General features: G+C 43.1%; 3 protein-coding genes across 4 annotated transcripts; 2 read left to right on the top strand and 1 right to left on the bottom strand.

Moving 5' to 3' along the window:
* Positions 1-5,951: 5,951 nt before the first annotated feature.
* LOC149323716 (dynein regulatory complex subunit 4-like) lies at positions 5,952-17,133 on the top strand. The gene is made up of 11 exons (XM_089491313.1): positions 5,952-6,043; positions 7,816-7,920; positions 8,481-8,678; positions 8,889-9,095; positions 9,271-9,325; positions 9,911-10,116; positions 10,297-10,464; positions 10,690-10,776; positions 12,160-12,369; positions 14,443-14,508; positions 14,721-17,133. The coding sequence occupies exons 1-11, from the start codon at positions 6,041-6,043 to the stop codon at positions 14,895-14,897; spliced, it is 1,482 nt and encodes a 493-aa protein (XP_089347439.1). The 5' UTR covers positions 5,952-6,040; the 3' UTR covers positions 14,898-17,133.
* On the bottom strand, positions 15,671-16,457 carry LOC149323717 (5-hydroxyisourate hydrolase-like). Its single transcript, XM_089480788.1, has 2 exons — positions 16,294-16,457; positions 15,671-15,896 (listed from the first exon to the last, which is right to left on the bottom strand). The coding sequence occupies exons 1-2, from the start codon at positions 16,455-16,457 to the stop codon at positions 15,671-15,673; spliced, it is 390 nt and encodes a 129-aa protein (XP_089336914.1).
* A 1,400-nt stretch (positions 17,134-18,533) lies between the features above and the next one.
* LOC149323715 (isochorismatase domain-containing protein 1-like) lies at positions 18,534-34,738 on the top strand. 2 transcript variants are annotated; one of them, XM_089491297.1, is made up of 6 exons: positions 18,534-19,366; positions 24,815-24,934; positions 25,050-25,253; positions 25,482-25,598; positions 26,091-26,220; positions 33,080-33,200. In XM_089491297.1, exons 1-6 carry the CDS (start codon positions 18,926-18,928, stop codon positions 33,112-33,114), a joined length of 1,047 nt encoding a protein of 348 aa, XP_089347423.1. In that variant the 5' UTR covers positions 18,534-18,925; the 3' UTR covers positions 33,115-33,200. The 2 variants fall into 2 exon arrangements, with proteins under 2 accessions (XP_089347423.1, XP_089347431.1); XM_089491305.1 differs by lacking the exon at positions 26,091-26,220 and having other exon boundaries at positions 18,538-19,366; positions 33,080-34,738.
* Positions 34,739-66,499: the final 31,761 nt, after the last annotated feature.

Genomic DNA, 66,499 nt, shown 5'->3' with positions numbered 1-66,499 from the left:
CCAGCACTCTTTTGCAAAGAAGGCTGAAGTAAAACTACAAATCCCAGCACTCCAAAGAATGGAACTACAAGACTTAAAAATTGGTGTCACACTGGATTATTTCTACAATGTAGAATAGAGGATGATAAAAAGGAACCAGCATAGTGGTTTGGCCATTGGATAACTTTGTAGACTGGGGTTCTCATCCCACCTTGGTCATGGAAACCCACTGGCTCACACTCTCTCAGCCGCAAGAGATGGCAAGGGCAAGCCTCTAAAGAAAATGACCAAGAAAACCCCACTATAGGGTTGCCACATAGGTCAAAAAGGACTTGAAGGCACACAACTACAGTAACAACAACAACCCTTTACAGCTCCCCCTTGGACGTAGTGGGGCAGAGTCTGCCCCCATATATGTGTGTGTGTGTGTGTGTATACAAACACACACACACAAAAATACACACACACACACACATATATACCCACCCACTATTTACACCCACACATTTATACCCACCCACACACATCCACACATGCATACACACACACACACACACACACACACACACACATACTCACACACATTTATACATCCACACATCTCTTTATATATAACTCTCTCCAAGGAAACCCCATGAAACCCACTGGGAGACCTTGGGAAAATCACATTCTCTCAGCCTCAGAGGGAGACACTGGCAAACCTTCTTTGGAGAAACTCACCAAAAAACTTTGTGCCAGGGTTGGAAATAGACTGAAGGTGTACAGCAGCAGCAGCAACAACAACAACCTCCTCACCACTAACAGAGAGCTGGAGGGGGAGGAGAGTGGAGGCACACAACTACATAACAACAACCCTTTACAGCTCCCCCTTAGACTTAGTGTGCAGAGTCTGCCCCATATATACGTACACACACACACACATCCACACCTACTCACTCATATATACACTCACACATTCATGCCCACCCACACATATATACACAGACACACACATGCATACATCCACACCCATATATATATATATATATATATATATATATATATCTCCCACACATACACATATATACACCAACACATCTATTTATATATAACACACTCTCTCTCACACACACACACATGCACACCCACCCACAGATATATACATATAGATATAAATTGGAAATGACTTGCAGGTATACAACAACAAGCATTTTAAAAGCACAGAAGATACAGAGAGGCAGCATGGTTCAGTGGTTTGAGCTGTGTGCTTGGAGACCAGATTTTGAAGCCCTGCTCATCCATGGAAACCCACTTGGTGCTCTTGGACAAGCCACACTCTCTCAGCCTCAGGAGGAATGATAAACCTACTCTGAAAAACTTTGCAAAGGAACCTCCAGGATAGATTCACCTTAAAGATGCCATTGTCCGAAACGACTTGAAGGCACACAACAACAATAACAACCCTCTCTGCCCCCGAAAGTTTGAGTCTCCACTTGGCCATGGAAACCCACTGGGTTCCCTCTTTGGAAAATCGCACTCTCTTGGCCTCAGGAGAATCCCAGGATTCCTTAGCACTGAGCTAAGGCAGTTAAAGCGGCCTCAAAGTGGGTTATTTCTGCAAAGTGTGTTTTGGGCCTGAAAGCCCCATGATAGTTTTGCCTCAAGGTCTCCATAAGTTGGAAATGGAGGCACACAACAACAACCACAACAACAACCACGTGGCTGCCTCCTCTCACCTACTCTTACACAAAGGAGGGGAAGCGGGGGGGGGGAGAAAAGTGGGGCCAGAGCTTTTGTGTGTGAGTGTGAGAGAGAGAGAGAGAAGGAGAGAGAGAAGGAGAGAGTTGGAAGCAAACTCTGGGGAGAGAAGGGTAGAGGCGGCTGGAGGAAGAGGAAAGCAGAAAAAACCAGAGGAGAAAGAGGACAAGGAAGGAAGAGGAAGGCAGGGGTTTCCCTTCCTTCTTTCTCCTCCGTTTTTTCTCTGCTTTCCTCCTCTTCCTCCCGCCCCCGCTGCCCCCATTGCTCTACTGGACTGGCCTCGGAATTTGCCTCTCTCTCTCTCTCTCTCTCTCTCTCTCTCTCTCTCATACACACACAAGCTAGCCATAGGCAGGGGTCCATTTTCTTCTTCAGTGGGAGGCCGCGCTGGCTCTTTCCCTTCCCCTTGGCTGGGCCTCTGCTGCCCGGGCTGCATCCCGTCTTCCTGGCCCAGGTACTTGCTCTCGGGAGGAGCAGCCGAGGAAGACGAAGAAGGGGAGGAGGAGTTCCTGGAGGCTGAACGCCGCGGCTGGACCCTCGCCTCAGGGAAGGCACCGCGCCACCGCCACCTCCCTCATCCCCACTCTGCCCGGGCGGAGGCGCCCCCCTCCCAGCAGCACCCCGCGGCGGCAGGCAGCGGCAGGACCCGGCTGGGGCCGGTCCCAAGGCCTCGGCGGGCCACATGTGGCCCGCGGGCCGTAGGTTGCCTACCCCGGCTTTGGGATATATAAGCTTGAGAAGCCCTGGTGGCGCAGTGGTTAAATGCCTGTACTGCAGCCACTCTCTCAAAACCATAAGGTTGTGAGTTCAATACCAACAAAAGGGCTCAAGCTTGACTCAGGTTTGCATCCTTCTGAGGTGGCTAAAATGAGTACCCAGATTGTTGGGGGCAATTAGCTTACAGTTGTAAACCGCTTAGACACTGCTTAGGTGGTATGAAGTGGTATATAAATGAAGCTTGTTTTTGTTCTTATGGTTTAACAAATTTTAATGTTTATTTAAAATGTTTTCATATATAAGCTTATGGTTTTGTTTTATAATGTTTTAATCTTATGTGATTCTTAAATTTTGTTGATGGTATCTTCTTTTATTGCTCTATGATCATAAACAAAATATCCACTCATCCTTTGGGATGTTGTTGTTATACTGTTTTAATCTAATGGGATTCTTAGGTTTGGTCAATGGTATTTTCTCTTATTGGCTTATGGCCATAAATAAAATAAAACCATCCATCCATCCATCCTTTTGGGTTGTTGCTGTTAAACTGTCTTAATCGAATGTGATTCTCAGATTTGATGAATGGTGTCTTCTCTTAATGGTCTACGGCTGCAAATAAAATATAATAACCCATCTATCCCTTGGGGATGTTGTTGTTAAACTGTTCTAATATACTGTCATTCTTAAATCTGATGGATTGTGTCTTCTCTTATTCGTCTATGACTGTAAATAAAGTAAAATATCCATCCTTTGGGGTTGTTGCTATTACACTGTCTTAATGTAGTGTCATTCTCAAATTTGATGAATGGTGTCTTCTCTTACTGGCTGCAAATAATGTATAACCACCCACCCATCCTTTTGGCGTTGTGTTGGTGCTACTAAGAGTGTCAACACCAGGGCAAGGGCCTCCCTGGACGAGTGTGTTTCTGTGTTGTTGGTGCTCTGAGGGGGGGAAAGAAGAGGTGTCTTCTTCTTGGGGAAGGAGGGCCTCCCTGAGCCTCCTCAGCCTTGGCTGGGAGGAGCGCAGCACCAGGAGGAGGAGGAGGAGGAAGGATGGAGGGATGGAGGGATGGAGGAGGGAGCCCTCTTGCCAGCAGCCCCTCTGCTCAGCCTTGGAGCCTCTGAAGCACCCTCCTCCCTGCTGCATCTGCAGGAGATGCCTTTGCAGCCTCCCTCCTGATCTTGGGTCTCTTTTCCAGGCTGCTTCCCTCTCTTAAGGCTCTATGCCTTCCTGCCTGGCAGAAGGAGGGGGGGACTGGGGGGCCCTTAGGTCCCATTCAGTTCTAGGATCCTATGTATTCTTACCTGGCCAAATGGGATTGGACTGGAATATGGCTCTTTGAGGGTCCCTTCCAACTCTAGGGATCTGTATGTTCCTGCATGGCAGAAGGGGCTGGATAGCCTTTTAGCCCTCAAACACATTTACACCGACACCCCCCCCCCCCATATATACCCATACGTATACATATATACACATCTACCATACAATCCTTTAATAATTGTCTTCCATACATTCCTTAACTGCCTTATCAAAATAACATTACATAGTGTCTTATTCTAATCCCCCCCTTTATACAGACATCCTTACATGCATTCCTCATCCTTCCCAGATTCTAACACTGGAGTTAGACTTTGCTACAGTTTGTGTTGTGGATGTTACTAACCTCCTTTTCTGTTACGGACCTTAAAATATTTAACTAAGTGCTTACATTGATAACATATGGACGGCACGTTCATTGTCATGTTATACATATTTAGATATACATTTTAGCATTTACAGTTGCAGTATAGACAGCATTATCTTGGTTGTTTGCTTGTTCCTTCCTAATGTTGAGCTGGAATCTCTTGCATCCATTGCTCCATTGGGTCCTATTCTCTGGAGCAGCAGAAAAAAAGCTTGCTCCAACCTCAGTATTGCATCCCTTCCAATATTTAAACAAGGTTCTCCTAGCGGCCCTTGACCATCTCTTTTCCAGGTAAACAAGCCCAGCTCCCTTGCAAATGGCTGCCGAGGGGGACCCAGTCCAAGGCACCACTAAAGCCTCTCTCTTGAGCCTGGCCTTGGAGCCCCTCTGGCTTGTGAATCCCTTTCACTGGGGATCGAATCCACTCCAGGTTTTAAAGCAGCCGCCCGAGACCCTGAAGCCGCAGCAGCAGCCAGGGACCTTGGAGAGTGCCTGGGAAGGAAAACCAGGAACGGATTCATGGATTCATAAACAATGTGGCTGTTATTAGTATTATTAGCCCACTCTGAGAGCCTTTCTGGCTGAAGAGCGGGGTGTGAATGCAGTCAATAAATAAACAATGAATAGTATTAAACATTATTATTATTAGGATGGAGCTGTGACGGGTGTCAAGCTGCATTAATCCTGCAGTGTGGCAGTGGCAATAACAACAACAACAACAACAACATGTAGAGAGATCTTGTAGCCCCTTTGAGACACACTGGAAGAAAGAAGTTGGCAGAATGAGCTTTTGGAGACGTAAGTCTACTTCCTCAGATGCATTCAAAACATTGGAAAGCCCATGCTGCCCATTTCTTCCAGTCAAAGGGGCTACAAGATCTTTTGACAGACTGATTCCACAGACTAACACAGCTATAGTTTTGGAGAATAATAAGAATAATCCCAGGATGTCATAGGATGTGTCAAACTGCACAAATTTTGCACTGTGGCAGTGGCAATAATAATAATAATAATAATAATAATAATAATAATAATATCCTGGGGACATTGTGGCAAGATGATTACCCAGTTGTTACCCCGTGATGCCCTGCTATGACTGTTTTAATGTTTAATGTTAATGATTTTAATTGTATTGCTAGTTTTTATTGTATTATAGATATGTGAATGTTTTATTGATGAGCCGTTTTGTTGATGTAAGCCGCCTCGATCATGTTGAGGAGGTGGGATATAAATAAATGTCGTCATCGTCATCATCCCAATCCCAGGATTCCATAGGATCGAGCCATGTCAGTTAAAGTTGTGTCGAACTGCATTAATTCTGCAGTGTAGCAGTGGCCATTATTATTATTGATAATCATCACCATATAATTACAATATGAAGGGCTATCAAAGTGCAAAGTTAATTCTGTAGTGTAGCAGTGGCTATTGTTATTGTTGTTGATGATGATCATAATAATTCCAATTCCAGGGTTCCATAGGATATAGCCATGAAAGTTAAAGGGGTGTCAAAGTGCATTAATTCTGCACTGTTGCAATAGCTATTATTACTATTGTTGTTGTTGTTATTGATGAGGAGGTTGATGATAATAATCCTCCTCATCCTCAGTTTTATCCCAATCCCAGGATGCCATAGGATGTAGCCATGACAGTTAAAGGGGTGTCAAACTGCATTGATTCTACAGTGTGGCAATGGCCATAGCAATAACAATAACAATAACAGTCCAGGGCAGAAGGGTGAGAAGTAGGCCCCCCTCCCTCCCGCCCCATTGCTAGGGCTGGGCCTGGTTGCCAGGGGCGTGGCCAAGGGGAAGAGGCGCCTCTCGCGAAGCCTGGCGCGCGGTTGCTAGGCGACGGGGAGACTCCCGGCCTAGGGCTCTGGAGGAGAGAGGCCTCGGGAGGGACCCTCCGTCAGCAGCAGCGCCATGGTGGGCCCTCGGGCGAGGAAGGGCGGGAAGGAGCCGGGCTGGAGGCCGTGGGGAGGCCGGGCGGGGAGGCGGTTGTCTCTGCTGCCCTGGTAGGCCCTCTGCGCATGCTCAAGGAGCAGAGGAACGGGTGGGGAGGAAGGACAGAGCCCCAAAGAACTACAACTCCCGGAATGCCCAGCCTGGGCTAGGGGTGTGTGGCTTCTGGCAGCCCCAAGGGGGACCTTCCATAGGCTTTCCTTGGCCGAGAGAGCGTGGGTTCCCATGGATGAGGCAGGATTCGAACCCTGGTCTCCAGAGTCCTACAGCCCGACACTCAATCCTTGTCCCCAATTATATATTGTTATATTCATATATCATCATCATCATCATCATCATCATCATCATCATCATCATCATCATCATGATATTTGCTCAGAGGGGGTTTGCCATTCAACTGATTCAACTGAGGCTTCTTGCCCACGGTCACCCAGTGGGTTTCCAAGTGGCTCCTTTGAATCTCTGGGGACCAGGGTTCAAAGAGTCCCATACATAGATGGATATATATTCCAGAGTGTGGAGCCATGGCCATTCAAGTGGCGTCCAGACAGATGACTTCGGAAGCACAGATGCCGCCATTGTTGCCCCACTGAAGGCATAGGCGTTTCTGCCAGTCCTGAAGTTCAGTCCCGCTTAGGTTTTTGTGGGCTTTTCGGGCTCTGAGGCTGGGTTCTGGAAGACTTTATTCCTGATGTTTCCCCAGCAGCTGCGGTGGCATCTTCAGGGAATGATGGCTTGGAAGATATATATATATATACACACACACACACACACACACTCATCCCTCCATATTTGTGGCTTTGATATTTGCAGATTTGGTTATTCATGGATCTGATTAATATGTTCTCTCTAGGAATATCGAGTTCCTCCTCCAGTGCAACTCTATGGTCAACTTTAACTAAACGCCGCACTGAAAGACCTAGAGATTCCTAGAGGGAATACTCCACTAGGCCTTTGTAGCTCCTCCAGTGCAACTCTGAGGTCAATGTCTATTGGGCATGGACCACAAAGTTGCATTGGAGGACCTAGAGCTGCCTAGAGAAGACACTCCACTAGGCCTTTGTAGTTTCTCCAGCTCAACTCTGTGGTCAATGTCTGGCAGATGTTGACCACAGAGTTGCTCTGGAGGACCTAGAGATTCCTGGAGAGGTGTCCTTCTCTCAGGTAAAAACATGTTTTTCTTATTTGCGGTTTTTCCCCTTTAAAGGGGGTCCTGTGCCCTTAACCCCAGGGAACGTGGAGGGAGGAGTGCATATACTGTTGGCTGAGAGGAAGCCATTTCCATGTTAATTCGTTTATTGTTCTGTTGTTGAATGGCAAGGCCTATAGAGTGTGTATTTACTTAATGATCCATTGTCTGCTGGGAAACCCCATTATCCCTGGAGGCTTTTCCTTTGCATTGGCTGGGTCTTGATTTTGGGGTTTTTCAGGACTGGGAGCCAAAGTTTGTTCACTTTCAGGGTTTCTTCTTTCTTGTTGAAGTTGTCTAGGTTTTTCTGGATTTCAGTGGCTTCTCTGTGCATCCTGAATAGTTGTTGGCACAATCCAGAATTCCTTTCTCTAAAGATGCCAGCCACAGATGCAGGCAAAACGTCAGGAATAAATCCTTCTGGAACATGGCCATGTATCTCGAAAACCCCACAAAAAACTATGGATGCCGGCCATGAAAGCCCTTGACTTCACATCAGTCCCACTTGCTCACGTCTCTCCCTCTCTTCCTCCTTTCCTCCTTCCAGGCGCCGAAAAAGAAAGCTGAGAAGAAAGCTGGAGGTGGCAAGAAGGGCAAAGGGAAAAGCCCGGTGGTGGATGCCCTTCCGCCCGAGGGCATGACCAAGGAGCAGGTGAGCAAGGCTGGGGCATGTGCACCATTTCATTTCCCATCTGTGCTGTTTAGAGCTGCTGGGAGTCGCAGTCCAACAGCATCTGGAGGGCTTCATGCTTCCCCGCTCTGCTACAAAAACAAAAACAAAAACCTGGAACCAAGCATTTATTCAATGTTGATAAATATGCAGTTCCATTTTCTCATTTTGGGAAGCGATTATAGCTAAGTTTATTACATAAATGTCATAAATATAATTTTGCAGAAAATTTGCTCCATTAAAAACATCACTTTAGTTAAGAAATATAAGATTAGGTCATGTGTTTGACACGAGAAATGGAGAAAAAAAACATATCAGTGATCAAGTAATGGAAAGTTATTTCTGTATTTGTTTTGTACTGAATTGTTTGTTTTTAAATAAAAGGATAAAGTTAAGAAACAAAATTAAAAAACACTGCCCTCAGACCTTGATAGCAAAGGAGCCCTGCGCATGTACAACTTGTGTGCTATATGTGTGGGCTCCCTCTTCATCCTCTCCATCCATCCCTGACATGGGCTGACCCCCTTTCCTCGGTCGTGCAGCTGGATGAACACATTGGGCGGATCCGGGAGGAGTTGGACCGTGAGAGAGAGGAGCGCAACTACTTCCAGCTGGAGCGGGACAAGATCCACACCTTCTGGGAGATCACGCGGCGGCAGTTGGACGAGAAGAAGGCAGAACTGCGCAACAAGGACCGCGAAATGGAGGAGGCAGAAGAGCGTCACCAAGTGGAGATCAAGGTGAGGCTTTGGGGGGTCTCACCCATTTCTTCCCTCTTTGCCCCTTCCTTCACCGGAACAGCACTGAATCACCCACATTGAGTTGAGCTTTATCAGGTGCTCTACAGAATTATGTGTCCTTGCTGATGGGTGTTAATGGGAGCTTGAGGAAATTGCTTTTGAGGATTCTGGTCCTGTGAGTTGAGCCTTGGCCTCCTTTTCTCGTCTCAGGTTTACAAACAGAAAGTGAAGCACCTGCTCTATGAGCACCAGAATAACCTCACGGAGCTGAAGGCGGAGGGGACAGTGTCCATGAAGCTGGCTCAGAAGGACCACCGGTCCCAGGAGATGGAGCTGCGTAAGGACATGCGCACCCTGAAGGTGGAGCTGAAGGAGCAGGAGCTGGCCAATGAGATGATAGTGAAGAACCTGCGCCTGGTATGTCTGAAATGGAGGCTGCCCTGGGATCCGAGACACCTGGGCCAGGACGAATCCTGCTTTCTGGGCAAGACTCCCCAGCCCTCGGCTCTTTCTCCAGACGTCTTGGGTGGGAGGGAGCGGCCCCTTTCATGTTTGCAAGAAGCATCACTAACCAGCCTTGTTGTCTTGGCAGAAACAACAAGAAGACACGACGCGACTGCGTAATGACTTTGAGAGACAAGTGAAAGGTCAGTTCTGGGATTGGCCATCAAAAAACGCGGTAAAATGAGCTGTGTCCACACCAGGGCTCCTCCCTTCAGGTTCAGCAGGCCAGCGTATTTATTATTTACTTGTTTATTATTTATTATTAAAGTGTTTATATAACAAGATCTCAGGATATCATACAGATAAAATCAATTTAGAAAAACTTAAAAAATTCAGAATAATTTAAACGGTATATTAAAGAATTTAGCACTTAAACAAATTTAAACAGGCTTTTTAAAAAACCCAACCTGTACAGATTTGGGCAAAACAATTAACCCCTAAAGGCTTTGATAAAAGCCATATTTTAACTTAGCAGTAGAATGAATTCAGCATTAGCACCAGTATCAGGCCTCTGTGAGGAAGGCATTTCACAGCTGGGTGTCCCAAAAGAGAAGTCCATCTTTCCATGCACAATGTATGGCACCCACTGGTGGGGCACAGGGGGTCCTTCAGACCGCAGTCCATAGGCAGGTATATAGATGCAGCAAGAGGTGCTCCTTCAGGTACTTCCATGGCTTTATCCCCTGTTCACTTGGACACTAAATCTGCTCTGGCTGCTGCTTCCCCAGAGATTGAAGCCAAGTATGAGAAAAAGATGCGAGTGCTCCGTGAAGAGCTGGACCTGCGCAGGAAGACTGAAATCCATGAGATCGAAGAGAGGAAGAATGGGCAGATCAACACACTGATGAAGAACCACGAGAAGGCCTTCAGTGACATCAAGAACTACTACAATGATGTGACTCTGAACAACTTGGCATTGATCAACACCCTCAAGGTAAAATCCACCGCACAAGACTTTGTCCAAGGGAGACTGCAAGCAGGGGCCAGGGATGTGTGGTCAGGTAGCAGACAGTGGAAGGGAAAGGAAGGAGTGATGCAGGACACTGGGGTCTTTTGCTGCTAGGACAAGGTGGATGAGGCCTGATGACCAGGTTTATTTCATCTTGGGATACAGGAGCAGATGGAGGAAATGAAGAAGAAGGAAGAACATTTGGAGAAGGAGATGGCGGAAGTGTTGCTCCAGAACAAAAGGCTTGTGGAGCCACTGCAGCGAGCCCGCGAGGAAGTGGCTGAGCTCCAGAGGAAGCTGGCGCACTACGAGAAGGACAAAATCATGCTGGTGGTAAGTCCCTGGGTTCAACACTCCCTAGGATCATACCTTGGCCTCCCCAGTAAGACTGGGCAGTTAAGCTGCCTCTCTGACCAAGGAGATGCTCTTGCACAGACTCCCATCCTGTGCTGGTATTTACAAGAATCGGAATGGCACTCAGACTTGGGGACAAAGAAGAACTTGCTCAAGGGCTTTCCTGCATGCTCAGCCCCACAACACCTTCCCTTCTCTCTGCAGAGCATCCGGGCCCGCCTAAAAGTGACTGAGAAGGAGCTGAAGGATCTCCAGTGGGAGCATGAGGTGCTTCAGCAGAGATTCAGCAAGGTAGGGACCAAGTGAGAGCTAGGGGTGCTGTGGCTGATCTCGGCATCCGAAAAGATGGGAAGGGAGATCCAGGGTTTAGCCAGCTTGGGGTAAAATACCTCAGTCTATGTCCTCTCATCATGCAGTAGACCTCCTACCCTCCCTGAAGGCCCCTCTGGATATTCTTTGAGGTGGGGGGAAAGGGGATGCTTAAGGCAGGAATTTCTGGGTTGCAGCAGCAACAGCCATTGCCACTTTAGCTCCCAAATCACTACAGTTGCCTCAGGAAGTTTGATAAACAGATGTTGAAAAATTGAAGCACCTCAGATCCCTGCAGTTATTAAAATGTGTCCTCTTGGCTTTCTGGAGAAGCCAAATGTTCTCCCAACCATCTCCATTAGTAGCACCAAAGTTGAACGCCCTTTGAGATTTAGGGTGCTTCTGTCCTGTGTGGGACTGCAAGACCCTCTTTTTTAGGGAGAGCACATTGAGCCTGTCAAGAAGCCTTTGCCTGTCACAACTAGAGATAGGTTTATGTATTGTAACAAATAAACTTGCCAGTGAAAGCCAAATTCACCATTGCTTTACCTTTGTTGGAGAGAAAAACTTAACAAAAAAGCCCTGGTCTTCCTGGGAACAAGAAAGGCAATCAGAGTCACACAATAAAATTGGGGTTTCCATTGGAGAATCTGAAAGATCCACCTTGAAATTCCCTGTGTGTGGTGTGTAATTCACAGGCTACTTTGTGGGAAGCAAGCGTGACTCATTTGGAAGAGGGGCTCATTTGCCTTCAAGTGTTAAGCCCAGGAGCTCATTAGCTGCTTGTCCTTCAGAGGGCCATCATGGGCTTGTCTTAATGAAGGGGCCTGAGGAGAAGTGGGTCAGGCTGCCTCGTCCCCACTCCCACCCCTCTGGCTTCCAGCGCCAATCTTGCCAACTTTGTCGGAGGGGGAGAACAGAGCCCCTTTCCCTGTACTGTGGCTCCTTTCCTGAGAACACTGGCCAAGCCTACAATGCTGGGTGGTCCCTTTATTGCCACAGAGTGAGAAGCCAGGATCACTGCAGGTTACATCCATCTGGCTCCAGGGAAGGGGAAGCACACGCAAGTTAGAAGTGCGGATGTCTTGGTAGCAGCCCCTTGTGAAGGCTTGGAGAAGGAGCCATTGCCTTCTAATGGAGGTGGTTGGGAGGAAGCATGATGAGGCAGTCTCAGCACTTAAACCACCTTCTTGTTGGACTACATCTTTCAGAATGCCCCCAGCCAGCAAGATTAACAAGTAGCGTGGCCATGCTGACAGGGGAATTCTGGGCACTGCAGTCCAAAAGAGGATCTTTCCCAACTCTGGGCTGGGTTCACTGCTCTCTCTGACCCCGTGTGTATATGTATTGGTGGTGGTTGCCCAGGTTCAGGAAGAGCGGGACGATCTGTATCAGAAGTTCACCAAAGCCATCAACGAGGTGCAGCAGAAGACGGGCTTCAAGAATCTGCTGCTGGAGCGGAAGCTGCTGGGTCTGGCCAACATCCTGGAGAAGAAGGAAGTGCAGCTCAACGAGGTCCTGGCAGCCTCCAACCTCGACCCCAGCGCCCTCAGCGTGGTCACCCGCAAGCTGGAGGTACTCTGCCCCCTACTGATCCCTTCCCAAGGAATTATACTTACTTATTAGGGGTATTTTCATATCTCCATCCAGTTTTTTAAATCTCAGTGAGAATCTCAGGTAATGCAGAATTGCTGGTGGGGTGAACACATGAAGGCAATAGCCACACTGGCAGAGAAAAGAGCAGCCTCCCCGAAAAGTGAACTTTCTCCAGCCTTGCCCAAGCTTGAAGTCCCATTTTGAGGAGACAGAAGGGAGGAACGGCAATCTAATCTATAAAACCAGATTGCTGGGATTTCATTCATTGTCACCCCCTTGAGCATATGATCAGGGTAAGGATGGGCTTAGCACCAACACAATGCTGTTCTAGAAGTTTCCTATTCATGTGCCCCGCGCCCAAGTGGCAAATGCCAGTCTGCTGGATGAGTGCAGTTTCATCCGGTCCAAGAATCCAGATTATGGCAAAGATCAGGCACACCTTTTCCCATGTGTAGCTGAGAGGGCCTGAAGTAACACCTTGCCTTTTGGCCAAAACTGTCTCCTGCTTATTTACTCAATCACCAGTGGCATGGACCCCAAAACAAGGAGGGCAAGGGTGGTTCAAGCCCCCTTCATGAGGAGGCTGGTGCCCCTACCCGAAATGACCTGGCACCACCAAGAATCCTATGTAGTTGAGCTTTGCCGGAACGGTCATTCAGAAGCATCCTAAATGACCATTATTTTGCTGTTGCTTTCATGCTACTCAGAGTGTTAGGATCTTTACTTAGGTGGTGAAGATAATGTTTAAGACAGTGTATTGTGTTTTCATTGTCTTGTAAAAAACATAACTGCAAATAGTCAAACTTAATGGTGACCTGCCTGCCAGAGGTGAACACCCTACTTTAAAGACAGTTTGGGGGTCCCTGCCGGTAGACATGAAAAGCAGGGACAGCTTTGGCTGTCTTTACAGTTCCTTCCTTCCTTCCTTCTTCCCTTTCTCCCTGAGGCCTCCTGGGGAAGTCAGGGCCTTCTAGCTCCTCCAGGGAGCCTCCTCCTTTCCACTCCACAGGCTTTTCCTTTTTGCTGAGTTCGCTGCTATTTCCCCTTTCTTCCTATGCTGCCATCTCTGAAATGCCCTCCTGCTAAACATGAACACTGTGTTTTCAGGTCTAGCAGATCCTTTCCCCCAGGAGCCTTCCCATGCTCTGGCACACTGCCCACTGAGCCAGGCCTCAGATTCAAGGGCAGCCACCAAGAGGTCAAGGCTCTTGTGGGCATCCCAGTGGCTCCTTCCACCTTGGGCTGCCTCTTTTGGCTGGCTGGTCCTTGGGATGGAAATATCAGTCTCCCGGGACCTAAAGCATCTGGGAATGGGGCTTTGCAGCTGAGACATTCCAAGTCCTGCTGGCACCAGTAACTGGAGATGTGAAAGGCGAGAGAGGCTTCCCAGAGCAGAGCACCTCACTCAGCTGCTTCTTCCCTCTGAGGCTTCCACATTCCTGTGCCCAGCTGCCGCTACACAAGGCAACTCCACAGGGAACTTCCACTTCTAGGGATTAGTAGATTTGTGCCACTTCCTTTCTCCACTTCCCTTGCCAAAAAATACAGGACCAAAGGAGCTTTCCTCTCCTGAGACTGATGGTCACATCTTAAGGATGTAACTTTTTGGACCCCCTCCCCTAAGATTTCCAAGTTCTGTTTGTGGGTTTCTTAGTGAGGCTGCAAATCCCAGAATTCTGTGTGATTTTGACATGGCAGTTAAAGTGGAATATAGTGTTGTAATAGTGCAATGTGATAGGGCTCTTGTTCAGAGGGGCTTTGCCTTTGCCTTCCTCTGAGGCTGAGAGAGTCACCCAGTGGGCTTCCATAGCTGAGTGAGGATGGAAGTCCTTCTCAAACCACTGTGCCATGCTGGCTGTCGAAAGGAAGCGAGCCTTGGCTCTGCTGGAGAAACTGCCCCACTCTGGTCTATAAAGGAATGGTCAGTGACCCACTCCTCAAACAGTACCATGACATCCCTCCAATACATACCCGCGCAAGGCACTGGTTAGCCTCTATTGTGCCAGTTCTTTGACACGCTGCATTAACACCGCCCCCCATCTTCCTTCACAGGATGTGCTTGATTCCAAAAACAATGCCATCAAAGACCTGCAGTATGAGCTTGCCAGAGTGTGCAAGGTAAGAGTTGCCCCCCCCCCCACATGCGCCATGTTCCTTGTAGTCTGGAAATTTGGCATTTAACCATTCTTAGCCTGAAAGCCTTTGTGGCTAGCCACAGTTGCATAGATGCCCCCAAAAGAGTGGCTGTAGCTCTCTCGGGAAAACCTCCGGATTCCAGAATGCAGTGGTATCCACTGATAACTTTGTCCTCTCCCTCACTCCCTCTGCAGGCACACAATGACTTGCTGCGCACATACGAGGCCAAACTGTCCGCCTTTGGGATCCCCTTGGACAATCTGGGCTTCAAGCCGCTGGAGACCTCCGTCCTTGGCCAGACTCTGGGCCAAGGCCCTGCGGGATTTGTCTCCACGCCTACGTCGCAGAACCTCCAGGCCCAGTCCTTGTGAACAGTGGCAGCCTGAGAGTCTGGCATGGAAAAGGCCTGCCTGGTGCCCTTGCTGGGGGTCTGGGGAAAGGAAGAAGAAGAGGAAGGACTGGAGGCAGCAGCACCTGAGAGAGACATCAGGGCAGGACCCACAGCCTTCCTGTGCATTATACGGGCTCCGGTGTGTGAGAGGCTTTTCATACCTGGTCTGAGCAGGCCTCCTCCCATTTTTCAAGATAAGATTTGGGGGAATCTGTGGAGCTGTCCTTTCCTTCAAGAGCAGCAGCAACACAAACACCGACGTAGTCCTCTGCTGGAGCCCCACAAGTGCCATACCCTTCGGACGAGGGGCTAAGGCTTTCCCCAGACACTCATTTCATTAAAAGAAGACTGCAAGGAGCAGTCTTTACATTCACTCACAACAACCTTGCACAGTTAGCTATTTATTTTGTCTCATGTTTAATGGCAGGCAGCAGGTTGTAGCCAAGCTCCCATGTGTAAAGCCAGGGGCTGGGGTTGCAGCGCCAACTCTCAGTTCTTGGAAACAAGCCAGCGTGGTCTGAATGCCCTGAGAGTGGCCCTTCTCTGAGCCAGCCCCATCTCTTGAACTAGCTTCCCCTGTAGGTGGTATAGGAATAGGGGCTGAGCAGCAGCGGGATGTGGACCTTTGGTTCTGCCTCTGTGATGGTGAAGACGACCTGGAACAGACAAAAGAGCTGTTGTCCAAATATATATATGTATATGCATATATATGTTGAGCCACAACAGGAAGGTCATCCATAAGAGGGCAGGGACCTAGCCTTCAGTCCTCTCTGGTGTGCCATGGTTCCTCCTGCTTCCCTTCCCACCAGCCTCAGACTTTCCCCGGGCCGGGAGCAAAACTTCCATGTAAGGGTAGAAGCAGCAGTAGCCCTGTTGGTGCCAGTATGGCCCTGTTTCAAAGTGCAGCTTGTAGATGCCCGCTTTCAACCGCTGGAGTGCCAGGCTGCTCTTGTCCAAACACCCGTCTGTGTTGGTTGTGCTGGAACAGAAAGGCATGAATGGGTGCAGCAGCACAACCAACTCATTCGTGCCCTTGTTGAGTGCATCCAAGAGCCCTTGCGCACTATAGAGCTATTGGACTATGATTCCACTTTGCCATGGTCCCACTCTATGGAACCCAGGGATTTGCAGTTGAGGGCATGTACTTAGCTGCTTCGGAGGGTAGTGAAGTCTCCTCCTTTGCAGGTTTTTAAACAGAGGATGGATTGACATTGGCCAAGGGTGCTTTGACTTTGACATATTCCTGCATATCATGGAGTTGGACTGGATGACCCTTGGGGTCTCTTCCAACCTTGTGATTCTATGCAGTCCCACCTAAAGTGGATCCGTAGTGCTATAACCATGTAGCATGGAAAGCCCTCTTCTGTCCCACCTACCTCTTCATCAGCTCCATCCACGATGCGTTAGGATCCTCCAGCCACAGGAAGCGCATGGCCAGGCCTGTGGCAGGGAGGCCGGTCAGGACATTCAGGGCGTGGACGGTCAGGGAAGCGTGGGGCTCTCTGTCACCAGCCGGAGCCTGGGATTCAGAGAGGGCCATGTCAGAGCCTAAGAAAGCAGCCACTGAGGTCTGCTCAGAAGCTGCACAGAGAATGCTAAGTGCCTCCCTGCTGCTGCAGCAGCAGCAGCAGCCCTTCTCTCCTAAATTGCTTGTTGCTTGTGTACTTAAGTGTGAATTTAAATGTTGAGGTAAAGCTATTGAACAACAGCTTGCCTCACCTTTGCATTTGGCAAGGACCTTTATTTTTCTGAGGAACATTCTTTTTTAATAAAATGGCCACTTGCCACAGTTAGTTCACTTGGCAAGGTCCCTTTGTACTCCTGAGGAGAAAATGTTAAGCCTGTTTTTTTTGCCAATGGCCACGTTTCCCCTCCATTGGTGACTTTTCCCACTACGTCTCAGCATTGGATTTTCTATTTGACTCCGTAGAATTGTCATATTAGCGGGACTCTTTGTCTCCATGTTTGCATGCCCTTAGGCCTGGTTTCATAAATGGCCATTGTGTTTTGGGTCTATGTGCCTTTCTTGTGTGGCTTGGCACTCCCTCCTCTGCTGACGGAAGCTGGTCAGTCTAAGCCATTTGTATGCATTTGCAGATGACCACTCAAAGAAGAAATACTGCTACAGGTAAGCCACCTGTCCTTATAAATGGAGTATGTTGTATTGAACTTTCTCAGTCTTTTTAAAAATATGTCTTCCTACCCTCCCCAAGTTTACAAAACGGTGTTCAATGCAAACTTTCTCATCTCCTGTTTTCAGTCTTTTTGGTGTTTTCTTCAGAACAGAACAGAAAATGGAAGACAAATGTCAAGTCTCCCCCAGGACTGGGACTCCGTCAAAATAATTGCAGTGGAAATAAAAAAACAACAACATACTGAAAGCTAACATTCAAACTATTACCCACATGAAAGCAAATCTGTAAATGTACAGCTGGCCCTCTTTATCCCAGATGGCAAGGGACACCATTTTGCTATGCCATTGTATTCAACGGGGCTTGAGCCTCCATGGATGCCAAGGGGCCCTTTTCTTAAAAGCCATCAGTTCTAAAAGGCCCTCTGAATAATAATAACAAAAAAGGAAAGCTACAAGAAATGGAGTTGCAAAGGCTGCATACACATTGCAGAAATGATCCTCTTTGAGAGCACTTTAACTGCTGTGGCTCAATGCTATGGAATTCTGGGAAGTGGAGTTTGTTGTGAGCCCCAGAGCGGAGCGGAGCAGCAGAAACAGAACAGCAGAGCTCTGCTCTGGGTTCACAACCAGTGTTGCCAACAAGCTTCGAAGATATTTCCCTGCACATCTGATCAAAACATACTGAATCCCCCCATCACACAAAATATTCAGTCAAAATCCCCGGAAAATTCCCGTAATGTTAAAATGGCGGATCTTTTGCAAATAAACGTAGCCCTAATTGAATAAAAATAATTGGAATGTATTTCAACTCTCAAAATTACCATTAAAACCAACCAAAGAATCTTCCAGTCCTTCTAATACTTTTAAGATGTTTATTTTGACATGAAGGGGGTCCAGGAAGCTTTGTGCCAAATAGAAACATGTTCGGCTGCAACCGCACTGCATAAATAATCCAGTTTGACACCCCTTTAACTGCCCTGGCTCAGTGCTAGGGAATCCTGGGAATCCTAGTTTTCGGAGACATTTAACCTTCTCTCTCAGCAAACTCTGGTGTGACAACAAACTACAATTCCCAGGATTTCATAGCACTGGGCCACGGCAGTTAAAACGGTATGAAACTGGATTGTTTCTGGAGTGAAGATGCAGCCTGAGTTGGGTCCACTGCTTTAACTGCCCTGGCTCAGTGCTAGGGAACCCTGGGAAGTGTAGTTTTGTGAGACATTGAGCCTTCTCTATCAGAAAGAGCCCTGGTGCCACAACAAACTACAATTCCCAGAATTCCCTAGCACTGAGCCAGGAGAGTTGGCTGAGCTTTTCCTGAGGGCGGGGGGGGGCGACCACTCTCCTCTCTCTGATTGGCTGTTAGTTTGACTCCAAACAGGATTGGTTGCTCTGTAGCCTGGCTCTCAGAGGGAGTGGGGGGGGGGGGCTGAGAGACTAGAGAGCTTTTCCTGAGGGCGGGGGCGGCGACCACTCTCCAGTCCTCTCTCTGATTGGCTGAAAACTGTGAGTGTGTAACAAGCCCGAAGGATTGGTTGCTCTGTAGCCTGGCTCTCTCTTAAGAGTCAGGGCTGGAGCTGAAACGGGCAGAAGTCACCAAATCTGCCCCAAAATAGAGCCAGGCACCAAAATCACACCAAAAGCTCTTTAAGAAACCCCCATTTTCGTGTGAAACCCACCAAACTGGCCCCCCTGAGAGGCGCCCAGAGACGGAGGGAGCCTCCTCCTGCTCCTGCTCCTCGCCTCGTAGGCCCCGCCAGAGCTGGGGTTTGCGTGGGCCGAGCGGCGGCTGAGGGCGCCAGGAAGGCGGGGAGGGAGCCGGGGAGGACCCTCAGCCCTGAAGGAGGGCAGGCAAGGCAGGGAGGGCTGGCCCCATGGTGAGGCGGAGGAGCAGGAGCCGGGATTGGGGGCCGCCCCTCTGCAACAGCGGCAGCGGCGGCGGCAGGAGGAGGAGCTGCTTCGGAGAAGTCGAGCAACGGCTGCTGATGCCCCTCAACATGGCGGCGGCGGCGGCGGCGGCAGCAGGGGAGACGGAAGCCCCCTCCGGCGGCGGCGCCGCTTCCTCCTCCTCCTCTTCTTCGGTGCCGGTGCTGTTCTGCTTCTCGGTCTTCGCGCGTCCCTCCTCGGTGCCCCGCGGCTCGGGCTACGAGGCGCTGATCCAGAAGTTCCTCAGCCTCTACGGGGACCAGCTCGACATGCACCGCAAGTTCGTGGTCCAGCTCTTCTCCGAGGAGTGGAGCCAGTACGTCGACCTCCCCAAGGGCTTCCTGGTCGCCGAGCGATGCAAGGTCCGCCTCGTCCCGCTCCAGATACAGGTCGGTCGCCACGCCCCCGCAGTTAACCCGGTTTCAGCCCGCTTTAAGCGCCCCGGCGCCAGGGCACTCAAAGCGGAGTCGCACCGGATTAACTCTCCAGGGGGGCTGCTGAGATAGATGACACAACAGATAGGTAAGGCTCGGCACAAAATGGGAGCTCATGTATTAAAGGCATGCTCAAAATGGAGGACTTGCTTGGGATTCCTGCAAAAAAGGAGGACACCAGGGAGGAGGCAAAGCCCAGAATCCATGCTTCTTCTTAGCCCTGCTCCAAATGGAGGACTTTTTGGGGATTTCTGCTCAAGAGGAGGTTGAAATGGAGGACAGGTCCTGGAAAAAAGGAGGACGTCTGGTCACTCCAGGACAGTGGTTCTCAACCTCTGGCCCTCCAGATGTTTTTGACTTCATCTCCCAGATTCCCTCATCATTGACTATGCTGGCAAAGGCTTCTGGGTCCAAAACAGATGGAGGATCAAAGGTTGAGAACCTCTGCCTAAGCCCAGAATCCATGCTTCTTCTTAGCCCTGCTCAAAATGGAGGACATTTTGAGATTCCTGCTGGACAGAAGGTTGAAATGGAGGACGTGTCCTGGGGGGAAAAAGGAGGACATTTGGTCATCCCCTCCCAGTCAGGCAACCCTTCCTCCCCTCCCTTGGTGGGTTCCCTGCTTGCCCCAGGCCCTGGCAGAGGAGGAAAAGGGCCTGCCAGGCATGGCAGTGGCTGCTTGCCCACCTCTGGATGCGGTCAACCCACACTCCTTCCACCCCACGAAGCACAGAGTGACCAGGCACCCTCCTTCTCCAGGACGTGTTCCTACATTTCAGCCTTCTGTCCAGGAGCAATTGCAAAAAGCCCTCCATTCTGAGCAGACTAAGAAGCACAAAGTCATATTGATATCAGTGTTTCGAGCTTTTATTTGGCCATGTCCTCCCTTGGGGTCAGGACCCCTGGCCACCCTGTTCCTGTATTGTAAACTCTTCTAAAAGATCTCTCTCTGAGCTTCACTGGGGCAAGGCCTTCTCATTTAATCCCAGGAGGAAATGTCTTTTATTTAAAATCCCTCCTGGTAAGAGAGTGGTTGTTCTGCTTATCCAGACTCTATATTCTTCCGAAAGGTGTCGTGAAGGGTGGATTATTCCCACTCCTTCCACAGAGCTGTCCTGTGCATGTCTGCTTAAATCTAAGCTCCACTGAGAAAAGCGAGGGTCAGTCCTAGGTAAGTGCGTATAAGCTTTTCAGTCTCAAAATACATTTACGTAGGCATCGTTCTTGGTCCAAAAGGCCACAAACGGTAAGAAAATAAAGTCATCGCAGTTCAGCAAATGACATATGAAGAAATACATTTAAAACAAGATGAGCATGTGTGATCCTTTTTATACTTTGTTGTTCTTGTTGTGTGCATTCAGGTCATTTGCTACTTACGGTGACCCTATCATGGGATTTTCTTGGCAAGACTTGTTCAGAGGGGTTTGCCTTTGCCTTCCTCTGAGGCTGAGAGAGTGACTTGCCCAAGATCCCGAAGTGCGTTTCCATGGCTGACTGCAGATTTCAACACTGGTCTCAAAAGTCAGAGTCTGATGTTCAAAACACTGCACCATGCTTGGCTTGCTCTAAATGCATTCTTTACTACACCTCTAGAAAGCAAATGTATAAAAGCAAGAAACTTCAGTGCAGGATGATTAGTTTTTTGGTATGTGACCTCAAGTCAGCTCCAATGTATGGCACCCTATTCAGGGGTTTTCTTGCTGGGATGTGTTCAGAGGAGGGTTGCCATTGCCTTCCTCTAATGCTGAGAGTGGGTGACAACCCAAAGTCACCCAGTAGGTTTTCATAGCTGAGCAGCGATTTAAACCCTGGTCTCCTGGAGTGCTTCTTCAACACTCAAGCCATTACATCACACTGGCTCTAGCATAAGTGATTAGTGTGACCATTATAGCTACTAGTGTCTATTTCTCCGTAAATTCAAGTTTTGCAATATGCTAAGAATCCAATTGTATCCAGAGTTAGGCATACCTTTATAAATTGGTTGTAGATTCACTGTATATCCATGGAACCTTCCAGTAAATATATTCAGAATAGGTTTCTCTTTTCTCAGATACCGTGTCTTCTCATTCTGTGCAAGGATTAAATGCACTGACTTGAATATTGTTGTGTATCAAAATACATTTGTATTGGACAGCACATGTGGATGTAAGAGACTGCTGCTTTCAAATGCTGCTTTCTTGACAACAAACTCAGTGCAAAAATATTGTGTTAAAGGTTAGCAAATCTGCATGAGTAAGCTTCTTCTTAGACTTTGATCTGTCAAACAACATTGTGCCTGCTTACTATGGGCATGGAATGGCTGCAGAATTGTTGTTCACATGGTGGAGAAAAATATAATCAGGTCTTTTGATTTCTTCCAGTCTGCCACATCCCATGCTGTTCTGAAGGGTCTCTAAGGGAACAAGGGACATCCATCTTTTGTGAGTGCAGCCCTGATTGTGGTTGGGATTTCAGGCTGTATTTAGGACCATAGAGAGTTGTCTTATATTGAGTCAGAACCTTGGTCCATCTTACTAAATATTGTCTTTACCAACTGGCAGATTCTCCAGGGTTTCAAATAGAGGTCTGTCTTGGTCTTTCCAGGAGGTACCTTCTGCATGTAGAGTATGTGATTTGCCTCAGAGCTGTAGCCCTTCTTTTTGTGGCAGCTTGTAGCTGTAGATACCATGTTACGTTCTACACACAAAAAAACCATCATTAAAACATGCTTTTTTGTAATTAAGCTTGAATTCAGACATCAGTTGAAAAGTGGGAGTTTCAGAATTGTACTGATGCCAGGGTTTGTGTGTGTGTGTGTATGTGCACACACCTTCAAGTTGCCTGTTGATGTATTTATTAGTAACTAACTATAAATATATATTTTTGAAAGGATGTCTTACTGATTTTAGTTTTAAGTGCTTTGAAATGTAGTATAGCACATACATATTTGACATTGCTGGAAACATTTATTTGCAACCTCAGTATTTATTTATATTTTGACGTCACATATTTATATTTCGTTTCCAGTTAAAGTGATGTACAGAAACCCAAATAGTTAAAAGTCAACCCATCCAATTACTTTGCCCTTCTGTTGATTTTTTTCCTGTCCCAAGTAATCACTTAAAACTTCTGTTCAGTAATAACCAATTGAATGAAGTAAACATTTTTATCCCTAATATTTAGCTTTTAATTTCCTGTGCCAAGTAATCAGTTAAAACTTTTAGTTGACTAATGGCCAAATGAATGAGGTAAAACCTTTGGAATAATGATTTACCTTTGGGTACCTGTTTCCCTTAATAGCCAGATGTTCAGGTTCAAATAAGTATTTAGTAGTGGATTCATTTTGATAAATCTGAAAACTAGATATATGTAATACATGTAACTTAGTGTTATTTTATGCATTTTATTGATGATGAATAAAAAGTGATTTGATTGGATCCTGCTCAGTCTGGGAAATAACCGTTAAGTCAATAGCAAGTATTTGTTTAACTACAGAAAAGATCCATGGACATGTTAGAGTGGTCAATCAGATGTATAGTTCTCAAGACACGGTGGCCACAGTATACTGTTAGAGACAACTTTGATTTTGCATACCACCTAAAATGTAAAAATAAGGCTGATGTGAAACAATCAAATGAACTGTAGCTAAAATATTTCATTTTCTCAATGTAAAACATCAACAGAATAACCTGTTTTTGTTTTTATCATAAATCAAACTCAACTGTATGCTCCCTTGCAAATTCCAACTGTAGTCATTTGAATTTACATTCAGATAAGTGTGTAGTCCTGCAGTCATATACCATGGTTCTGTGAATGTTTATTCAGAAGTGAGTCTCATTGATCTCAGTGGCTCTTGTTCTCTAATAATTTTGTGCCCACACATGCACATATACATGAGGATAGATCTGGTTGGAATTAATAGTTATTTCTAAGTAAAGAGAGTCAGCCTGATGTAGTGGTTTGAGCATGGGACAACTACTCTGGAGACCAGGGTTCAAATCCCCACTCAGCCATGGAAACCTACTGCCAAGAAAATTCCGTGATAGGATCTCTTTAAGGATGCCATTAGTTGGAAATGATTTGCAAGCACAAAATAACAACAATTTCCAGGTAAAGTTAGTTACAGTTGCCAAGTTATTTAACAATCATAATGATTAACTGACATAAATATCCCTTTGATAAACTACATTTACAGAAGCCACGAGAAATTACTTTTGCATTATTCCAAAGAGAGATTATTTGCAGTGTGATTAAGAAATGAAATAATATCTTGGAGCATGCAATGAGACCTAGACACCTATGCATATAGACAAATCACTTTCATATGTGTATGGTGTGTATGTGTTTGCAGTGCAGTCTAGCATCAGACCCTTGTGTTTTATGGGATACTTTCTTGGAAGGTCCCTGAAACTTCTGGGGTCTTTTAAACTGAGAACAAGGATCTGCTGGTGAAAGAGGGAAAGCTGAAATGTTATTATATTAAAGCAGATAAACCAAACAGTAAAATCTGAAAAAGAACAACAGATTACTAAATGGATTACTAAATTTGAAGAAGGTAATCTTTCAGTTCTAAGCTACTTAGTTTCCTTGTAATCTGCTGAAAGCATTGTTTTCATGATCTGATTTTCATGCAGTGGCCCATCTTTATTTACATACAAAAGCATCTTCTCTAACTATATTGAACTAGTGTATCTACAAATCGTTTTTGGTTTAATGACTAGTGATGCATAGCAGGGAAAAATTCTAAGATACATTGTAATCACAAATACAGGATTATCATACAATTTATAAAGAGCCTACTGTGAGGCCATTTAGAGTATTGCCTCTTTTCTTCAACCTAAAATTGGACAGAAAGATCATTCTTGTTTTCTTACCTTCAGTGTTTTCCACCATTATTTTTGAATTTGGGCTTTTAAATTGCCAAGTACAACAATTTCAGTGTGATTTGCCATACAGTATAAGAGTTTGTGGGGTCTGATGTTGATGTGTTTGTAAATCTGTGTATGTACCTGTTGCCTTTTATGTACAGTTAGACCTTGAAATGCACTTAGATTGCATATGTGGCTTGAAACACTGGGAAACTGTGTTCAGGGGCTGTTCTTTAAGATAATGGCTAGGATCCAAAGAACTACGTAACCAGTTCTGCACACTTGAAAGGGCTCTAGCTTTCTCTTTCTGAAACAGCAGTTCTTTCTGCAACAGCTTGTTCTTGAAACAGGATTTTGTGAATTGGTGATACGAAATGGGGACATGCAGTTCAAAGAAAAAGTCAGATGTCTTACTGGAAACATACAGTCCCTGTGTGGACACATATAGACCCTTGGTCTCACCTGAAGTGGGTACTGAGATCCAACTCATTGTAAAACATTTTATTTTAATTATGATTAGACAGACTTTTGATATTACATTTTTTCTCTTTTTCAGATAACTACATTGGGCAATCTTACACCATCAAGCACTGTGTTCTTCTGTTGTGATATGCAAGAGAGATTTAGACCTGCTATCAAGTATTTTGGAGATATAATCAGCGTAGGTCAACGATTGGTAGGTTTATTTGTTGTTGTTTTTTAACACAGTACCTCCTGCCTACTTTGCAATGTTAACTTTTGATTGTTGAGATGTGCAGTTTCATTACTGTGTGGATTCTTTCTCGTTGCAGCTTCAAGGAGCAAGGATTTTAGGAATCCCAGTCATAGTAACAGAGCAGTATCCCAAAGGTCTTGGAAGCACAGTGCAAGAAATTGACTTAACTGGGGCCAAACTTGTCTTACCCAAGACAAAGTTTTCTATGGTATTACCTGAAGTCGAGGCTGCACTAGCAGAGATTCCTGGAGTCCGCAGTGTTGTTTTATTTGGAGTAGAAGTAGGTTCTTCATTTATCTCATATTTAACCCTTCATATATTAGTTTAGAAAAAATGAATAAAATGTTAACTGTTGCTTTTAAAAATTACTTGTTTAAATACTGAAATTTTTGAAATACCCTTTTTTTGGCCAGCCATTTGGAAAATAATTTTTTTTATATATTTTTTTTCCTGTAGTCTTACATATTCTGTTTATGTGATCTTTTTTAAATTTCTGTTTTTCTTCAAGACCCACGTCTGCATCCAACAGACAGCACTAGAATTGATAGGTAGAGGTCTGGAAGTTCACATTGTGGCTGATGCAACCTCTTCAAGAAGCATGATGGACAGAATGTTTGCCCTTGAGGTAATTTCTTTTTAGATGGATGTACATAAGAAATCAGCTTGGTAGTTTTTAGACAATAGTAGACATTTATAACTGCCGAATTTCTGTTATCTTCCAGAATTTATACTGCACATAACAAATAACTAATCATCTTGAGGGGTTTAGATTAATTATATTAAAAACATATATACCATCTTTTTACCATATTTAGGATCCATTGGTGTGGTTCCACACTCCCCCCCCCCCCCCACTTTCTTTTGGATAACTGCTTCTATGGACTACAGCTAAAAGTAGAAGACATTGGATTTAAAAATGAATGCATTTGATTAATTGGAGAATATTGTTCATTTGAACATTAAGGAAATGTTAGACAGATTTTATGTTACAGCTGATTATCTAGAACGTCTTTGGAGTATTCAGTTATATAATCTTTGTGTATAATTACTATATAACTGTCATGTTTTGATAGATTAGTATCAAACTGGCAAGCTTTCCATTTTCCCCTTGCATTAGGTTAGGGCATGCAAGTCACCAGAATTCTGTTTGCAGGATCAAAATACAACTAGAAGTACAATGTCAGCATCTGCGACATTGTCACCCGAACAAATGCAAATAGTTTCTCCAGATTCAAACCACTTGTCAGGTACAGTTGCTTTTTGCCATTGGGGCACCTATTCATTCATTCATTCATTCATTCATTAGTACCAGTCAGTGTAATGTATTGAGACTTTTGATGTTTCAAGAATGTCTTTGATGAACCTTGATACAGTGAAGCACAAACAGTGTGTTGCAGTTTGCAGGTTCGTCCCATTTGGGGAAAGTCAAAATTTCTTCAGTTTGTCAGAAAATTGAATTCTTATCAGGAAGTTAAACCTTAACCAAAATTTTGGCCCTGACCCTAACCCTTAACACACTGGCGTTCTTATTGGTATCAGAAATACCCAACAGCTCACTCACAGCACATAAATACATATATACATACATATTCAAAGCTTGGTGCTTGATTGAGGTTTAAGGTTAAAATAAAGTTAGTACTTAATGAAAAGAGTTATATTTGATTAAATGGAAGCTTAGTGTAATCTGTTCCTTAAAGCTCTTGACGTACAAGGAGTAGAAGAATGATAATAGGTTCAGATGGAAGCCAAAGTAGTGATACACCCCAAGAGAATGTTGCAATGAAATATATCTTGTCCTCATGATCCTGCTAATTGTGTAGGACTTCATGAATGTATTTAGCATAGAAAAAATTGTTTCCAGCTTTATATAAACGAATCATTTAATTGGCTCTTTAGTTTGTTTGTTTGTTTATTTATTTTTTAAAGTCTGATATACTGGTGCTCTCCTTCTCCTTCCCCCTCCTATCTCCAGGGTACGTGTCAGTTTTCATAAAAACACTAACAATAAGGCAATATAAAATTAAATGCATTATCAATGTGGACAGGACCACAAAAACGAAAAAGGAAAAGAGTGAATTAAACCTCTTGCCTCTCTATTGACTTCTGGAAATTATTTGCAAGGCATAGCGGTTGGTGTGTACAATACACGCCTATTTTCCCTGTATTTTTATTACTATGTATCATGAGCTGGACTAGGTCATTCCAACAACAGTGAAGTGCTGTTGAAACCCAGGTCAGATAAAATGGTTTACCGTCTTCCTCAATATAGCTCATTCAAAAGCCTCTTCCTTCTGCCAGCCTTTCCATTAATGTGGAAGAGTATTAGCTGATTTTTCTGTCAAGGTGGCTGGTTAAAACTCAGTTTAATAATAAAAAAACAATCAACTGTTTAGAAGCAGTTCAGAATTTCATAAGATAAAATGTAAAATCCAGTGCATGGGATTTGGCTACAAAAAGTTGTCATTGTATGGCCAGGGCCCAGTCGTGTGATACAGATAGAAGTAATTCCATCAGTGGAAACAGGAAGTAATTCCTCCCTTCTTGCCCGTATCTGGTGAACTTTCTGTAACAGGTTTTTGGGTAGTTTGGAGGGCTGCTGAAGGGACGAAAAGAAGCATAAATTCCTGTTTTGCTAGCAGAAGTATGCTAGGGCAATGTGTTTTGTTTTTGTCTCTTATGTGGATGCAGAGCCTGATGTTAAAGATAACACTGCATCCATTACTCAGGTGTCTGCTATTTGCATCTATTTAATATCATGATTTCTATTCCAAATTCCATTGCAGTGGGTTTTTGTTTGTTTGTTTGTTTTATATTCAAAACCTCAAAACACACCAGAAGTGATATTTTCTCCATGTAGGCTTTCCTAGGAGAGCGATAGCAAACGTTTACACTTTATATACAGCCCACCTTCATCTGGGGAGAACTGTAGCCCAGTACTTCTGTACCTTGATTGTGGAGAGGAATTTAGCCCACTTAAGTTATTATATTGTTACGTACATTTTCAAAGGCTTTATCAGCTCAGTATACAGTTCTGGAAGCCATCAAGTTAGAACATCAAACTTATTAGTTTCATCTTCTGAGAAATCAGGCTTTGTGGCTTTTTAAAAGGGAGATGACTTCTATGGGCATCATTCTATACTTTCTGTATCAAGAATGACATTAAATTTCATTGGTATATAGGGAATGAATCTCTTAAGCCTAGAAATTGCACATTAGGGGGTGGGAAATTAAATGCTAAAAATTTCGGACTCTTCTTATCTGTCATGCTGGTTAAAAAGGGATGAGCAAGCAGCTAAGGTTCTAAAAGGAAATACCTGACATCCTTTTAGGTTTTTTAGAAACTGATTCTATTACAAAAACTAATCAGTTTTGCTTACACTAATCTACCTTTCAGATTGGAAAATTAATTTTCCAGCATATAAGACGACTTTTTACCCCTGTCTTATACGCTGGGTTGTGACCACAGAGGCAGGCGAATGGTCTAGCCATCTCTCTGTCTCTGGGGTCCTTGCGGGTTCCTGTCCCAGCAGGCACTGCGGCCGGGCTCTCCCCCACCACCATTGCTGGAAAAGGCGGCTGAGAAGCGGCTCCAGAGCTGGTCAGGCCGAGGGAAAGAGCCGGTCCCTTATGGCTCGCTGCCGTGGATACTCTGCTCCTCCAGCGGCTTCCACGGCGTGCCAGAAGTCCGGCACGCCATGGAAGCTGCTGGAGCTGCGGAAGCCACTGGAGGAGCGGGGTATCCCGGGCAGCGGTGGCAAGGCATAAGGGGCTGGCTCTTTCCCTTGGCCCGACCGGCTCTGGAGCCGCTTCTCCGCTGCCTTTTCCAGCAATGGTGGCGGGAGAGAGCCTGGCCGCGGTACCCACCTTCCAGGCCTCCATAGAGGCCCCCTCAAGCCGGCGCGTGTGGGCGCCAGAACCCCTTAATTCCGCCTATAGGAGGCCAGGGACACTGCCTGCATGCGACTTGGGGGCCGTCTTATACACCCAGTCGCCTTATATGCCGGAAAATACAGTATTATTCAATAATGGAGATAATAAGTCTTTTTATAAATAACAAAGTATGTTCTATTATGTTCCACTCTTGTTTCTTTGTTCAGTTTACTATGACTTTTTGTGATGCGTTTTGCTTAGATGTTCACTCTAAGTGATCTTTCTGTATGTTACAGAATATATGTAACATATATTCTGCCTATCCAATAACATTCAGACAATGTTACCTTTATGGGGCCAACCAAAATGCATAATTACATGTTTAGATGGCTGTGCGCCCCCTTACCTGCTACTGTTGCCATCAGTTTTCTTGCAGGCCTGAGTGAGGTACCAGTTTCCTACGTTACAGATGGTGGGGGGAGCCTGCAAGGAAAATGATGCAGCAGTGATAGGCATGGCATTAGGGGGAGAGACAGGCAGGATCTGTGGGCAGACTATGACTGGGTTGGCCCGTTGTATCCTGCCTGTGCGTTTACATCTTCAGTCTACAAAACCATATGCTATACAAACTTCTTTCTCTCAGTTCGACTAAAAATGTTATAGTATCCCTTTGTATACATTTTATTTTTGTTTGCGATGCAGAGAGAGATTTTCATATGTAATGGCACAATATGTCCCCTCTGATCTGTTTTGTAAAACAGCCTGCCCTGCCCTCCTCTTTGAATTATGATTGTAAGTGGCAAATGTCATGTTCTTATTGGGGATTATCTGTTACAGCCTTAGAAGGCAGCTATATTCAGAATAGGTAATTTGCAGCCAGAATCCTGTTTCTAGGACAGTGCTATCTGGGCTGTCCGTTCTTAATGTTTGATTTTACAGATTTTTTCACAGTGTTATTGTCACACTTTTGAGATAGAATTATTTGATATATTTCATTTTTGCTTCTACTTCACCCAAAAGGCAGATATTTTAATGTTTAAATGTACATTCTTCATAATAGCATGCCTCGTTCTTGCATAGACATTGCAACAGGAGTATCAAGGTGCCATGTAGCACTTTGGAGAATTCCTCAGCCAGTACTGTACTATGTAGACTGTACCATAGCCTTGATGATTTGATACATTGATAACACTGTGTCAATGCTTTTTTTGTATCCAGATAAAGGCACTTGATCTGTTATTTAATTCAGAGTTTCTAATGGGAACTCTGTTGGTAATGGACTGGTTACTCAGTGGGCTGGATGAGGGGCAAAGCACTTACATTAAAATGGTGTAAATGAGAGGCACAGTGACCAAGTGGTTCTCAGGTTTAGGAAATAGGCTATTCTGGATGGGGTGGCATTCTCAGTTAAAGAACAGATAGGCTGTTTGAAGTTACTTCTTGATCCAGGATTTCCATTTTAAGGCCTAGGTGGGCTTGGTTTCCCAGACATCCTTTTATCATCAGCAGAACCATTTCTGTCCACAGTGCTTTATGCTTCCTTAACCTCCAGGCTGGTTTACTGTAATATATTATGGATGGAGATGCCATTGAACTGGCTGCTATTAACATCTGACTTTAATATAATATAAAGTGTTGGCTTTTATCTGTAGAGAAGTGCTTCTCAGTCTTCAGTTCTTGGTTTGTTTGTTTTTTAAATATATATGTATAGCCTCTAGAAGCCGTAGCTAGCAGGGCTAATTGGCAAGAATTGTGGAAGTCCAAAACATCTGCAGGGCTATTGATTGAGAAAAGCTGCTTTAAAGCCTTAAATAGCTTGGGACACAAATGCCTCAAGGAGTACCCCTTTCAGTACCAGCCTGCCCTTGTCATCAGATTTTCTGTAGAGGTCCATCTTCACAGTATGCCCTTTAACAGAGGTGTGTAATTATCCACAAAACAGAGGACATTTTCTGTAGTAGCGTGTTGACTATGCAATGCTGTCCGCAAAGAGACTTAACAAGTGCTAATATTACAGCATTTCTGGCACCACACTGAAACCTTGGTATATGCCAAAGCATTTTAAAGGAAATTGTGTTTTGTCTGATTTTATATTTCATTTTGTTTTAATTATTTTGTTGTTGTGTGCTTTCAAGACATTTCTGACTTATGGTGACCCTATCATGTGGTTTTCTGGGGATGAGAGTGTATGACACTTCCAGAGTCACCCAGTGTTTTTCCCAGGGGACAGGGAAATGGTACATTGGCCTGTTACAGACTGCCAAAATAAAGCTGCTTCGGGTCTCTTTGGAGGTATGCTGTTTAAATGATGCATGCGTCCGAAGAATCCGGAAGCTGCACCAAAGCTGCACTCCAGTGCTTAGGAATGGAGTGTGGCTTTGGCGCGACCTCCGGACTCTTAGGACCCATGCATCATTTAAATAGCATACCTCCAAAGAGACCCGAAGCAGCTTTATTTTGGCAGTCTGTAACAGGCCATTGTATTCCCTGGGGTTTGATTCCAGGACCTCAGTGTAGGTACAAAAATCCTTGGATACTTAACTCCCCAAATGGCAAAATCAAAGTTTGCTTTTTGAATTTACTTATATATTTAGAATATTTTCAAGCCATGGATTTGTGGATGCAGAATACATGGATGCAGAGGGCTGACTGCATTGTATGTATCAGTTCATGTGAACAGTTCTTATTTATACTTGTTTATACAACTCAGCAGTCTTTTTGGTGAGGTCTGGTTGATAAACATTTCTAACAAATAAATATAGGCATACCAAATTTGCAGCTTTTTGTCAGTCACTCCCAATACAACTTATGGAACTTGTAGGAGCCCTACCCAACTTTCCCATTCACCCAATTGAAAGCAAGCGAAAATCCACTTCTGATGTTGCTATTAGCAATACAACCGTAATCCTGCTTCTGAGAGTGGTGTTTCTCTAGCTCTTCTAGAAAAACAGCAGTCTTGATGAGGATCTCTGTGGGAAGGAATGAACCTACAATCCCTCTGAACTAGTGTTGTGCCCTATGTAACCCTATGAAGGTTGTACTCATGACCAAAAGAGATGAATACCTTTCCTTTAATGTTATAGATATAATACTATGAATTCTTTTTAAAAGTTACAACCTTTGCTTAAAATGTCTTCACTAAGATTATTAGAAATGGTATGTGGAGAAATTATTAGAAATGGGGATTCATTTTACTGCTTTTAGTATTTATTTCTTTGACTTCTATCCTACCATTCTACCAGGCCTGGGACATGAGGCAGCTGAAAACAAGACTGAAAAAAAAAGCCCAGATAAAACCAAACAAAGGTTATGTTAAGCCATAACTGAACAAACTATAATTTCAAAACTCTTCTTGTTGTTGTTGTTTTTTTAAAAAGCCCACTAAATCTATTAAAAGATGCTTTCTTAGCAGCTTTTGAGTTGCTGAAATGTTGCCTGAATAAAAAGCTCTTTGTCTGCTAGCAGGGATAGTTGAAACTTCCATGGCATTGGAGTGTTAAATCCACTCTGTGGTCCCCCTCCCCTTCCAGTTTTTAGGGTGGCTATCCAAAATTTCGTATGTATTTTGGAGATTCACAGCACCACTGACATAGAAGCTTCTCCTACCAGGAAAGGGATGCACATTAACTGAATTTTTCTACAAAAGTTGCTTGATAGCTAGAGAGGAATCACTAAGAATAGCCCAGTTCTGTTTCATATATTTAACGTTCTCTTCAAGGAGCGTCTATTAAATTTAATATCAGCTCCTTCCTCTCAAATGCATAAATGTTATTGTCTGAAGAACTTTGGGTGACAAGAACATTCTATATTTGAAGTGGAATAGATCGATGAGAGACTGTCCCTGAATGCAAGGTGCTGTAGGCTGCATTTCAGAAGAAGAAACTGGCAAAATCACTTCTGAGTATTTCTTGCATAAGAAGTCACATTGAGGCTCAGAGGAAAGCAAAGGCAAACACGCATTGACCAAATCTTGTCGAGCAAACTCCATGATAGGTTCAGCTTAGGGTCCAAAGCCAGAAAAAAGTATAAATTCTAAATAGCAAACTTTTATTTTCCATTTTACATAAGGGACACCATTTTGCTGTGTCATTATATTTAATGTAACTTGAGCATCCACAGATTTTGTTATCCACAAGGGCCCTGGAACCAAACCTCAGCAGATAACAAGGGCCCACTGTACTTAAATTGTTATAAACAGCACAAACTCACTTCTGGTTCTTGTCTCTGTTTTTTCAGCGTCTCGCTCGCACTGGGATTATTGTTACCACTAGTGAAGCTATATTGCTGCAGCTGATAGCTGACAAAGACCATCCCAAATTCAAAGAAATTCAGAACCTCATTAAGGCAAGTGCTCCAGAGTCGGGGCTTCTTTCCAAAGTATAAAGTGGACATTATTGGGGAGGTGGGGAATTAATGAATGACAATGTAATTCTAGGTACTCAAACACTCTCTCACTCACATACACACATACACACGTTTGCATGTGTGTGCTTGCACACACAACTCACACATGCACACCCCTTCTACAAATGATGTATTTGTGCTTGCCTTAGCAGAATTTGTCTGATTTTGCTGTCCAGGTGCCAGTGTATTCTATTAGTCCCAGATCTTTAAGGCTTTGGGTAACTACCATAGGTTTATTTTTTTGTCAAGCAAACTTTGAAAACAGAGGTGCCTGTTTGTCTGTACTGTACCCACTGATTGTAACACAGCTCCAAAAATTGCATATTTTTGTGAAACCTCTTTTGATTGTACAAATGTGGTATTGTTTTGCATTTTTGTATTATTAATACAATATTACATATATACATGTGATGCAATGTTTTATCAAGCTATAAATGGAACCATATTTCAAATAAAATTGAGTATATATATTAGTGGAGAAATACTTGCTTAATTAGACAAACATGCTAGGGAGAAAAGCAATATGTAGTTCCATTACTTTAGGTAGCTTAGTTAGCTAGGCTGATACAGTGGTACCCCGGGATACGAATTGACCGCGTTACGAAATTTCCGGGGTACGAAAAAGTTAGATTTAAAAAAACTGTTCCGGGTAACGAAAGATTTTTCGGGTTACGAAATTAATTTCGGCGCGTTTCGGCGCGAAATTCAAATCGGAAGCGCGGCTAGCGGCTTTCCAGCGGCTTTCCAGCGCCTTTTCAGGTTGCGAAATTTATTGGGTTACGAACGGCGCCGCGGAACGAATTAATTTCGTAACCCGAGGTAGCACTGTACTTGATTGTTAAAGAGTTTATTCCTGATTGCTATTCCAAAGTTCTTTGTTATAAAGTTCCAACTGGAAAGAGTGCAGATTCATATTCACTTTTAAACCATAAGCAATTCTGTCACTTTATTAATGAGAATGTATGAATTATGACATTGAAAGAGATTTAACTCATTTGTAGAAAATGTATAGGAAGATGCTCAAGTTCCTCATTGCTAAATATAAAAATAACTTTGTTTCTGTATGTGTTGGAAGATTTATTTTTAATCCCAGTATGTCTAGATTTAATGAACTCCATCTAGCTTTTGCATTAGTTCAAGCAAAGCTTTGGTTCAAAATCAGCTTCTTCAGTTTTATGCAGGATCCTTCAATAAAGAGATTGAATAGTCTTTCAGGGGAGTCTGGTGTAACCAACATACTTTAGACATACTTGCTGTAACTTGATGGAGTATTTTATAGCTACAAATTAAGTTGAGTAACAGTGTTCTTACTACATGCCAATTATTCATGTCATAAATTATTGAAATTGTTCTAATGTTTGTATCAAGAATATATGTGGGTTTGTAGGAAGGAATTTTGCAGTATGATATATAATACTAACATTTTTTTAAAAAATCAGTACATTATTGGAATGTTCTTAAACTTACTGGTCTAAAATGATCTTGAGATGTTTAAATAAATGCAAATGTTTACTCAAATTATTTTGATTTAAAAGCTTGATCTTCATTTTATATTATTGCTATGGTCTCTTAGCATAAGATTTTTTGGACTTGTCAAATCCTTCCCAAGGATGGCCTATGGAAACCTCCTTGTTTTCAGTTATTTAAAGGAAACACAAACTTGTCACATTTTAAAAGGAGGAGTATGTGACTCTAGGCAGAGAAAGGCAAAACAGTTAAGAAAATCACTGTTCTACATTGTGACCTACTTTTAATATCTTTTCTGGTATATTAATCAACTGTCAAGAAGAGTAAAGTATAAATGCACAGCTGCACCAAAAACCCTCAACCCAAACTATAACTATGTCCCAATGTATTATTTCATGCCAGAAAAATTTGTTGTTAAAAACTGATCTCCTGCTTCTCATCAGTCATGAGAATGTTATTGTTGGGATTGTGGTCTCCATACAAATTAGGATTTTTTAAATACAAACTCCAAGTTCAGAAGTGATTTGCTATTCAGTGTGAAGATTTTGATATTATAAACTTCAGGCTAAAAACAGCTATCTGTAAAAACAGGTGTATCTTAAGTTTCTCTTTCGACCATTATAACAAATGCCTCTCTTTGTTCCCACAACAATTTCAGTGACATTCCATATGATCACAATGGTTAGTGGCTCTGTGTGGAAAATCAGGCAATGTACAGGTATTACCCTGTACAAAAAACCTTATTTCTCTGCTGAAGTATCATTGCTTTGTTTTTAGTGCATCTGAATTGTTGGACATATTTGTCACATTTCAGACTGTGTTCATCAAATTTTACTTGTAGACAGTCTTCTTCAGCCTTGCACACTCCAGACATGAACAAGAACTTGTGTGATCTGTAACTAGCTCTGCGGGATGATGGGAATTGTAATCTAACACAACAGAATGCACCTGGCTGTAGAATTTGCAAAACTGTCTCTTAATTGTAATAAGGGATACACTTTTTGAGAAGGTCCTCAATTTATTTATTTATTTATTGCACTTATATCCCACCTTTCTTCCAAAATGGGTTCCAGCATGATTTAAAATTGAAAATAATTTGTAAATGATCTAAATTAAACATCAGTTTATAAAAGATAAAAAGGAATTAAACATCAACATTATTAAAAACATGATTAAAAACATGATCTGGGAGTCCAAGTAGACCACAAATTGAACACGAGTCAACAGTGCGATGCAGCAGCTAACAAGTCCAATGCGATTTTAGGCTGCATCAATAGAAGTATTGTGTCTAGATCAAGAGAAGTAATAGTGCTACTCTGTTCTGCTCTGGTCAGGCCCCACCTGGAATATTGTGTCCAGTTCTGGGTACCACAATTTAAAAAGGATGTTGAGAAACTGGAGTGTGTCCAAAGGAGGGTGACTAAAATGGTGAAGTGTCTGGAAACTATGCCCTATGAGGAACAACTTAGGGAGCTGAGGATGTTTAACCTGGAGAAGAGAAGGTTAAGGGGTGATATGATAGCCCTGTTTAAATACTTGAAGGGATGTCATATTGAGGAGGGAGCAAGCTTGTTTTCTGCTGCTCTAGAGAACAGGACCTGGAACAATGGATGCAAGCTACGGGAAAAGAGATTCCACCTCAACATTAGGAAGAACTTCCTGACAGTAAGGGCTGTTTGACAGTGGAACAAACTCCCTCGAAATGTAGTGGAGTCTTCTTCCTTAGAGGTCTTTAAAGAGAGGCTGGATGGCCATCTGTCGGGGATGCTTTGATTGAGATTTCCTGCATGGACTGGATGGCCCTTGCGGTCACTTCCAACTCTGATTCTGTGATTCTAAAACATCCAAAATACTCACTGCAAAACATCTCATTTCAGATTGTGCTTGTTGATGCTTAAGCAGAGGTATTAACTCACTTTCCCCTGAAAATATCTAACCTGCTCCCACTAGCCTGTTTACTGCAAAGTAAATACCACTTTATTTGGAAAAGCTGATTTCCAAGGAAATATTCATAGGATTACAGCTGAAAACCTAAATTAAAACCAGTGTTCGTGAAAATGAGGTTTCATGTGATGTTCATTTTTGAATGTGAAACTAGGTTATTTTGTTGCTCTGTCATTGTTCTCCCCTTTAACATAATAATTTTTCATTGCTTAAAGAAAGTTACTAGGTGTTTTAACAAAAACTAACATGAAAACCAAAAATCACTCAGTATATGTACTCATAAAGTGGCCTGTTGCTATTAATCAGACATGCCACTCTAGATATGAAGAGTTATTTTTACAGCTGGAATACTTGCAGCTTGAGCTGTTGACTTATATTTGTGCTATTATACTCAGTGAATTAAGAGTATTCTAAAAGTAGCATAATAAAGTAGAAAGACAGACTGTCTCTGTAAAGACAAAACTGTGTTTGGGCCTTATTTTAAAATATTGGGAGCATATCACAGATAACAGATAAATATATTAACTCAGTTTTATAATCAAACCAGAAGGAAGTAGTGGCAATTAGCATTTTCCACACTACATTTAAGAAGGTAATATTAAGATTGCAAAATTAAACAAAACCGCAGATCTTAAACAGACCTGTTAAACTGATACTCCATAAGAATCCCATTATTTATCTGTGTAACCAAGAATATTTATTCCAAGAAGTTTAGGCTAAGTTCTTCCAGAGAAAATAGTCATATGTTTGAGCTGTACTACTTTGGGAAGCAGATGAGACGATGGATCTTTTTCCATACAAAGACCTCGCCATAAAAGGGGCATGCTCATTGAGGGTCCTATATATTTCTGTAGTGTGAGAGATGGATCTTCTGAAACAGGTCGACCATATTTTTCTGTGATATCTTTAATAGGTCAACCAAAAGGCACAAAATTGATCACGCTAGTTTTCAAAGCTCAGTCTATTTCAGGCAAACATGGATTTAAAAACCCCATGCAATGGTGCATCTTGCTTGAGGTGTTCTCCCTCCCCCTTGATATCCTACTGAGTTTCAACCAGCATGATATAAAGGTGTGGGAGAGGCATTTTAACTGCCCCAATCACTTGTCAGACTTGCTCTTTCCTACCCTAGGCTAACACAGTTTTGCTTTTGGTTTCACAGTACATTGAAGGAATGGGAAGGCTCTGGATCCAAGTCTTCCCCTCCCCCCGCTTTCTCTTTTCCATGATCAGAGCATGATTTTGGCGAGGCAAAGGCTGAGGAGGGCTCTGCACTTGTAGTGGGGAGGCATGCAAGGGTGGACCCCACTTCTCTGGCTTCAGAAAGGGAGATCCACTCAGTCCAATGGACTCTAGGTCTGTCTTCCTACGGATCACAGGACTGCATCCTTTCCAAGAAAAGGAAGATAAGTGCAGCTCAGGAGTATGGAATTTGAAGGCTTGTTGTACAAACTTGCCCTGCCATGTGTTTCTGCACTGGTCACCCACCTCGTACCACCAGTGTGAGGTAGATGCTGGCTGGAGAAAGAACTGTCTTGGTTGCTGTTCCTTATGGAAATCTTTCCCAAGGAGGGCTGGTGCTGAATCTAATTTGCTTTCATTGTTTGGCCAAGATTTTTTTTGTTTTCCTAAGCTGTTAATTCTTTTTTAAAAAAAGTTGTAGTAAAATTGTTTTCATTGGTATTTATATTTTGTTTTTTGTTGTATTTATTTTGTATTTGTTGATTTTACTGTTTCATTTTAGCCTGAATTTTATGAGCCCTGTAACTGTTTTTACATCAAAAGGTAGAGTATAAATTCAATAAATAAATTTAAAAATCCCCAAAGAGCAGAACAGTTTCAAAGCTTCAGTAGTATACCATTGCATTTCTGCATTAGGAGCTCATGCAATAATTAGCTTGCACATAAATTTTAGGAAGAACTAAAGCTAGCATTATTTAGGAACCTTGAACTGAATCCACACTTAGTCTTGCCTAGAAACCTATTGAAATTGTTGGCATTAAGGTTACAAATTATTAAGTTCCAGTGATCTCAATGGGCATACTCAACATGGCTAAATTTGAATCTAACCATTTATTTCAGTGAATTTTGCATTCGGATTGCAGTAGAATTTACTTCAAAATATTTGTGCACAGAATTCTTTCTCCAGTGCATTTATTTAGGTGGAGGATTGCCCAACTCATTAAAAAAACCAGAGCTGGAAGAAAACAGTAGGAAAAGAGGAAAAGCACACCACAGGAAGATAGACTCCATCAAGGAATCCATGGCCCTGAGATTGCAAGACCTGAGCAAGGTTGCTGATAACAGTATAACTTAGAGCTGTCTCATTCATAGAATCACGTGGACTTGACTGCAGTTAACAACAACAAATTGCAGTATGAATCGATTCTTTGCATAACATTTTAAAAATCAGAATAGTGTGCACGTATGTGCATGTCCATACCCTTAACTTATTGCTCAAAAAGGGTAACCAGAAAGGTAAAGCTGATCTCCAAGCTGCAATTCACAACTCATTTATTCCAGCATTATCGTGGTAATAAGGCTACAGTGGAACTCTACAGCATGAGGTGGTGTGTCAGTTTGTTAGCCCACAGTGTGGCATGAGAGTTACAATCCATGATCTGGAATTTTGGAGATAAAAAGAAGAAGATATGTTTCTAATGTTTAATGATGGAAGAGATTTAAGCATAATTTGAGCTATAAAATCTGAAAGGAAATAATAAGAATGCAAAAAAAAAATAAAAGCTCCCACCAGCACTACCATATTAAGGCCTTGTTATCTAAGTGAGAGAAGGAGTGGAAACAGAAAAGCCTCAGAAGAATTACTATGTTGTTTGCTTCTTTTTAATGACTACTCAGGAGAATTCTCTGAGTACCTGCAGATAAGCAGTGTATGTCTCACCTGAAAGATGGAAACCCCAAAGTGGAATATAGTTCATTTACAGAACACTCCTGTACCTGTCTACTCAAATTTCCAGTGATGTTTGTGTAGGACTACAGTCTTAAATTTCTACTCACTAATTTCATGCCTGTCTTTTAAACTCTAGATGTTGATATCATATAAAAACATAGATTATGGCTGCACAAAATTTATTTTACAATTTCAGCTGCATTTTAGTAATAACAATGTAAAAAAAAAAATGAAGAGTTGCAGCAGGTAAAACAAAGCTACTGGGTGAAATACATCATGGTATGCTAAAGTTTCCAGTAATGATTGTTTTTGTCCCATGTAAATACCCTGAAGGCACCAGATCCCATCTGATCTTAGTACTTGGATGGGAGACTGTCAATGAATACCATGGGCTGTAGGCTATATTTCAGAAGAAAGAACTTACAAAACCACCTCTGAATATTCCTCGTCAAACAAAACCGTATGAACTTCATGGGGTCACCATAAGTCTACAAGTGACTTGAAGACATATACACAGACACACAGACACACACACACACACGATCATAATAAAATCCAGCCCTTGAGCAATTTTGACATGAATTAGTGGCTCTGCCTTCTCATACACCTACAGGTACCTCTTCATTTGGTTTGCTCAAACATTATTCCAGATTCACATTATTTTTCCTTATCCTTTGTATGTGTCTCCTATAGACTTACTGTCCTCAGCTTCTTCCTCTTTTAACAGTCCTTGATAAGTGTCTCAGTTGCTTATGGAGTATTCAGAAAATAGACTTGTAACTAGATACATTATTCCAAGAAATTAAATTTTGTTCTAGCAAAAGATTTTCAAAATTAGCCTCCCAGCCTGAGGCCAGCCATCAGCAACAGAACAATACACATGCAAATCACTCCTGCATTCCTAGGCTCACACAGTATATATACACCCAATTTTTTCCAGGCAAAGCATTCTCTGAAGATGCCAGCCACAGATGCTTGTGAAACATCAGGAAGAAACTCTGCTAGAACATGGCCACATAGCCCGAAAAACCCACAAAAAACTATGGATGTCGGCCATGAAAGCCTTCGACTTTACATTTCAAAATTCTGTTTAAAATCATGTTAACAGAAATAAAGTTTTAGCTACTCAGTACAGGTGAATGGAACAGAATGATGTAGTAGTGCAGAAGAAGCAGAAGCTTTAGTTTGACATTCTGTTGTGTTTTGGGGCCAAATATTTGATGGCATGTCATGAAAAATGTTCAGCATATGGAGAGGCATAGTTATGAACACATCACTTGTATTCTGCTACTCAATTTAATCCTGAACCAATTGTACTTTTCCTGTTTACAAAACTAGGGATTTTCAGAGTCTCATGAACTCTGTATATCCCACTGTGAGCACAGTGTTCTGAGTTTGCTAGGATGAGGCACATGTAAAAGCAGTGCTCCTTTGATGAACTGACATTGCTGTAGTCTCTAGTTAACACGTTTCTTGTTGTAACTGGCTGATAAAATCCAAGTGGACAAGACACTCGCCTTGTGGAATGCAATGTTTATACATCAACCCCTGTGAGCATGCTTTGTTGCAACTCTACACAGCTGGAGCCAAGTCAAGTGGCTGTCACTATAAAAGCTCCTTTGGAATGTCTGCTTATAGATAAGCTTCTCTTGAAAGACAAAAAGAAAATAACTATTTTGCAATGAGATGAATCCATGAAAATGTGTTTTTATTTCTTTATCCAGCTTTTCAGCCAATCCAGTCACCATGATACTGAACAAATCATGAATCAACACATCACATCTTTCCCAGATTTTCTTAATATTTCTTTTGTAGATTATCAGATGACATTTCAAGAATACCTGCAGTCTAATATAATATAGGCCAACTGAACAATATGATTCTACTGTGTATAGAGATAGAGGCCAAGATCCTACATTACTATATTGCACATCTGGTCACAGCGCATCAGTCACTGCATAATTTTGCAATAGATGCCTGTACATTTTAATGTCACAACAGCCCCTAGGTGAATATGGACATGATGAAAGTCATCTTAAGCAGAACATTAGCCAATGTACATAGGAGTTCCTTACTTGATGACTTCTCATAGTCAAGCAGAGTTTGCTGAGTGCATAGAAAGTGAGAAAAGTTATCTTTAAACTAGATGGTAGCTATAGCTGTGCCTGTAATTTATAATTTCATTAGTGGCGCTGCAGTTTCAATTTCTGGGAAAGAGTAACAATTTCTTCTGTCACATGCAATCATCTTGAGAAACAAATACTTGCCTTTGTGTTATTTAAAACCCTCTGCATATGTGTAAGCATTTGTTTAGTTAACCATATGTTTTGCTTTGCATATCTTCTTAAAGGTGAATCTGTGATTCTCTACTTGTTAACTTGATGGAACCACGTTGGATACAGTCATATTCAGTTATTAAAAAACAAGTGACTTGAGACCAGAGTTATTGGTTGAAGTTCTGCAAAGCTATGAAATTGGAAGGTGAAGCTAAGACCTTACCATACATATTGCACAATCAGATATTAGTTAACTCAGATGAAGATCCCTCTAGTGATACAGTAAGGTTCAGCTGTTTTATAAAGTAATTCAGGATGAGGACACAGAGTACCTTTGCTGGTCCCAGGCCCTCTATCATCCCAGTATGGATTTGGTCCTGAAAGATCAAGGGAGAGTGTTAGTGGATAGAAAATAAGTTGTAAGCTTAATGTGTGACATTCTACTGATCTCAGTAGCTTCAAAGGCTGAGGTGACCGGAGTGTTTATACATATAATATGTGTACAGTCTATAGGCTGGTAGAGAGCCAATAAATTTACATCACTGTGTTGTTTTGTGCCTTCAAGTTGTTTCCTAAGGCGAATCGATCATGTTTTTTCTTGACATGATATATTTAGAAGAGGTTTGCCATTGCCTTCCCCTGAAGCTGAGAGAGTGTGACATAGCTATGGTCACCCAGTGGGTTTCTCTGGCCAAGCAGGGATTTGGACCCTGGTCTTCCAGAATCCTACCTAGTTCAACATTCAAATCACAACACCACACAGGTTCATGCGTATACATTTACATACATGTAATTTATTCACTTAATTATCATTATCGATTAGAGGCATTCCTCAACCTGAAAGTACATGTAACAGTATTCTGTACTCCTATAAAATTTATTGTTGAACACACAGTAGAAATCTTTAAAATCTTGAGCAAATGTTTTATATTGCCTTAATTTAAGCTATTGTTTATAAAACTGTTGTTGCTCACCTACATAGATGTTAGTCCTGGTGTGTTTAGTGGAGTTTACAAAAGTTTACCTCTGGCACAATGTATAATTTTACCGAAACTGTTATAAGCAGTCTAGTTGTACATAAGTTGAGTCCGCCAAAAACTTCATTAGCAATTTGGGAAAAAATAATAATACTAATGCAGTGGGGAGGGGGGGGCAGAATTCTGATAACAATATATTTACCAAGAAAGGATTTTTTTTTTAAAAGGAAACAACAGGAACAATTCAAGTAAGGCAGTTTAAGGTGGATCCCTAAACAAAACACCCATAATACTCCATTGTAGTTACTGCACAGTTGACAGCCACAGCTTAGCTACCATTTTCTTCTGACAGAACGCACCTTTTTCCAGGGACTGTGTGCCATAATAGCTAGGATAGGCACCTGCCATATTTCTCCCTGTCATACATCTATTAAAAATACAAAGCCTTTGCCATTGGCCATATTGGCTGAGGAATTCTGGGAATTGTCTCCAAAAGTAACCTTTCCAAGGTTCCATGGGCTGAACATTATCTCTGTGTTATGGTCATTCTTTCTATAGAGAACAATGTGTGTAACTTAGTGCACTTGCTCTGCAAGGGGAGTGCAAGAATTACAGGCCCCGATTCCTCCTCTTCTTACCAAACCTTTTCTGTCCTGGATGGGAAGAGAAAGGCAAGAAGTGTGTTTGGAGCTTCTGCCTGAGTGAGAAGGGGAAGGAGAGATCCACCAAGACGTTCTTGCAGGTCCACCCCTGCAAAAAATTAAAATTGCCCCCAAATATAATCTAGGGGGCATGGTGGCATTTTCACCATTTTTAGTTTTCCTTCAGGCAATTTTAGGCCCAGAAGGAACTCTTTTTTAAAAAAAAAACCACAAAAGGAAGCGAGTGGAAGTCACTTCCTGCTTCAGAAAAAGCCTTCTCCAGTGGGGCAAAACATTCCAAAAATGCTCCTTTCCCTATTGGAGGGCATTGAGTCTACCTAGTACAGTAACAGAGATGACAAGATATGAAAATACTCTGAAGCTATGCACTTGATCCCTTGGGGGGAATACAACCTCTGTAAGACAGGTCACTTATGCAGTTCCTGAATCTGGGACCCATGAGTCCACAACACTGCTGCCTTACAAGATTCAGCTTCAGTTTTTTGGCCCTCATCCAGCCTTGTACAGATCCAAGCACTAGTCCAGGACCTTCATAGCCTCTCCTGACTCTGATGATGATAAGTAAGAGATGAGTGTTATCACCATGCTGATGACAGCCAACATTCAAATTCCCAATGATCTCACCCAGCAGCTCCTGGGTGATAGTATGCCACTCCACAGCTAACAGCCATGAGAAAGAGCTGGAATCTCCCAATGCCAGTTTCCAGAACTGGCTCTATGGATAGGAGTGCAGCCATCATAACACAATATGTGTTACTTCCCTTCTGTAGAGGTGGTCCAGTAAGTTACTTCGATCAGTGGTATCAAAAACCACAAAGATCCAAGAAGATCGAAAGGGTGGTACTCTCCACTGTCAGTACAGCTTGTCAGTCAGAGCAGTTCAAGCTGTTTTGATAACACGCTCTGGCATGAAAGCAGATTGAAATGTGTTCAAGTAATCTGTTGTCCAAGAATGTCTGAAACTGCTCAGCCACCATATTCTAAGACAACTTGTTCAAAAGGGGATATTAGCAATGTAGCAGTACTACTCACTTCTAGGTCTGTCTTTAGGACAGGACGCACTGGCCTCTTTGGATAGTGAGTGGCAGTGCCCCCGTTGTCCTATTGGATCTTATCCGTCAAGGTGGTGAAGGGTGAAGCTTGCCCATGGTGGGATGAACTAATTGTCCAAATCAATTGGGCTGCAACAACTGAAGCTGTTCCCACTAAAATCTGTCCCTTTAGTACACCGGACACTTCTCCAGATTCTGCAATAATTGTGAAATCAGGGTCTGAGCAAGTACAAGTGACTTCCTTTTGACAAATATTTAACAGCAGATAGGTGAGGGTTCGCCTCCAGGGCTCTCTGCCTGATCCCAGCAATTTTCTCTCTGCTCAAAATAACTCTACTGGATGACATGCTAAGAATATGATAACAGAGACATACTATCTCACAGCCACATATGAGGCACAAAGATAAATCTTCACTGATCTTCAGTCACATTTCACTCTATGACCTATACCACTTACTCTCCAGCTGTCTTGTCCAACTTATTTCAGTGCCCATAGTTCTTCTATAACCCAAGAACAGATACAGGCTCCAGAACACCAAGTGTGTGCTCAGCAGAAATTGCTATCAATGGTCCTTTGCTTCTCACCATTCTGTAATGAGACCAAACCATCAACAGAAAAATCCACAAGATGATTTCTCTGGAGAAACATTCTCTTAATGGATTGTCAACCCCATCAGTAAGGGTCTGATACCACCAGACCAAAATTCACAAGTAAGTGATCTGACACAATAATGGGGTTACTGAATCATCATCCTATCCTTCTGTGGCTGCCCAGTATCAAAAAAGGTCCAGGATATATTCTGAGACAGTCTCATGGTTGTCAGCGTAGCTATGAATTTCTGAGCAAGCTTTGTCAAGACAGTTTCAGCATGGATGTTGAAGCCCACAGTCCTGGAGTTCTCCAGTACCACCTTGACCTGATCATGCAGGGAAAATACTTTTCTGTCTTTTTGGGCAGGTAGGGTGTAAGATGAGTGTTTATCCTGGAGTGAAGCTGTAACAGACCAGATCGTGGGCAGATAGGAAAGACAGAAACATGGGACATGCCAAATGTCTATCTCACTTTTACATTACCTAACATGTGCAACCTTTAATGTCATATTCCCTCTCCCGAAGATTATACCAATAGGGAACCCATTTCTCTCTCCTCCACAGGCTATTTCTTTGGATGTTATCACACAAACCCGGTTCTTGTTGTGATTGCATTAGCAATAGTAAATGGATACATACCAGTTTGGGAACCCTCAGTATCACCCATCCCTTCAGTAGCGTGCTCTCTTCTGGACTCCCCTTTAACCCCACTCTCTGCCATATTGCCCTATCCACAATGCCTGTTTTGGTTTCTTTTATTTCTATTTTTATTTTTAGTTGTAACTCAGTTTAGCAATTATGGCAACATGATTTAGTGAAATAAAGGGGGAAAAAAGAAAAGAAATGGGGTGGAGAGAACCCCAGCATTTTTTGTGATAGCGATGGGGAAGGGATAGAGGCCAAGAGGCCTCCAGCACCGACACCCGCCCCTTCCGCGGCGCTGAGGAGGCCGGATGCTGGTGCTGGAGGCCTTCAAGGTCTCCGACGCTGCTGCCCTCCGCGCCTCCTCTTCTCTACCTCCGCGCCTTTTTTTGGGTGCGGAGATGGGGAAGAGGAGGCGCGGAGGGCAGCGGCACCAGAGGCCTTCAAGGCCTCCGGCACCAACACCCGGCCTCCTCAGCGCTGCGGAAGGGGCGGGTGTCGGTGGTGCAGGCCAAGAGGCCCCATCACCGACACCCGCCCCTTCCGCGGAGGCCTGGAGGAGGCCGGGTGTCGGTGCTGGAGGCCTCGCAGGCCTCCGGCGCTGCTGCCCTCCGCGCCTCCTTTTCCCCACCTCCGTGCCTTTTTTTGGGCGCAGAGGTGAGGAAGAGGAGGCGCAGAGGGCAGCAGCAGCAGAGGCCTGCGAGGCCTCCAGCACTGACACCCGGCCTCCTCCAGGCCTCCGTGGCCACGGAAGGGCCAGGTATCAGTGCTGGGGCCTCTTGGCCTCCAGCACCGACACCCGCCCCTTCCGCAGCGGTGGCGGCCTGGAGGAGGCCGGATGCTGGCACGGGAGGCCTTAAAGGCCTCCGGCGCGGCAGCCCTCCTCCCTTGCCACCGCTGTGGCAAAGGCCCGGTGGCGGTGCTGTTGGGGGCCAAGAGGCCTCCAGCACCACCATCGCGCCCTTGCACGGCAGCGGCGAGGAAGCCGAGGTTTGGCCTCCGCCGCCGCCATCACCCGGCTTCCCTGCAGCGGCGGCAAAGGCGGAGGCCAAGCCGCTCCGCCGAGTGACTTAAAGGTAAGTAAGGGAAGGGAAGGGAGGGTGGCAGGGAGGGAAGGGAGGAGGGAAGCGAGGGAGGGGTGGGTGAAGGGACTTTTGTCCCAATGGCGGCGCGCGTGCTGGGACAAATATGCTTTGAGCATACGCGGATTTTGTTATACGCGGGGGGGGGGTCCGGAACGGATCCCCCACGTATAACAAGGATCCACTGTATTGTCAAAGGCACTAACCCCTCATGACCTGTGGTTCCATGAGGGGGGAGTTCTGGCAAGGTATGGTTTGCACCTCATGCCAATTCGCAGAAATTCGCATGGCAATAGTCTCAAATATTTGATCAGTAGGGCTTTAAATTGAGTTATATGGGGGAGGAAGACAGTATTCTGGAAGGCAGGAGTTCATCAAGGGCTGGAAATAACAGGGAACAAGGCAAATAGTGCAGCGACCCAACAGTGGGAGGGAGAAAACTTTACACAGGCAGCAAGTGGGGAGGACTCATGGTCTTAGGTGTCTCTACACTAATGCACAGAGCATGGGTAATAAACAGGATGAACCTGAACTCCTAGCACAACAAAGTGAATATGATATAATAGGCATCACAGAAACCTGGTAAGATGAATCTCATGATTGGAATGTAGTAATAGAGGGGAATAACCTTTTAAAGAGAAATAGACCAAACAGGAAAGGAGGAGGAATAGCATTATAAGTCAGGGATGTTTACATCTGTGAAGAGATCCAGGACTTATATTCTGGAAGCCAGGTGGAGAGCATGTGGATAAAAATTAAAGGGGAGGGAAACAACAGGGATGTTATTGTGGGAGTCTACTACAGACCCCCAAGTCAGACTGAAGAATTCGATGATGACTTTCTAGAACAGATGACCACACACTCAGGAGAGATGTAGTAATGATTTGCTGGAAGTGAAACCCAGTCAAAACCTCAAGGTCTAGCAAATTCCTCACCTGGAAGACAATTCCATTGTCCAAACGGTGGAAGAGGCAACATGGGGGTCAGCTATTTTAGATCTGATACCAACAGGGATGACCTGGTTAATGGGGGGCAAGTTGTGAGATCCTTAGGTGGGAGTGATTGTGTTCTCCTGGAATTTGTTATACAGTGGAAAGGAGAAGCCAGGCATAGTCAGACGCATTCTAGACTTTAGGAAAGCTGATTTCATTAAACTTAGGGAAATACTGAGGGTGATCCCATGGTCAGGAATACTAAAAGAGAATGGAGTTCAGGATGGATGGGAATTTCATAAAAGAGAGATACCGAAAGCACAATTTCAAATAGTTCTAATCAGGACAAAAAATAGGAGATGTCTCAAGAAACCAGGATGAATGACTAAACAACTTTCAACAGATCTAGGTTTTAAATGGAGCATGTATAAGAAATGGAAAGGGGGGGGGGGGGGAGAGAATTAACAAAGAAGAATTCAAACAAATAGCGAGCACATTGTAGGGGTAAAATTGGAAAAGCTAAAATGCAGAATGAGCTCAGGCTTGCCATAGAGGTTAACAACAATGAAAAAGGCTTTTTGGAGTATGTTTGCAGCAAAAAGGAGGAGGAGGAAAGGGCAGGGCCACTACGCAGAGAAGATGGCAAAATGCTAACGGGACAGAGAAAAGGCAGAATTACTCAACACCTTTTTTGCCTCAGTTTTCTCACAAAAGGAAAAAGGTGTTCAATCTGAGGATAATGGAGCAGAGGACAGAATAGAGTACATGCAGCACAGAATAAGTAAAGAGATAGTACAGGATTACCTGGTTACTCTAAATGAATTTAAGTCTCCGAGTCCAGATCAACTACATCAAAAGGTATTAAAAGAGCTGGCAAATGTAATTTCAGAGCCACTAACAATAATCTTTGAGAACTCCTGGAGAACAGGAGAAGTCCCAGCAGACTGGAGGAGGGCAAACATTGTCCCCATCTTCAAAAAGGGGAAGAAAGAGGATCCCAACAATTATCGTCCAGTTAGTCTGACATCTATACCAGGAAAGGTTCTAGAGCAGATCATTAAACAGAGAATCTGTGAACATTTAGAAGGGAATTCCATAATCACAAAAAGTCAACATGGGTTGCTAACAATAAGTCATGCCAGACTAATCTAATCTCTTTTTTTAAATATATAAAATTACCACCTTGAAAGATGAAGAGAATTCTGGTGATATAGTATATCTTGGTTTCAGTAAGGCCTTTGACAAGGTTCCCCCTTAACATTCTTGCAAACAAGCTTGTAAAATGCGGGCTAGACAAGGTAACTGTTACATGGATTTGTAATTGGTTGACTGACCGAAGCCAAAGGGTGCTCATCAATGGCTCCTTTTCATCCTGGTGAGAAGTGACCAGTGGGGTCCCATAGGGTTCTGTCCTGGGCCCAGTGCTATTCAACATGTATCAATGACTTGAATGACAGAATAGGGGGCATGCTTTTCAAATTCGTAGATGATGTCAGATTAGGAGGAGTAGCTAATGCTCCAGAGGACAGGATCAAAATTCAAAATGACCTTAATAGATTAGAAAGCTGGGCCAAAGTTGACAAAATGAATTGCAACACAGAGAAATGTAAGGTATTGCACTTAGGGCAAAAAATGAAATGCATAGATATAGGATGGGGGACACCTGGTTTAATGAGACGTGTGAAAAGGATCTAGAAGTCCTAGTAGACCACAAGTTGAATATGACTCAACAATGTGATGCAGCAGCTAAGAAGGCCAATGTGATTCTAGGCTTCATCCATGGAAGTATAGTGTCTAGACCAGGGGTAGGCAACCTTTTTGACCCGGGGGCCGGGTTGCTGTCCCTCAGACAACTGGGGGGCCGAAGCCAAAAAATAAATAACTAACTAATTTTAAAAAACATTATATAAATAAATAAACCGGGACAAATGTAGGACAAAATTTTCAAATGGAGGACACTTTCTTTTTAAAAATGGAAGACACGCAAAAAAATTTGCTAATTTTAAAAAAAATGTTAATATAAATGCATGTTTCTGAGGCTTCTATAGACAATTGCCCCCCCTTGCCCCCTCTTGCCCCCCTTGCCCACCGCTTGCCCCCCCTTGCCCACCTCCTCCTGATAGGCCAAAGGCCCCTTGCCCTTGCGCAAGAGGCCAAAGGCCCCGGCGGCAATCGGCGGCAGGACCAGGCTGGGGCCGGTCCCAAGGCCTCGCCAGGGCGCATCCAGCCCACGGGCCGTAGGTTGCCTACCCCTGGTCTAGACAGTGCCACTCTATTCTGCCTTGGTCTGGCCTCACCTGGAATACTGTGCCCAGTTTTGGGCACCACAATTCAAAAAGGATGTTGAGAAGCTGGAGTGTGTCCAGAGGAGGGTGACCAAAATAGTGAAGGTCTGGAAACCATGCCCTATGAGGAGAGACTTAGGGAGCTGGGTATGTTTAGGCTGGAGAAGAGAAGGTTAAGAGGTGATATGATAGCCTTGTTTAAATATTTGAAGGGATGACATATTGAGGATGGAGCAAGCTTATTTTCTGTTGTTCCAGAGAACAGGACCTGGAACAATGGATGCAAGCTCCAGGAACAGAGATTCCACCTCAACATTAGGAGGAACTTCCTGACAGTGAGAGCTGGTTGACTGTGGAACACTCTCCCTCGGAGTGTGTTGGAGTCTCCTTCCTTGGAGGTCTTTAAAAAGAGGCTGGACGGCCATCTGTCAATGGGGATGCTTTGATTGTGACTTCCTGCATGGCAGAATGGGGTTGGACTGGATGGCCCTTGGGGTCTCTTCTAACTCTAAGATTCTATGATTCTATGATCCAGGTTTAACTCTTATTTAAAAGTCTCATATGATAAGTCCTTTCTTTGTTTGTTAGATATTCTGCCTTTCTTTCAATGTGGAACCCAAAGCATCTCACAACAGATTAATAGAAAACACAGCTAAAAACAATCATTATAGTAAAAGGTTGACACAAGCTGTCCTGTATAACTATCACTGACATAAAACAGATTAAAAGTATTTAAAACATAACCATGGAAATAAAAATGCAGTGCCCTCCCTCCTCCCATCAAAAGACCCTTATACAAGAACTAGTTAATAGTCCAGGCATATTCATATGGGGAGATAATGGTCTTCCAGATAGTTTGAAGTCATACACAATATAAATGTAAAAGTACACAGTGGCAAGGTGCAGGAATCTCAAGCTAGCATGGTTGCTATAAGATTATGCAATCAGAAAGCAGAATGAAGGGCAATTGCCTAACATGCACTTTATTTGAAAAGCATAGTCTCTTCAAAGACTATCTGCTAGTACAGACCGGCAAAAAAGGCCGGCTTCCTGGTGCCTTGGGGGCATGGCGCACACATGATGCACACCCTGAAGATGCCGGAAACATGCAGTTAAGCCACCCTGAGCAACCACATGGCAGTGGTGTTTTGACAGTATGGCATTTCTGCTGAAACTCGGAAAAACTGCCACCACTGCAGCAAAGATGCTTTTTTCCCAGTGCAAAAAGGAGTGGCTTTCTGCTACTTCTTTTTGCGCCAGGAAATGTTAGGTTGGGAGCATGGTGTGCAATTGCTATGGCCCCTACCTGGACTTTACTGCTGTCTGTTTTGGGCCTACGTTCCTCATTCTGGCACCTTCCAGATATGTTGGACTATGGTTTCCATAATTTGCAGCTATCGTGGTTACTGGGATTGCTGTCTGTAAATTATGGGAGAAGACATTGCCATCCAACACATCTAGAGCCTGAGGAAGGTTATCTGAAGAGATCTGACCATCTCTTCTGGTAGAAAATTTCATCATTTTAAATCTTTCATATTTGATCAGTCTTAGAGTGCCCTCTATTGAGGAGAAGCTACTGATGATACTGTGTCGATGTTGATCAATTATAAGTGTCCTGGTTAACAATATAAAATAGGAATTATTGCTGTGTTCTATATGTGTGTCTTTTTCTGTATACAAACACAGTTACATGGAAGATTATGAAGCAATCAGATTACTCAAATTTCCCTAGATTTCACATTTTTAAAAAGTAGATGTGATGTGATTAGTTTCTTTCTGCTATTGAATCTGGCACAATGAAATCACATTACCCTTAAGGTTAATACTGATACCTACCTGAGAAATCTCAAGAATGATATACAATAAAAGGCTGGCATGAGAAAACAAATATAAATCTCTTGTGACAAGCCAAGTCATTCAGTCAGTAGAAGAAATGATGTGGTATCCTTTCTCCCCTTTAGGAATATGAATTTTAGTGGGTCTTTGTTGCCTACACAGGATAGAATCTGTTCTGCATGCAGGATATAGCATTGTCTTCTATAAGGGTTTCTATGAGCTGAACGATAACATGGAACAGCTGCAAGTCCATGTATCTAAACAGCTCTGCTTCAATCACCAGAGTGAGATAAAATCCCCTTTGCTCCCCTTCAGAGCAAATAGAGCATATGGGTAAAAACCAGAGATTTCTGCCCAATTTACCTTCCTCTAATCTGTACCCTCCAGTGCGTTCCTCTTTAGCTGAGCTCTGATACCAACAGTGTATTTACGGTTGGGTTCAGTGCCTCCAAGTTGTGTATCCTTTCTGCTTTGAATACTGCCCCACAAGCCCTGTTTATGTGCATTCAGGCAAGTCTGTGTTTCTTTGTTGTCACATCTAATTTGGACAAAATGGCAGAGATAAAAAAAAAAAACCAAGAGATTTAGGGATCACTAGAGTCCAATGGGGTTATATTAGTAATCTGGTTCTAGAAGTAAATTGATACAGGATTGTCATCTACATTAAGAGATTTTGGGATCACTAGAGACCAGTGGAGTTATGTTAGTTATCTCGTTCTATCTTCCAGCAATCGAATTTGCTGGTGTTTTTTTCCTCCCCACTTGTGATGCTAATATAGTAATGGCATGACAATTTCAGGATAATATTCTTGGCATGAGCATAAATGGCAGAGTTTCCGTCCAGAATATATTCAGTTCTATGAACTGAGCATCTTTTATTTGCATATTTGGAAACAGTATTAGTATTCCAAGAGTGCTCTTGGATCAATAGAAGTCTGCACAAAAAACCTTCATTCAAATAGCTTCCATAAACAGAACTGTGGCCTAAACCAATGCTTATAAAGAAAATGGCTTGGAGACCTTCCAGCGTCCACATGCAAGCAGCTGTTCAGGAGAACTCTGCTGATACCAGGACAAGCTGATCGATACCTGGCACTGCAGAGATTGTACATAATTGAGCTATGAGTACAGAAGGTCCATTTGTTATGTAATAAGTAAGCCTGGGGGAAGGTGTGGTCTGGGGCATACATTGCACTAAAAACATTCCAGCTTGAAACAATGATTTTGATGAAACACCATAAACTTCTCATGCACTGGGAGACAGCTTTGAAGACAGCAAGTTTTGAAGGTCAGCCAAATACCTTAGGAATGCTTCATGTGTGCCCAAAACCAGCTCCCTCGTGTTTTAAAAAGAGAGTTAAGAAATAGCTTGGGGATTTCAGGATCTTGCAACCTATTTTAAAGGTAAATTACTGGCTCTGAGACAGTATAACCAACCCCCTTTTCTTTCAGGGCCAGGAGAGAATAGACAAATAGGTTGGAGAGTTGAAGGCTGCAAAAACATCCTTGTAAACTGCGACCTGAGGATCACTCTTTGCCCAATCCTAGTGTGTGAGGAGTGGGGATCAGGGTCACTGTACTCTACTACAATGGCCTTGATCCCCACTCTTCACACATATACCATATATGTTTGGAGTCAGTTGTCAGGTGGGAAAAAATTGTGCCATATCATTAGTACAGTGCCAAGATCTCAGTGATACATGCCAAGTGAGCTGCTAGGAAACCAAATCAACCATAGATGTCAGGTCTTACTATAGACCTAGGCCTGGCATTAATTAGCAATACCATTAGGCAAGATGGATGGCTGACAGTGCTGCACATACTATACCAGCTGGGCAGCAAGCTAGAAGTAAGGATAACTCATAGGTGCCTCTCCCCCTTTCTCCTCCAGTTCCTCAACTGGTCTGATGCAAACCTCACTGTCAGGAAGCTTCTCCTAATGCTGAGGTGGAATCTCTGTTCCTGGAGCTTGCATCCATTGTCATAACTCTCTCAGTCTGTGATAGACCCTGGAGCTTGCATCCATTTGTCATAACTCTCTGTCTGTGATAGACTCTCTTAGGATACACCTTTCCCACCTTTCACCACTCTTCAGGCACACACAATCTCTTAACACAATACCTACGTTCTGGAACTCCTTCCCTAGAGAGGTTAGAATGGCCCCTTTCTTGGTATATTTCCGTCAGCAGGCAAATCATTATTTTATTCTGACAGGCTTGTAGAAAGGAAGCTTTCTAATGAAAGGGCTTTTAAGAGGGTGCTGTTGTTATAAACTGTACAGTTTTAAAATTCCTTTGTATCCTTTTAAAGTTATGTTTTAAATTATTTTAATACTGTGAATAGTTTAATTCCATTTGAATGTTGACCTTTGTATGTTTTAGCTATATTGTGCCTGTTTTAAATTCGAAGCTGCCTTGGGTCTCAATTGAGGGGGAAATGTGGGGCAATAAGAGGAACAAATAAAATAGCACAAATAACACACACCTTCTAAAACTGTATGCAAACATATCATACAATTTTTATACGATGCCGTCTTGTATCACACCTTATTTTTTCCCACATTACAAGCATCTCAGGAAAGCATCTATTACAAAGATTTGTAACAGGACAATTGACATATACAATTGCATGATTGTATATACAAATAACATATACAAATAGCACTACTGACGTATTGTATACAATTGCACAACTAACAAGCAAATGAAAGAAAATCTAATGCCACAAAAATGAACTGTGAAGTGCACAGCAGATGTTTAATCTGCCAAGGCTAAAGTTTTTTTAGTCCTATCTAGCTAAAAGAAGAATTTAACCATCTATGAGTTCAGCTCATTTTTCTTAAGGTTCTAGTTTCTGAGGGCAAAAATAGAGCACACAAGGATGAAAGGATAAAACTGTTTCTCTACTCATAACAATGTACAGTATCGCACCTGAAATTCAGATGTCCATCCTCCATATCAGCTCCCTATCTCCCATCTTGGAAGCGCTAAGCAGAAAAAATGCAATCCCACTGAAGACACTTCTGACTTGCTTCTTACATAGAAGTTGCTTTTTCCTCAGTTTCCTCACATGTCGCACAATGATCCTCAATTTTCTGTCTATGTGGGGTGAGGGCAGAATTCACCCTCTGTCACTGTGGAGCAAGGGTGGGCCTCGTCCTCTTCTTGGTGATTGTGAATTCAGTGAGTCCATTTTATATTACTAAACTACACTACAGTTATTGCTCTTTTTGGAGGGTTCTCCTCTCCCCTTCTCCCCCCCTCCCCCGAATATTCTTTAGACTTCTTGTAATGATATCACAGAGATCTCTTAGGGAAAGCATCTTATACAATGATTTGACATTTAAGCCCTGAAACAAAGCTGTAAGCAGCCCTTAAGTTATTTACCTTTTAGTGTGACACTCTTTTTAGACTACAATCTCATGTATAAGCCGAGAGCAAGTTTTGGGGCCAATGTTACAGATTTTGATATGACCTGTAAATAGGTTGAAATTGAAACTTAGGGGTGTGTAACAAAGAATGTAAAGGGTGAATGAAGCAAAGGTAAATGATGTCAAAGACCTTACAAAGTTTTGTCATCCCCTAAAGACTGGGTGGATGAGGAGGGAATTCCGGTAAATGGTGGCTGTGCATTGTCTGAGGCAGGCAACCATGCATCTGTGGGGCTAAGAAAATGCACACATGTCAAAAAGAATGTAAAGGCAAGAGTTGAGGTACTGTATTAACTCCTAGCAAATAAGAAACTAACCCCTTATCTGAGCAGAGTGATGAAAGGAGATGTAAGAGCTGGAACAGACTGGCTCTAAAAGCCAGTTTCCCAGCAGCTTGGGGGCATGGCATTTAGACACCACCTGCCCCCAAGATGTTTTGAAGCCTCCCAGCTGCCCAGCTTCCACTCCGCTGGCATGCCATTTACACGCCACATGCCACTGAAGAGTCATGAAGGTGCTATGGGGCCATGGCAGGATGAGAAAAAGGCGGCTTTTTGCCACCTGAAAAGGGAGTGGATCTTTGCTGCTCCTTTTTTGTGTAGCTTCAAGGCTGATTGGAGATGCAACGCATGGTTACCGCAGCCCCAATCTGTCTTGGAAAGGGGTAGTTTCAAGCTGCCTTTTCTGCCCATCTGTTTCACTCCTTAGTCCATCCTGGAGGAACCTAAAAGAAGCACCCAACCCCTCAATTCTCTCTACAGTCATTTGAGGAGAAGTGACAAAGAGTTGCCACCATCACCACAATTTTCCCACCCAGGCACTCAAAACGATAAGAAGTGGTGCCACAGGAAAGATAGTAGAGGTCAGTGCTTTTTTTTTTTAAGGTTCTACCAGGCTGGACTAAGCTCTTGCCTTTTGCTACTTTACTCAGAGAAAGGAATGGTTCCTTTAAAAAAACTAAAGGGGGGTGTTAAGTTACAGTACTTACATTGACCTGGGTTATACTTATACATGAGTACATGTAGTGACATATGAGTTACATACAAGTATATGTAACAGTAGCTACTGTTGTAATCACTACTTTTTTGAGGCACAGAGCTGTTCTTTTCTTCTCTCTCTACCCCATTTTTATAAAGAAAGATTTTGGTTTTTTTTATGAAAGCATCAAATTGAATGGCAGTTCCAACTCCTGTACCCAAATATTTTCCTCCTCCATGCTTCCCAACCTTAACTGTAGTTAATTTTATAACAAGTAATTCATCCACATGTTTTTACACACAGGCAAGATATGAATGTTACAGACAGAAGTCAACTAACTGGACGATCACGTGGAGAAGAGCAGGGAGAATAGTGCTAAACACAGAGCATTAGATTCCACACCTGCTTCAGAATCCATCCTGTGCTAATACCTTTACTGAGCCAACCCAAAGGTGTATAATACATCATACTAGCTTTTGAAGCCGTGCATGTTTCTTCATCAGGCAGAAACTGTAAAATAAGCTACAGGGTAAATAAAGTGATGGTGTCATGATCCTGGTGACATCTACATTCTGCTCTGGAGGTGATAGGAAGTGTGCGTGAAGAAAAGTGACTCACTCTGTGGCCATTTGCTGAATGGGAACAAAAACAATAAAACAGTCAGCCTGGCTTCTCCAACTGAAATTACAAAACATCCTCTCTAAGAACTGCATCATGTTAACTCTCAAATAATTCTAAAAAGATGGATCATATAGTTAGATTTCCCCCCTCTCCTTCTATGGAATGCTATGTGGGTATATGTGGGTTTTTAAAAAATTAAAATATTTTATTTCATATTTATATTTCATATACAAATCGTATAACAAAGAAAATTACATAAAAACATAGCTTCACATATTTCTTTCTCCATTCTCTTATTTCCTCATTCCCTTCTCCCTACTGTTTCCCCTGGATATTCCTTCCTTTATTTCTAGACAGCTTGTTTGTATCATATTCCTCTATTCCTGTTTTTGTATAGCCCTCATCTCACACTAATAGCTAATTTTCTTGCTTGTACATAGCAGTCTATGTATAGAATTCCTTTAAAGACATAACTTTCCATATATTCACTTCATTCTGGTAAAGAAATTAGTGCTTTCCAACTTTCTTATTCTTCTTACATCTTGTTTCTTTTACAGTTTATTTCCCAGCCATTATTCTAAAAAAAAAAAAGATTCATTATCTATATTTTATAATTGTATAAAATATCCATAGTATTAAGGATTAAAAAAAATAACACACATAATGCTTAATATACTCAAATGCACCCTTGATCTTTCATGTTATCCAAAATATGTGCTAACTTCTTATCTTTATATAGATTATGACCATCTGTTCTTACAGTATTTCAACAAAGGTTTCCACATTTCTTTATTTGTCTTATCATAACTCTTATCATCTCACAGCAGCATTGTTAATTTATCCATCTCTATCACTACTAAAGCTTTACTTAACCATTCATCAATATCTATTTTTCCTGTTTTTTTTCCAATTTTTTCCCCTAATCTAGTGTTCTGCAGCACATCATAACATGGGGAATACTTCATACTTTTCCTGAATAAAATATAGATGAACTGGATCCCATTTTGGCTGCTAATGCTAGTATATTTCCTTCTTGCATCTGGGAATATTTGGAAAAACAGAAAGAAGGGCTTGGTTTATAAGAGTACAGTGTAAAAAAAAAAAAAGAAATTAGGAAAATGAATGCAGCTAGCATTAAGGAGGAATGTTTACTGAAAGTGCACACGGTCCATACTCTCTGCCGTTTTAGCCCTTGAACAGCGTTTGTACATCTTTCACATGGTTGGCACTCAGTTGTACTCTAAGAATGGTGAATTTAGACAAATTAATTCGCAAGCATCATTTGCCAAAGAAATACATGTTATTTTCTTACCAGCACTAGCTAATGTAATTATTCAGTAAAATGGCCAGCAGGAGGTAGTAGCGTTAAACAAATAAAACTAATCTGTGGATATTTTATAATGTGGTTTTTAATTTTTTTTTTTAATGAAGTCCTTGTACAATTTTAATTTGCAATACTCAAATGAAGTTAGCTTGCATTGCCAGTCAACATAGCATGGGCCACAATATCTTTTTACTCACATTCCATCATGTCAAAGCTTGGTAGGGTTTTTTTTAAACTGATAGAAGTTTTTGATAGCTTTTCCAAACTCAGGTCTAGCACACCAAGAAAAGCAAGCTAAGTCTGCAATAGGGTTTGTGACAACTGGGTTGTGGTTTTATAGCAGAGAAATATTGCTTTTAATTCCACATTAACCCTAGTTAATGTAGGGGCATATCCATAATGGGGCCTGAATATCCTAAAGGCATCATATCTCATCTGATCTTGGAAGCTAAGCAGGTTCAGGCCTGGTTAGTACTTGCATGGGAAATTGCCAACAAATCAAAGGAAGAAACTGGCAAAACTATCTCTGAGTCTTGCCTAAGAAAACCCTATAAAAATTCATGGGATCACGATGTGTCAATAGGTGACTTGAAGGCGCACAAACACACATGTCCATAACAAGGGCAGAATTAATCCTTTGTGTATCCTACCTACTCTACCTTGAACAATACTTATAGGGCTGTTCAGCTTTATATTCACAACCCTCAGAGATATTTTTGACTAAGAGCTGTTCCAGCTAGCATTATAGTAGAGTGAGGATTTGAACACTTGTCTAGAGATGTGGTGGCTTAGTGGTTAAGATGCCAGTTCTGATGATTGGAAGATCAGAAGGTTGGCAGTTCGAGGACCGGGTGCTGTATGAATGCGTGAGCTCCTGTCACTAGTCCCAGCTTCTGCCAACCTAGCAGTTCGAAGGCATGCAAATGCAAGTAGATAAATAGGTACCACTTAAGTGGGAAGGTAAACAGCGTTCGGTGCTGTCATGTTGGCCACATGGCCACCCGAGCAGTCTTCGGACAACACTGACTCTTTGGCTTAGAAACAGAGATGAGCACTGCCCCCTACAATCAGTTATGACTAGACCTTCATGTCAAGGAACTACTTTACCTTTACGTAGGTTTACAGTTACAATGAGAATTTGAATCCAGGACCGCTACCACCACCAAGGGCACAGTCAGCATTCTTAGAACTACACCATCCAATTTGTCTAGAAGCAATTTCTCACTTAATGCTTTGCCTTTGGCCTACATAAATCCATCTCATGGTGACCAAACACCAAACAGGAATAATTATGTGCTACACTCCATAAAAATGAAACTGTAATCCATATAGACTAGGGGGAATTTTGTTCCTCATTATTTAATATAACAGAGAAGTGGAATCCATCAAAGACTAGTTCTTTGCACTTTATTCTTTCAGTAGCACCTGCTCTATGCTTTTGGGTGTTCTCTTGGGGCCTATACAGACAGCCCAGTAGGGCTGGATTGGGGCCACAGTAACAGCCAAAAGGGCTGGATTGGGGCCACAGTAACTGCACACACAACCCTGTGGCCCCAATCTGGTGTTTTTCAGGACCAAAGAGAAGTGGCAAAATGCTGCTTCCCTTTGGCCTGGAAAAGGGGTGCCCTTGCGGTTTCATACCACCTGGCACCTTGACCCTACAGAGGAGGAAGGGGCGGCCCCTTTTCCCTCTGGATCATTGGCGTGGCCATGTAGTGGCTGCACCAACAATCCACTATCAGGAAGAAACCGCCTAGAGCAACTTATTTGCTGCATCATAAGGGTTGTGACGCAGCCCTATGACGCCACTTCCTCTGTGCGACATGTGGATGCTGCACATCACGCACATCATCATGGCGGCCCCAGTGTGGACAGGAGGCCATCATGACGATGGCAGTGGCATGTTTTAGGGTTCCGGACTGTGCGGTTGCTGCATGGTCCAAAACCCTAGAATCGGCAGCACCATGCTGCTTTGTGCTCATCTGTACCGGGCCATAGGTTTCTAGTTGTGCCTCTTGCAACTTGTAGCCTCCAGGGCACCATTTCTTTTAAAGCTTCCCCCTTTGTTCCACCCAGCTTCCTTTAAAATGCCCAGATAGAGACTGACAAGAACTAACTTTGGTTTCACAGAGCCTAGTAAACTGGACCTCTGTGCAAATGAGACATTAATTTATAGGCCTGCATCAAACCTTAATGAGAAAAAAAAAACTGGTGGAGTAGGCCATAAGTAAACAGCTCCACCTTCTGGATGAAATAGATTACTGGAGCCATTGCAAGCTGACATCTGGCCAATGTTTGGGATAAAAACTGCTAAAGTCTGATATTTGGTCTGTCCGTAAAGTTGAAATTAATGGTGTAAAACTATGAAGTTTATCGCATGGGGGTTAAACCGCTCCCCAGCGCGTTCTAACGGGGGCGAGCGGGGGTGCGCACGGAACGCGATGGGCACTGGATGGGGCCCAAAACGCGACTTTATCGCACGGGGGGCCGCCACCGCCGCCGCCGCCGCGCGTTCCCATCGCGTCCCAATTCGGTTCCAGAGGGCGCCATTTCTGGGAACTGTTTCAAAGCGTCCCCAGAAATGGCGCCCTCTGGAACCGAATTGGGACGCGATGGGAACGCGCAGCGTCGGCGTCCCCCCGTGCGATAAAGTCGCGTTTTGGGCCCCATCCGGTGCCCATCGCGTTCCGTGTGCGCCCCCGCTCGCCCCCGTTAGAACGCGCTGGGGAGCGGTTTAACCCCCATGCGATAAACTCTTTAATCTGTGCATTGAACATTGTTTATATGGTAACATATTTAATTTCTAAGATATAGAAAAAGTGCCTGAGCTTCTTGTTAACTGCTGTCCTGTTGACCATCAAGTCACCCTTCCATCAACAGCCCTGCTCAGGTCTTGTATACTCAGGGTCAAGGATTGACTGAGTCTATCCATCTGGAATGTGGTCTTCCTGTTTTCCTGCTGCCTTCCACCTTGCCAAGCATTATTGTTTTTTCTAGTGAGTCGTACCTTCTTATGATATGTCAAAAGTACAGCAATCTTAATTTGGTTATTTCGGCTTCTAAGGAAAATTGACTTGTTCTAGAACCCATTTATTTGTCTTTTTCACCAACCAGTGTATCTACAGAACTCTTCTCCAGCACCATATTTCAAATGAGTTGATTCTCTTTCTATCAGCTTTCTTCACTTTCCAGCTATCACCTCCCCACCCCCCACCTCCAAGGGAGAGGGAATATAGCAGCATGGACAATCCTTACTTGGATAGTCAATTATATATCCTTATGTATCAGGAACTTGTCTAGTTCCTTCATTGAGAGAAGAGCCATCGTTGGCAGTGCCACCACCTGGTGAGGCACAGTCTCTCCATTCCAACTGCCACTGCTGTGGGCTCTGAGGGAGAACAGAGTGTAAAACACCCAGCAGAGAGGGAGGACCACAGTGACTATTTGGAGCCAGGGAGAAGAAGAAGCTGCTGGTTCTACTGCTACTTGGACCTCTGCCTTCCAAGTGCCTTCTAAGAAGCAAAGCCCTCCCTCCAGTTCATCTGGAACCATCCAGCCATGGAGGGAGAGATGCAGGCCCAGCTCTATTGGGCCTGGCCTGAGCTAAGAAGCTGAGTCCTCCCTCCAGTCCATCTACCGTGGTCCAGGCCTCAGAGGAAGAGAAGATCCCCTTCCCCACTACCATTCCCTTCTCCTTTTGTGTCGTGTCTTTTTAGATTGTAAGCCTGAGAGCAGGGAACCGTCTAATTAAAAATAATAATAATTGTAAACCACTCTGAGAGCCTTTAGGGCTGAAGGGCGGGGTATAAATACTGTAAGTAAGTAAGTAAGTAAGTAAGTAAGTAAGTAAATAAATAAATAAATAAATAACTGCCCTCCCAAGGCTGGGAGCAGATGGAGGGGAAAAGCTGGCTTGCCCCTGGGGTTTCCTGATTTGTAAAGAGAATACGCTGAACACACTGCTGACTCCCACAACAGCCAAACTACTTACAAACAGTCCACACCACCCCTCTCCCACTGTTAGGAAGGACTCACCATAATGGAACATTCGCAGCTAAAAGCTGTGCCCATGCCATTATTTTTTCCCTGTTCTGTCACAAATGCAGACACACACGTGCACAGACTGTCTACCAGCAGTGGTGAATCACCTCCATTGTTGTCCCCAGCCACCGTGCAACCAGCTGCATGACCACTTGCTTGATCACACTGCCTAAATGGTGCATTGGTGCACTCAGTGACACATTGGCACAGCATTATCATGGTTCACCCCTGTACCTAGTACTCCTTTTCTCCCACTGTCCCCTGTGACCTCTGTTGGACCAGTCAGTTTTTTAATGGTTTTATAAATCCATTGTATTGTTTGTAACCAGATGTGTTTGTTGTCATTTCACTCCACATGATATGCAGCTGACCACTTGTATGATCAATTCACAGAGGGCCAACAAAAAAATTATGGCCAGCACTGGTGCCAGGAGCTTGCCCAGCCCAGGTTACCTACTCCTAACCACTGCTGCCAGCCACCTGGTTCCTGTCCCCCATTTTCACAGCAGCATGCAGTCTGCACACTGGTGTGATAGTTTGCATTTTCCAGCTTGAACATGAACGTGATTTATTTTGCTCCAGTGTAAAGCCTCGGAGCATGGCTTGTGTCCATTTTCCACCTGTTTAAGCCCCATGTGCCATCTAAACAGGCGAGTTCTATATCAGAGTGGGACCACTTCTTTCAGCCTATGTAGGCAACCTCCAAGTTCTAGTCTTCTTCTGATTTCTTGACTGCAGTCTCAGTTCTGATTATATGATTGAGTCATGGTATGGGAAACCTTAAACTATTTCAAAGTCTTCGCTGTCTACTTTAAAATTATGTAAATCATGTGTGGTCATTATTTTTGTTTTCTTAATGTTCAGCTGTAAACCTGCCTTTTCACTTTCTTCCTCAACTTTTTTCAGAAATTGTTCCAAGTTTTTGCTATTTTCTGCAAGTAATATGGTGTCATCTGCATATCATAAATAGCTACTGTCATTGCCCAAGTCTTGTGGGGGCACTGGAAAGCATTTGCACACCTTCCAATTTTGCAGGTGTGGTCAAGATCAACTCTCTGCCATCCCACTTTTTCAGTTGCATTTAAAATGTCCCAGATTCTGTCTCCTCCCATGTTCTTCCTTCACCAGCATACTTCACTTGCTGCAAACTGATTCCAAAATGCAAAATTAACACAGTAGGTAGAGAGGACTGGAGAGGGCAGAATTTTGCTCCCTGTAAACTCATGTAAGAGCAAGCTGCTACAGTCTCTCCCAGCTTGTAATTTCTTCCTCATTAATAACTTTTGCCATCTTGATCACTCTCTGATATTGCTTGGCCAGGTGTGCCCCTTGTTTTTATTTGTGAAATGTTGGAGGATATGTATTTCAGGGGATTTCTCTCAAAAACTAGTGGGTTTTCCCCCAAACCAAGTTAGGGCCCTGTGGGTTGCAAGCAGCCCATGAGCCAGACTTTCCCCATGCCTTTGAAATCTTTGAACAGCTATAGTGATTGCCTTTTTCTCCCCAACTTTTTTTAATCTAATCTCAGACAACATATGCTGTGCTTCCACTTTTTTTCTCTGTTCCCAAGTTGTGCAGAACAAGTGTAATTTATCTAGATACTACATCTCATGGACCTTTTACAGAGCAGGATAAATAGTGTCATCTTCAGAATTTGATCACATTTCCTTGTTCTGGAAAGTGAATGCAGTCATAGCAATACTTTCAAGTGCTACTGTTATTGTGACAGATTAGGATGGAGGACATGAGGAAAGTTAATCAAGTGGAAGCTGGATACTTTCTCTTTCTTCGATAAGGGATTCCTACTTCACACTAGCTGTTCAAGTGGCCATGCGTCTTTGTAGGATAACTTGCATTTCTAATGAAAATAAATTTATTTCATGAGGTGGGAAAGCTTTTGTTATAGCACAACATGTCCTAGAAGCTAAACATTTGCAGTCAAAAGTAAACATCATTCAGTTCAATGAAACTCACTCTATGTAATTATGGATAGGATTGCAGTTCATGTCTCACAAATTTAATTGTGAGATTTTATTTCTTGGTTATTTGTTTGTTTTGGATGTTTGTGTTACTTGAGGAAGATCTTTAAGAGGAATGTTAAGTACATTGTGTATAAAGAACAGAGAGGAATATATGTATGCCAAAATCCAACATGACACTGCTTGTAGCATCAAGTTTTTCAGTCCTTCCCCTTCCAGGCCTCAGAGCTGCCCCAAAACCAGCTCATGAGTAATTTGCAGTCCTCTGGGGCAGGTTTTTGGGGTGTTTTCAGGCTGCAGCTGGAAAGAGGGCTTTCATAAACAGCCCTTTATAATGGCTTCTGCTCTGTACAACAGATGTTCAACACTAGATATAGCCACCCCCCCCACACACACCTACCTCTTGTGAGCCTAGTTGTTTCTTTGAGGGCATAGCTATGGCAGCTGTCAAAGGCTCTGCATTCCAAAATTCATTACTAGATCACGTCCTCCAGATGCTTATACTGGTTATTTATCTCACTACATTTGGTTTATGGTACGCAAGACTACTATAAATGGATAGTACAATTAGGTTTATGCAAAAAGATAAATTGACCAGATAAATGAGGTGTTTCTTCCCAGGATTAATATATATAAATGCGAATGTGAATTGATTTCAGAATCTAGACAATAGAGCTCTGGCTAATCACTCCCATTTCATCTAGGAACAAAGAAAGCAAACAGGATTTTCAGAGACAATAGGCATAAATAGTTGCAAGCTGAACCCATGAATGGTAGAACATCTGGAAATAAATCCCATGTGCATCAAAACCAGATACTTATGTGGTAATTTGAACAATATAACTATGTAGACATGACTCATTGGAGTACTCTCACTTCTTGACATTATAGTATGAGAAGCAACCCTGAGACTCTTGTCTCTTGCTCCTTTACACACGTACTGCCTTGAAGTCTCATCTTTTACACTTTCTTCAACTGGCCATCTAATTTTTATGAAGGGAAGCAAGGAAGTTCACAAGTTCCGTTACACATGTGCTGGTTGAAGTCTCATCGTTTACACCTTCTGCAACTGACCTCCTAACTTTTATGAAAGGAAGCAAAGAAAGTTCATGTTCCATGTTTCAAGTTTAAACACTGATGTTACTTTTATACTGATTGATTTTTTCTCATATGGGAATGTCTGTCTGTCTTTTAAAGGAATAGTGTTTTTTTTTGGTGGGTTTTTCAGGCTATGAGGCCCAGTTCTAGAAGAATTTGTTCCAGACGTTTTGCTGGCAGCTGTGACTGGCATCTTCAGAGAATGAAGATGCCAGCCACAGCTGTCAATAAAATGTCAGGAATAAACTCTTCTAGAACATGGCATCATAGCCCGAAAAACCCACAAAAAACTATGGATGCTGGCCGTGAAAGCCTTTGATTTCACATTTTTAAATGAATATTTGTGTGTGCCAATGACAGAATATCAGATATTATGCTCATCAGCTTCTAGACAAACATTTTACCTTACAATTAGCATTGTTTCACTAGTATAATACCTTTTTAGAAAATACAAGGGGGTAATAATCTCTAACATTATACAAAATGAACCTTTATGAGTGCACAGAATTTGGAAGCAACTCATCACAGATGAATTGTTTACAATTAGTTTCTTTCTTACTTTTTTTTGCAATGATCAATGCATAACCAAGTTACATGTGAATGTACTGTAACAAGGGATTGTGAGGTATTCCTACTTTCATGATGGTGGGGTTTCCCCTCAGAAAACTCCACTATTGTGGCCAAATGTAGAGTTTCTACTAGTTTCTTTAGCCCACCAAATGTGAAGACTTCCATGGCACTTATTGAAGTCACCAGGAGTGGAAGCTTTCCCTGAACCCACCTCTGCCCCCAGTGTAAAGACATCAGCTATGTGTGACATCAACTATGGGGGCCATTTAAATGCCTTCAAGGTTTCAATGAGAATTTATACAAATTCTGTTCCCAATGGACACCACTCCTCTTTATTCAGTGTTGTGACTACAGACACTTTGTCCAAACCCAAGCTTTCAATTAGATTTCTGGATGCCAAAAGTGTAATTAAAAACAAAACAAAAGCAAAACAGTCTTGCTATATAAACATAAAAAGCAGCTTAATTAGTTGTTACATTTAAAACACCATAAACATTCTCTCACAGTCCTCTCTAGCTATTCAGAGCCTTATAATTGTTGTTTTGTGCCTTCAA

The sequence above is a fragment of the Sceloporus occidentalis genome, unplaced genomic scaffold (assembly GCF_023333645.1).
Source record: "Sceloporus occidentalis isolate IW3139 unplaced genomic scaffold, rSceOcc1.0.p SCAF_1, whole genome shotgun sequence".
NCBI classification, from domain to species: Eukaryota; Metazoa; Chordata; class Lepidosauria; order Squamata; family Phrynosomatidae; genus Sceloporus; species Sceloporus occidentalis.
Note: the sequence above shows the minus strand (reverse complement) of the source record. Positions and strands in the feature narration are given on the sequence as shown.

Coding starts and splice junctions, on each gene's coding strand:
- LOC149323716 (XM_089491313.1), top strand. Junction 8,679..8,888: donor GTCACCAAGTGGAGATCAAG/GTGAGGCTTTGG, acceptor TTCTCGTCTCAG/GTTTACAAACAGAAAGTGAA. Junction 9,326..9,910: donor CTTTGAGAGACAAGTGAAAG/GTCAGTTCTGGG, acceptor CTGCTTCCCCAG/AGATTGAAGCCAAGTATGAG.
- LOC149323717 (XM_089480788.1), bottom strand. CDS start 16,457: ATGGCCCTCTCTGAATCCCAGGCTCCGGCTGGTGACAGAGAGCCCCAC. Junction 15,897..16,293: donor TGGATGGAGCTGATGAAGAG/GTAGGTGGGACA, acceptor TTTCTGTTCCAG/CACAACCAACACAGACGGGT.
- LOC149323715 (XM_089491297.1), top strand. CDS start 18,926: ATGGTGAGGCGGAGGAGCAGGAGCCGGGATTGGGGGCCGCCCCTCTGC. Junction 19,367..24,814: donor TCGTCCCGCTCCAGATACAG/GTCGGTCGCCAC, acceptor TCTCTTTTTCAG/ATAACTACATTGGGCAATCT. Junction 25,599..26,090: donor ACAGAATGTTTGCCCTTGAG/GTAATTTCTTTT, acceptor CCCTTGCATTAG/GTTAGGGCATGCAAGTCACC.